The 60948-nt window shown below is 46.6% G+C and overlaps 1 protein-coding gene and 1 long non-coding RNA gene across 4 annotated transcripts; one reads left to right on the plus strand and one right to left on the minus strand.

Moving 5' to 3' along the window:
- The first annotated feature begins 27892 nt into the window (after positions 1-27892).
- Positions 27893-60691, plus strand: LOC130275753 (uncharacterized). 3 transcript variants are annotated; one of them, XR_008844887.1, is made up of 4 exons: positions 27893-28155; positions 32620-32736; positions 58085-58308; positions 60517-60691. It is a non-coding gene; the product is annotated as an uncharacterized LOC130275753 (long non-coding RNA). The 3 variants fall into 3 exon arrangements; XR_008844888.1 differs by having other exon boundaries at positions 58113-58308; XR_008844886.1 differs by lacking the exons at positions 58085-58308; positions 60517-60691 and adding an exon at positions 43777-43937.
- On the minus strand, positions 32063-58937 carry LOC130275751 (parvalbumin alpha-like). Its single transcript, XM_056524102.1, has 4 exons — positions 58769-58937; positions 55534-55666; positions 36998-37107; positions 32063-32255 (listed from the first exon to the last, which is right to left on the minus strand). Exons 1-4 carry the CDS (start codon positions 58827-58829, stop codon positions 32227-32229), a joined length of 333 nt encoding a protein of 110 aa, XP_056380077.1. The 5' UTR covers positions 58830-58937; the 3' UTR covers positions 32063-32226.
- Positions 60692-60948: the final 257 nt, after the last annotated feature.

Raw genomic sequence — 60948 nt, forward strand, 5'->3', positions numbered from 1 at the left:
TGAGATCACACTAAATTGTTCAAACAGCTCAAGAAGATTTGGTAGGCTGCCTATCGGGTAATTTAATAGGAAAAGGAGGTCATCCGCAAAGGCAAGGAATTTCATTTCCACTCCCTGTGTCATTAGACCCTTTACACCTGACGTCTGAAACACCTTCTGTAAAAGTGCCTCCATGACCAGAAGGGTGGGTGAAAGGGGGCATCCCTGTCGGGTACCATTCCTTATGGGGAAAGAAGGTGAGATGACTTTATTTACTAGGAGAGAGGCTGTGGGATTAGAGTAAAGAGAGAGCACTGCACTAATATATGTGGCTGGAATCTGGAATTTCCTCAAGACTTCCTGCATAAAGTGCCAGTCAACTCTATCGAACGCCTTCTCGGCGTCTATCCCGAGAAGGACCAGGGGGGTATTACAGGATGCTGCCTCATGCATACCTAGTAGTAATCTCCAGGTGTTCGAATGACCCTCCCTTCCTGGAACAAAACCAGTCTGTTCTCTCCCTCTCCCGATGAGGTAAGAATTTTTTGAGATGCGTGGATAGGAGTTTCAGCCATACTTTTAAATCTAGGTTTAGGAGGGAGATAGGTCGGTAGTTGCTGCAGTTCTTTGGATCCCTACCCTCCTTCGCCAACAGGGTGATGTGTGCTTCAAGGGACTGGCCCGGTAACTTCTCCCCATCAAACAGTGCTGTACACCATTCCGTGAGCCTCGGTGTTAAAAGGCCACAAAACCTCTTGTAGTATGAGAGAGGAAGGCCGTCTGGGCCTGGGCTCTTACCCGGAGGGAAGGAAGCCAGTATATCAGTAATCTCTTTTTCAGTCACGGAATGTGTAAGTTCCTGTCCCATTTCAGGTGTCAGGCACGGCAAATTTAAATTGTGCAAAAAAGCTTGCGTAAGCTTGTGTCTCTCACTGACCTGCGTCATTGTGTCCCCCTGTCTCAGGTTGTATAAGGAGTGATAATAGTCCCTGAATAGGGTAGCCATGTTATGTGAAGATCTATGTAGGTCCCCCTTAGAGTCTCGGATAGCATGTATGTGAGATTTTGCCTTCGCTTTTTTGAAGAGGGTGGTAATAAGTTTGCCTCCTTTGTTGCCATGTGCATATATCTTGTGACGGAAGTGAAGGTAGGAGTAGGCCGCCTTTAACTGAAGGTAGGTGAGGAGCTTCTCTCTCAGTGCCTGCAATTCAGAGTGGAGAGCAAAGGCCCTCGTACACTTATGAATCTTCTCCCTGGCAGAGATGTCTGCTAGTAGCTTATTCACCTGTCTCTGATGATCCTTTTTCAGTTTAGACCTCCAGGAAATAAGGATGCCTCTAATGTAGGATTTATGGGCCTCCCAGACCATGGGAACTGATAGTCCCGTACCCGAATTAGTGTTAAAGTACGACTGTATATGTGCAGCAATATCATCCCTGACTTTCCAGGAGTGTTTCATTAAGCCTCCATCTGATACGGGAAGGAGTAGGGGGAGAGAGGGATAAAGCCAGAAAGACAGGAGCATGATCAGAAATGGAAATTGCTTCTGTACCTGTAGCCGTTACATTCTGAAGAAGAGAGGAGTGTATCATCAGGTAGTTCAAACGCTGGTAGGAGTCGTGGACTGCTGAGTAATGAGTCTTTGTCCGAGGGATGGAGGTACCGCCAGGCATCTAAAAGAGACATGTCAGAGAATTTAGCATGCCTTGGGCATTACTTTTGAGGGCCCAGCTCGCATTTTCCCATAACAGAGCTTTATGCCTCCTTGCTCAGTATTAACCCATTCAAGAGCCACAATCTTGAGCATACTGGGACGCAATAATGCACTTCCCTAATGTGCAGTTGCACACCGTTCGGAAATGCTCCCTTACTCTGATAGACAAAGAGCAAATTGTTTTTCCTACATAAAAAGGGCCCACATGGGCAGAGAAGGGCATATACAACTCATTAGCTCTGGTAACATCAGGAAATTTTTTTTTTTTTTCAATAAAGTTTGTAGCAGGGGAGATGTTCCCATAACTATTGGCCCATTGGGCACTTCGGTCCTCTACTTGCCGCTTAGGAGGAATGCCTGGGGGCAATGGTTGGGCTAATGGACGAGAATCCCCCATCAACAATCAATGACACTTTTGAGGTACCCGTATTTCGGAGGGGTTCAATTGAATAAACTTCCCCCACTCCCTGTTGCCAAGTGGTAATCTTGACCTTTTTTTTAGCAAAAGTTCATTGATCACATTTGAGCAATGGTCTATTCAGTAGACATGAGCCTTATATGATCTAAAAGCTAGAAAAGATATCACATTAAAAAATGTGTACAAGGAAGGGAGTGTGGTTGTTATGTATCGTGCCTACTACATCCAAGAGGCATAGATGTGAACACAAAAGGTTGTACACAGATTCCACAAAAAGAATCCAGTCCCAATTACAGTCCCTCTTATGCTGTTATATGGAGAAAAACATCATTTCTCAGTAATATTGCTAAAGAATTATTTCCTAATAATCTGTTGGCTCCTTGCTGGTATTTTCTGCCTATAATAGATAAATGTAAGGAGAATCCTCCCAGGCGCCACAGAGTTTCGGAAATTGGCTCCATTCCAGAATCATTGTGGAAATATTTAGTTGTTGCGGCCTCTAGTCATGGAAATACCAGCAATAGTAAAGAATAGTGTTGAGCGGCATAGGCCATATTCGAATTCGCGAATATTCGCGAATATATGGACGAATATTCGTCATATATTCGCGAATATTCGCATATTCGTTATATTCTCGTTTTATTTTCGCATATGCGAATATTCGCGTATGCGAAAATTAGCATGTGAAAATTAGCACATACAAAATTAACATACGCGAATATTCGCATATGCGAAAATTAGCATATGCTAATTTTCACATATGCGAATTTTCGTACGCCAGTCTCACACAGTAGTATTACAGCCTTCTTTACACCACACAAGCTGGAAACAGAGAGGGGTGATCATTGTGATGTGTACTGTGAAGAAAAAAAGAAAAAAAAAAAAAAAGAAAAATATACGAATATTCGTAATTACGAATATATAGCGCTATATTCGCGAAATTCGCGAATTCGCGAATATGCGATATTCGCGAATAATATTCGAATTGCGAATATTCGCGAGCAACACTAGTAAAGAATACTAATGAATTTTCAAATGCTTTTAATGAAAATACTCTTCCAGAATAATTTTTTCTTGGAGCTATGTTGAGCGTTTGTATACACAAATTCCTCAGTGTGTAGAATGTCTCCACTCCTTGTTCCTGGATTCTGGCTAAGGATCGGATGTAATATCTTTTGTATGTGATTTACTTGCCTTTGTCCTTACGCATAATGCCTTTCGATTCGACCAGATGCTGTTTGCTCTGTTCTCTGGTGAACCTTTTCCTAGGAGAATTCGAGAAGCTTTATTGTACAATATTAAAATTCAGGTTCTCAAATTTATGTGGATAATGTCTCCTTGGTTTGGATGGGGACTCTGGGTGAGTTTTGGGGGTTTGTTGAGCTTCTAAATGCAAACATTATGAATATGCATTTTACCCACAAGACTCATCCTGATCCCTTTTTATTTTACTTTTTTTATCAGAAAATTTTTATTGTACATTTTTGCTTTAAAACAACATACAAACACCCAAAAAAAGGGTACAAACACAGAAAACCCAATCAACCCACACAGCCAAATTAAGGATGTCCTCGCTACCCAGGAATTGCCATCTAACTTTAAAGAACTTAACAATTGGCATCCCGGATTGATATCTGTTTCTCTGAGCGACAAGAGGAACTACGACAAGAAAGGGAATCTGCACGAACAAGGTGCTTTCCTCGTCTGGCACCAGTCTTCCAACAACCACCACAACCTTCTATGTTGCCTCCCTGACTCTGCATGAAAGAACTCGCCGACGAACCGAAAATCTATGCCTATGCTGCGCCAGTGCAGACCACTTCCTTAAAGATTGTCCTCTGCATCCACAGCCACAGGGAAACGCTCGCACCTATGGTTCGTGGGAGAGGCCTCCCTAGGTGTGAATTCCACTTCTCCATGCTTAAATTTGACAGTCCAGCTTCTTCCCTCTAAAGAGATAATCTCCTTTCTGGCTTTCCTGGACTCTGGATCAGCAGGGAATTTTATTGATGCCTCCCTAGTGCATAGGTATCATCTGCCAGTGTCTCGCCTCTTAAAACCGCTGTACATCTCTACGGTCAATGGAGAAAGACTGGACTGTACCATGCTATATTGCACAGAACCCCTGTCAATGCAGATCAGGTTCCTGCATAAGGAGAATTTGTCCTTCTACGTACTCCCACACTGTACTTCTCTTTTGCTTGGCCTACCTTGGTTGTAGCTTCATGCCCCACAGCTGGATTGGAAAACTGGAGAAGTTCTTCGCTGGGGTCCGTACTGCAACAACCACTGTATTCATATACGTGTGACCAAGTTGAAATAATAGTCTAGTCCTCTACCCGGTTTACCTTCGTTACTCCAGGACTTTGCTGATGTCTTCAGTGAAAAGCAAGCTGAAGTTTTGCCTCCACATCGTCCATATGATTGTCCCACTGATTTACTGCCTGGAACCACACCTCCCAGGGGCCGAATTTGCCCCTTGTCTGTTCCTGAAACCCAGGCCATGTCAACCTACATCCAGGAGAACCTTCAGAAGGGTTTTATCAGGAAATCCTCTTCTCCTGCCGGAGCCGGGTTCTTCTTTGTGGAAAAAAAAAGATGGGTCGTTGCGTCCTTGCATCGACTACCGAGGACTGAATACAGTAAAAAAAATGTTATCCCCTTCCTATAATCTCGAAGTTGTTTGATCATCTGCGAGCTGCCAGGATTTTCTCCAAACTTGATCTTTGTGGTGCCTATAACTTGATTCGTATAAGAGAAGAATGGAATGGGGAACGAGTGGAAGACTGCGTTTAATACTCGAGATGGACATTTTGAGTACCTTGTAATGCCATTTGGTCTATGTAATGCTCCAGCAGTCTTCCAGGAGTTTGCCTATTATATTTTTCGGGATCTTCTCTACTCCTGTTTCGTTGTCTATTTGGATGACATTCTCATCTATTTGCCCATTCTCCACACTCATTGTCTCCATCTCCGAGACAACCAATTTTTCAATCCTTTGAAAAAAACAGTCTTCCGTTGGAAGACCTTTGAATCAAGACTGCTCCTGCACCAACTGAAGGATGAAGGTCAGCGGACCGAAACACGTGTAGGGGTGGCGGCATCCTGGGACTTGCAGTACTTCTTTATATTATTTGGTATGTAACAGTTGATGTTTTTTTCAGCTCCATCATTTTTTGTGCTTAGTGTGGCGATCTGTGAGTTGCACCTGCACTTTAGGACCTATGTTGTCCAGATCCTTTGCCATTTTGCACATATAAACTTTTAGCTGCTATACATCTCCCTGTTTACATGGTACCCTGATGTATCATATCTATTACTGCTTGATAAGTGTCTTGTCCCAGGTTTTGCCGCCCTTTTTGTCGTCTATTCCTCCTGTTTTATAATGTTTTTATTTATACACTGTTTTGAATGTATAAATTTTCTTCAATAAAGATTTATTGTGTATTTTTTCAAATAGCTCCCCTTCTTTTGTCGTTTATTCTATTCTTTGGAGTCTAGTTGGCTTTTTTTGCTACAACAATAGGGCTCTTTAATGGTACAGCATCCTATCTCTCATTTGAGAAAATACTTTTGTTTCTCTCCCATTGTGGTGTCTATTGCGAGTGGATGTTTGTATGTGCCCTAGATATAGAGAAACCGTATATGCATGTTTTCTGTATCTGCACCAACTGAAGAAGCATCCACCTCTAAAGTAAATGGCTTGTCCGGACCAGGTCTTGACAACACCGGAGCAGAAGTGAAGGCAGACTTTAAGCCAATCAGCGCTTCCTTGGCTTTGCCAATTATTATCAGCAGTTTATTCCTCAATATTCCACCATTGGTTGCCCCCATAGTATCTCTTACCAAATAGACTGCCAATCCGAAACTCTGGACTCCAGAGGCTGAAGAAGCATTCAAACACTTCAAGTCTGCCTTCGCTTCTGCTCCGGAGTCGTCAAGACCTGATCCGGACAAGCCATTTACTTTAGAGGTGGATGCTTCTTCAGTTGGTGCAGGAGCAGTCTTGACACAAAGATCTTCCTAGGAAAGGACTGTGACTTGCAGATTGTTCTCTTAGACCTTCTCTCCAGCGGAGAGAAATTATACTATAGGAGATCATGAGCTCCTGGCTATTAAGTTGGCCTTGGAAGAATGGCAACATCTCTTAGAGGGCTCAGTGCATCCAATAACAATCTATACATATATGCATATCTTGCTGTATCTTCAGTCTGCCCATCGACTCAACCCTCTACAGGCTCGCTGGTCCCTGTTCTTCTCCAGATTTAATTTTTTATTAATTTCCGTCCAACAGAAAATAATTTTCTAGATCATCTGAGGTACAGGACCTGAAATCACATCTTTAACATATTGTTCCTCCTGATCGTCCGATTTCCGCAGCACCAGCAAGTCTTCAGCATCTGCCCCCTGGGAAGACTTATGTATTTCCTCGTCTGGGACTCCAAATCTTCAGATGGAGTCATTCCTCTTTGTTGGCTGGTCATACAGGTGTCCGTAAATCCTTGCAACTAATTTCCCGACAGTATTGGTGGCCCACTCGGAAACGGGATGTCATTGACTTTGTTCTTTCCTGCTCAATCTGTGCCCGGGACAAAACACCATGTGCCAAGTGAGCACTCCGGGGAGGCAGCGGGACCCGGAGTGCTCACGGCGTGCTTCTGCCTGCAGCGCTCCGGTCAGCACCGCTGACCGTGAGCTGTGCTCCCTGGTCTCCGGAGGGGACGCGATCCGAGGCACGGGTCGTGCCCGCCCTCGGATCGCGCCCCATGTCACTCACCTCACGCCTCCGCCTGCTTCCTCCCGGCGTGCACGGACCCGCTCCCTAGGGCGCGCGTGCGCTGGCTTGCTAAAATTTAAAGGGCCAGTGCACCACTAATTGGTGCCTGGCCCAATTACTCCCTGTCACTCCCATTCCTATAAAAACCCACTTCCCTTTCCTCTCCTTGCCGGATCTTGTTGCCTTGTGCCCAGGGAAAGCGTTATAGTGTGTTTCCAAGCCTGTGTACCCAGACCTTCTGCTGTTGCCCCTGACTACGAACCTCGCTGCCTGCCCTGACCTTCTGCTTTGTCTGACCTTGCCTCTGTCTTGTCCTTGTGTACCGCGCCAGTCTCGGTTGACAGAGAGGTCGAGTCGCTACTGGGGAACACGACCTGGTAGTTAATGCCGCAGCAAGTCCATCCCGCTTTGTGATGGGCTCTGGTGAACACCAGTAACTGCTTAGAACCGATTCCCCAGTACGACCCGCGTCATCGCCTCTCTGGCACAGAGGATCCACCACCAGTGTCCTCATCAGCCGCTTATCCGGACCCTGACAGTAGATCTGGCCATGGATCCCGCTGAGGTGCCGCTGCCAAGCCTCGCTGACCTCACCTCCGTGGTTGCCCAGCAGTCCCAGCAGATTGCTCAACAAGGACAACAGCTGTCGCAGTTGACCGCCATGATACAACAGCTTCTGCCTCCACAGCCTCAACCGCCAGCTCCAGCATCTCCTACTCTCCGAGCTGCTGCTACCTCTGCTAGAGTCCGCCTGTCCCTCCCAGATAAGTTTGATGGGGACTCTAAAAAGTGCCGGGGATTCCTGTACCAATGTTCCCTGCACCTAGAGATGTTGTCGGACCAAGTCCCCACAGAACAGTCTAAGGTGGTGTTCGTCGTCCATTTACTTTCTGGGAAGGCCTTGGCCTGGGCCACGCCGCTCTCGGACCGCAACGATCCTGCCACTGCCTCCGTCCAGTCCTTCTTTTCTGAAGTCTGCAGTGTCTTTGAGGAACCTGCCCGAGCCTCATCCGCTGAAACAGCCTTGCTGAACCTTGTCCAAGGAGACTCTACTGTGGGCGAATACGCCATACTATTCCGTACTTTGGCCTCTGAGTTGGCCTGGAACAATAAGGCTCTCTGCGCGACCTTTAAAAAAGGTTTATCCAGCCTCATTAAGGATTGTCTGGCCCCACGAGAGATACCCTTCTCCCTGACTGAATTCATCCACCTGGCTACCCGCATTGATATGCGCTACATTGAAAGACGTCAGGAGCTCCGCCAGTAGAAAGATCTCGTTCGCACCAGGCGATACCCACGCCTGGCTCCTCTCTTCCAGCATCCTTTGCAGCTGGTTATTGGGTCTCCCGCTGAGGAGGCCATACAAGTGGACCGGTCTCGCCTGACCCAGCAAGAGAGGACTTGCCGGAGGAACGAGAACTTATGCTTATACTGTACGAGCTCTGAAAATTTCCTAAAGGACTGTCCTCTTCGTCCTCAGCATCAGGGAAACGCTCGCACCTAGTGAACGTGGGAGAGGCGTCACTGGGTGTAAATTCTTCCTCTCCACGCCTGACTATTCCTGTGTGGATTTCTCCAGCTGATAAAGCCTCCTTCTCTGCTGAGGCTTTCTTGGACTCTGGTTCAGCAGGAAACTTCATTAAAGCCTCCTTCATCAACCGGTTTAACATCCCTGTTATCCGTCTCATCAAGCGCGTCTTCATTTCCTCAGTTAATGGAGAACAACTGAATTCCACCATGCGTTACCGCACGGACCCTGTACGCATGTCCGTGGGAGTTCTTTGTCCGGCCAAACTGCACCTCTGACATCCTTCTTGGCTTACCCTGGCTCCAGCGGCATTCTCCTACCCTCGACTGAACCACTGGGGACATTAAATCCTGGGGCTCTTCCTGCCACACACGCTGCCTAAAGTCGCTACCTACCAGCCAAGTCTCCATTGCTTCTCCATTGCTCGGCCTTCCAAAGGCCTATCAAGACTTTTCTGACGTCTTTTGCAAGAAACAGGCAGAGGCCTTACCACCACATAGGCCCTACGACTGCCCTATTGACTTTCTCCCTGGTACCACACCGCCCCGTGGCAGGATTTACCCTCTCTCCGTACCAGAAACTAAGGCCATGACGGAGTATATTCAGGAGAATCTCAAAAAAGGCTTCATCAGGAAGTCTTCTTCTCCTGCTGGAGCAGGATTCTTCTTTGTCGCCAAGAAGGACGGATCTCTACACTCTTGTATTGACTACCGCGGTCTCAATAAAATCACTGTAAAGAAAACCGCTACCCTCTGCCTCTCATCTCGGAACTCTTTGACCGGCTGCGCGGAGCAAAGATTTTTACTAAGCTTGACCTCAGGGGCGCGTATAACCTCATCAGAATTCGTGAAGGAGATGAGTGGAAAACCGCTTTTAACACCCGAGATGATCACTTTGAATACCTCGTCATGCCATTCGGTCTTTGCAACGCTCCTGCAGTCTTCCAAGACTTTGTCAATGAAATCTTCCGGGACTTATTGTATACCTGCGTGGTGGTCTATCTAGATGACATTCTAATCTTCTCCTCCAACCTAGAGGAACACCGCCTCCATGTTTGTCAAGTGCTCCAGTGCCTCCGTGTTAACCATCTCTACGCCAAGATTGAACGTACCTGTCTTCCTTTCCTGGGATATCTGGTCTCAGGACAAGGTCTTCAAATGGACCCCGACAAGCTCTCCGCGGTCTTTGATTGGCCACGCCCCTCCGGACTTCGCTCTATCCAGTGCTTCCTCGGATTCCTAATTACTACCGTCAGTTCATCCCCCATTTTTCCACTATCGTTGCTCCTATTGTGGCACTGGCAAAGAAATATGCGAATCCGAGATCCTAGCCTCCCCAAGCGGAAGAAGCTTTTACTCGCCTTAAGGCCGCCTTCGCCTCCGCCCCAGTCTTGACTAGGCCCGATCCTCTGAAACCATTCTACCTTGAGGTAGACGCCTCTTCAGTAGGAGCCAGGGCGGTGCTTCTTCAAAAAACCGCTAAAGGAAAAAATGTCACTTGCGTTTTTTTCTCTAAAACCTTTTCTCCTCCTGAAAGGAACTACGCTATTGGTGACCGAGAATTGCTGGCCATTAAGTTGGCACCTGAGGAGTGGAGACCTCTCCTGGAAGGATCCCTTCACCCTATCACCATCTACACTGACCACAAAAATCTGTCCTACCTACAGTCCGCCCAGCACTTAAATCCTCGCCAGGCCAGGTGGTCATTGTTCTTTGCCCGCTTCAATTTCCAGATCCATTTTCGTCCTGCAGACAAGAATGTCAGGGCGGATGCCCTATCACGTTCCACTGATGAAACGGAAGCAGAAACCTCTCCCCAACACATCATTCCCCCCGAGTGTCTGATCTCTGCTGCTCCTGCTTCTCTGGCGCCAGTTCCTCCAGGAAAAACTTTTGTCCCCCCACGTCTTCCCTCCGGACTCTCAAATGGGGTCACTCCTCCCACTTGGCGGGTCACGCTGAAATCAAGAAATCCATTCAGTTGATTGCCAGACACTATTGGTGGTCTTCCTTTGAAAAAAATGTGACTGACTTCGTACGCTCCTGTACTGTCTGTGCACGTGATAAAACTCCTCGCCAGAGGCCTGCGGGTCTTCTTCTTCCTCTGCCGGTGCCCGAACAGCCTTGGTCACACATAGCGATGGACTTCGCTGTATCCCATGGCAATACTGTCATTTGGGTGGACGTTGATCGATTCTCCAAAATGGCCCATTTTGTTCCGCTTCCTGGTCTCCCTTCTGCGCCACAATTGGCAAAGCAATTCTTTTTGCACATTTTTCGCTTCCAAGGACTGCCTATGCATATCGTCTCTGATAGAAATTCTGGAGAGCACTCTGCACCCAATTGAAGATTACATTGAATTTTTCCTCCTCCTACCACCCGCAATCCAATCGACAAGTGGAGAGAGTAAACCAGATCCTTGGTGACTACCTGCGACATTTTGTCTCCTCCTGCCAAGATGATTGGGTCGACCTGTTACCCTGGGCTGATTTCTCGTACAATTTCAAAAACTCTGAGTCATCCGCCAAGTCTCCATTCTTTGTGGTGTACGGCCGTCACCCGCTTCCCCCCTCCCCATTCCCCCTTCATCTGGAGTTCCTGCAGTAGATGATTTGACCCGGGACTTTTCCTCAATTTGGAAAGAGACTCAAAAGTCGCTCTCACTGGCCTCCTCTCGTATGAAGAAACATGCGGACAAGAAGAGAAGAATTCCTCCTGTCTTTGCCCCTGGTGACAAATTGTGGCTCTCTGACAAATATATTCGGTTTCGTGTCCCTAGCTACAAGCTGGGTCCACGTTTCCTCGGGCCATTTAAAGTCAAAAGTCAAATCAACTCTGTCTCTTACAAGCTCCATCTTCCTCCTTCTCTTCGTATTCCTAACTCCTTTCATGTTTCCATTCTCAAGCCTCTCATTCTTAACCGCTTTTCCCCCAAGGTCACCGTTCCTGCTCCTGTCTCGAGGTCCTCTGACGTCTTCTCGGTTAAAGAAATCCTCGCTTCCAAGGTTATCAGAGGTAAAAAAAAAAATCTTGTTGATTGGGAGAATTGTGGCCCTCAAGAGAGGTCTTGGGAGCCAGAGGACAATATCCTAGACAAGGAACTCATCTACAGATTCCTAGGTTCCAAAAAGAGGGGGAGACCCAAGGGGGGGGTACTGTCATGCCGAGCGCTCCGGGTCCCGCTGCCTCACCGGAGGGCTCAAGGCGTGCTACTGCTTGCAGTGCTCCGGTCAACACTGCTGACCGCGAGCGCAGCTCCCTGGTCTCCAGAGGGAACGCGATCCGAGGCATGGGTCGTGCCCGCCCTTGGATCACGCCCCATGTCACTCACCTCACACCTCCGTCTGTTTCCTCCTGGCGCGCGCGGCCCCGCTCCCTAGGGCGCGCGAACGTCGGCTTGCTAAAATTTAAAGGGCCAGGGCACCACTAATTGGTACCTGGCCCAATCACTCCCTGTCACCCGCATTCCTATAAAAACCCACTTCCCCTTCCTCTCCTTGCCGGATCTTGTTGCCTTGTGCCCAGTGAAAGCGTTATAGTGTGTTTCCAAACCTGTGTACCCAGACCTTCTGCTGTTACCCCTGACTACGAACCTCGCTGCCTGCCCTGACCTTCTGCTACATCTGACCTCGCCTCTGTCTTGTCCTTATGTACCGCGCCAGTCTTGGCTGCCAGAGAGGTCGAGTCGCTACTGGGGAACACGACCTGGTAGTTACCGCCGCAGCAAGTCCATCCCGCTTTGCGGTGGGCTCTGGTGAACACCAGTAACTGCTTAGATTCCCCAGTACGACCCGCGTCATCGCCTCTCTGACACAGAGGATCCACCACCAGTGTCCTCATCAGCCACTAATCCGGACCCTGACACCAAGCCTGCCGGTCTTCTACATCCTTTGCCTGTCCCTGACCTGCCCTGGACTAATATTGCAATGGACTTCATTACTGACCTTCCTTCCTCTAGCAGCAATACGGTCATCTGGGTTGTTGTGGATTGATTTTCTAAAATGGCTCATTTTGTGCCCTTGCCTGGTTTACCCTCTGCACCTCAACTAGCTAAACTGTTCCTTTCCCGTATCTTCCGTCTCCATGGATTACCGACACATAGTGTCTCTGACAGGGGAGTCCAGTTCGTCTCCAAATTCTGGAGGGCACTCTGCTCACATCTTCAAGTTAAGTTGGATTTCTCCTTTGCCTATGATCCCCAATCCAATGGTCAAGTTGGGAGGGTGAACCAGATCTTGGGAGATTATCTTCGCCATTTTGTTGCTGCCCGCCAAGACGACTGGGCTGATCTACTACCCTGGGCAGAGTTTTCGTACAACCATAGGGATACCGAATCCACAGGAACGTCACCCTTCTTTGTGGTCTATGGACGTCATCCTCGTCCACCTTTGCCCTTGTCTTCTCCCTCTGGTGTTCCTATGGCAGATGAACTTATACGGAACTTCATTTCCATCTGGAAGAAGACTGGTCTCTCACTTTTTCGTGCCATGACCCGTACAGAATCTCAAGTGGATAAGAAAAGGCGCTCTCCTACTGAATACTCACCCGGGAACAAAGTGTGGTTGTCATCTAAATATATTCGCTTCAAAGTACCCTGTTACAAACTGGGTTCATGCTATTTGTGTCCTTTCAAGGTCAAGAAACATCTTAATACAGGGCTTATTCTCTTCATCTGCCTTACTCCCTTTGGATCCCAAATTCTTTTCACGTCTCCCTCTTTAAACCCGCCATCCATAACCGTTTATCTAAAAAGGACATTCTTCCTTCTCCCATCTTGGGTACCTCTGACGTATATTCTGTCAAGGAAACTCTGGACTCCAAACTCAGAGGAAAACGTTTCTTTCTTATAGATTGGGGGGGGGGGGGGGGGATTCGGACCAGAGGAGAGGTCTTGGGAACCACAGGATGACATCCTAGATCAGGATCTTCTCAAAATATTCTTGAGCCGTAAAAGGAGGGGGAGACAAAGGGGGGGCTACTGTTACACACTGCGCTCCGGCCGCAAGCACCGGCCGTGAGCGCAGTGTCCCTGTGTCCCCGACCACCGGCGGGGCCGGGATTCGCATCGCGGGACGCGCCCTCATGCAAATCCCGGGCCCGTCTCTCACCATGCTACGCTCCTGCAGCTCCTTCTGTCTCTCAGTTCCGGCACGCATCTCTCTGTCCCTTAGGGTGCGCGTGCACCGGAGCTCTGAAATTTAAAGGGCCAGTACACCCATATTTAGTGAATACACCTGACACCACATTATATGTTGTTTGCACTTCCCACACGTCCCTGCTGGATCTTCAGTGCCTATTGCCTGTTGCCATACCGGTGTATGCAGACCTTCCTGTTACGTTTTTTGACTACGAACCTTTGCCGCCTGCCTAGACCTTCTGCTACATTGACTATGCTACTGCCTCTTCCATCGGCACCTCTCCTTGTTACCTGTGTGGTCGAGCCTTGTCGGGGGTAGTGACCTGGGTGTCGCCTGCCGCAGCAAGCCCATCCTGCCTTGCGGTGGGCTTTGGTGAAGACCAGTGGCACCTTAGACTCCGCTCTCTGATATGGTCCCATTCATCAGCCACACAGGTAGAGGATTCACATCCAGCTCCGTTAAATATACATTACTGTAACAAACCGAACTGAGACATAGAGAGTGGACAGCACACAGGAACAAACACAAAACAATAAATGAAAGGGGACTAGGGTAGTCATTAAGCAAATCACAGACAATACCATTAAGTAGACCCTTTCAACCCTCCCCAAAAACACCTCCATCGGATCTCTCTGCAAGTATGTGGAAGGCAAACCAGGTGTATCTATCCACGGCCCCCATGTGGACTCAAACTTAGTTTTACTAAAAGTTCAGAGATGGTAGGCGGGGAAGCCCACAACCAATGCTGCGCTATCAATTTACGAGATTGGTACAAAATCCTACTATTACCAATATATAAACCACTATCTTCATCCAGTCCTTCCAGATATCCCAACACAACGTCAGAGCAGACATACTAAATGTACAGCCAAACACCAGCCTAATCAACTCTCCCACCTCATTCCAAAAGTGTGCAAGGTGAGTTCAGTCCCACATCACATAAAGCAGATGGGCATCAGGCAAAGAACAACGTGGACACCAGGAGTCCGACCATACCCCAATCCTATGTAAAAAGGTGGGAGTTCGATACACCCTGTGTAATAAAAATATTTGGGACCTGCATCTGACTCCCATTTATCCTTTATAGTCAATGGAAAGGCCTCATGGTAAGAGGACAGCATCTCTCTATACAATACAGAAATTACACCTTTAGTAGAAACCTGGGTAAAAAGATCACTGACCGCCAAAGATGAACCGAAGGTCAAATCACAAGCTCGAGATTGCTCATCAAGGGCATGTCGCAATTGAAGATAGCGATAAAAAAATGAATGAGGTAGAGAAAATTCCTCTTGCAATTTAGCAAATTACTTCAAAGTCGGCCCATCATACAGTTGGGAGAGATACAGAATCCCATGGACAACCCAAAAAGAAATATCAGGCACCGAACACAACTCAGACAGACATTGATTATACCACAGAGGAGAATAGGTGACAAAGGTAGAATAGTGCAAAAGGGCCCTAAATTTTATCCACACCTTACCAATACTCGACACCAAATCACCTGTACGCCCCACAGTGTCAAACTGCACCCACCCCTTCAGTTGCTAAACTTGCGACGCCAGAAAGTACAACCAAGGATTCAGGATAGATAAACCCCCCGCCTCTTTACTGTGCTGTAACGTTTCAAGATGGATCCTAGCCGGTTTGCTATTCCATATAAGTTCCCCATATAATGACTGAATTCTAATAAAATATCTCATGGGGATCCAAACAGGAGTATTATGTAAAATATATAGAAACTGAGGCATAAGGTCCATATTAATCAGGTACGATCTACCAATAATGGAGAGGGGAAGTTTACGCCACGTAGCCACCTTTCGAGAACTATGATCCAGCAATAGAACTAGGTTAAGAGCTACATAATGAGAGGGAAAGGCAGTAATATACACACCTAGATATTTAAACTGAGTAACCACAGGAAGGCCAACCCTAGCAATAGAAATAAGAGACAAAAAGAAAGACCACACCGGCGCCTAGTGCGTTATCCCAAGATAGCAGTATAAGATGGAAATAATTGTTAGTATTGTGCTCACCTGGAGCGCATATCACCCCTAAGCAAGGGGTACAAAGGAGTAGGGGTATCCGAGGAATGCTGCGAAGCCGTAGGGAGGGGGACGCCAGTGCAGGAATGTCCACAGTACATGCAGTCAGATAGGTAGAAAATCTCTCTTTAGGCGCTGCTTTTCCCAATGGATAGACTCGAGTCAGGTAGTCGATTAAAGATGAATTTTATTTAAACCAATGACGCGTATCGGGTAATAACCCTTCCTCAGATTGATGTAATTTATACAAACAAAAGACAGGTATATATAGATATAATAAAAACGCCAAAAATTTGGGCTGGTGAGGTCATAGGGGGAGGGGAAAGACAGGTGATGTAAGTCACGTAATAGAGATCGACCGAACCAGTATATGCATTATTTAGTAATATCAGAAATAAAATGGTGAATGGACATGTGTACAGGAACTAGTATGAACAAGAGAAGATCTTTTTTTATATATTAAAACGAACGATTAGATTCATTGAGAGGCTTGTAGCACAAAGTGTGGCTCGGTACGCGATGCACGGTATGAAAAAGAGGCCTGCTCCGCAAACAGGAATCACGTCAGATGACTCCATCTAGGGAACGTAACGGATTGGGAGATGAATGAAAGTCAGAACAGATGTCTGTATGTTAGAAGTGGTATGAAAGTCAGTGTGAACGATGCCATAGTGTGTGATGATTTTGAGGATGTAGAATCATTGTGCGTAGAATTACAAAAGGAGGGAAATACTGAAAAAATAATATTTGGTGTAATCTACAGACCCGCTAATATCACTGAAGAGATAGAAGGTTGGCGACAAATAGAGAGGGCTGCCCGGGCAGGTACAGTGGTAATAATGGGAGATTTTAACTATCCAGATATAGATTGGGGTCGGGGGCTGGCTAAAACTACAAAGGGGAGAAAATTCCTAAATTTATTGCAGGATAATTTTATGGGCCAGTTTGTGGAGGACCCAACAGTGGCCTTATCATTGCAAAGGGCCTACATACAAGCAAATAGCGTACCATATACTACCTTTTTCTCTGTCTCTGTGCTAAATTCAGTGTTACACCACACGTTATACACCTGACGGTGTATTCAAGAAAAAAAAAAGTTTTTCCTGCGTACAAATACGCTTAACAGTGCGCTCATCATTGCAAAGGGCCTACATACAACCAAGTAGTGTACTATTTCGTACCTGTATTTCTGTCTTGGTGCTAAATTCAGTGCTATTCCACACATTAGTATACACCGTCTGGTGTATACAACAAAAAAAAGAGTTTTTTTCTGCGTATAAATACGTTTAACAGTGCGCACATCATTGCAAAGGGCATACATAGAGCCAAGTAGTGTACTATTTACTACCTGTTATTCTGTCTCTGTGCTAAATTCAGTGCTATTCCACACATTAGTATACACCTGCTGGTGTATTTAAAAAAAAGTGTTTTTTTCTGCGTAGAAATACGCATACCAGTGAGCTCATCATTGCAAAGGGCATACATACAACAAAGGAGTGTACTATTTAGTAACTGTTATTCTGTCTAGGGCCAATATACTTTGAAAGGACAGCCGTAAGTAATCGCCTGCTGCTGTTCTATACCCTCATAAACGCACTAAGTATGTCAGGCAGGGAAGTGCCAGGACGTGCACAGAGAAGGGGCAGAGGCCTACATAAGTCAGGCAGAGTTGTCAGCAGACTTGGGGCGAGTGGCAGCAGGAGTGGCAGCAATAGGCTTGAGCTCCCGTTAACACCCAGCGGTCGTGTCGTCGACCCATCTCTCCTCGTCAATTGGTTTGCACACTCATCCCCATCATCACAAGTGACATGCGACAACCCCAGTCAAGAGTCGGTGGGTTCCTCAGACACAACCCTCAGTTGGCATGGCCCGGGAGCAGTCCCCGTAATCCCATTGCCTTTGTCCTATGCTGTTCCCTCTCCCAAAGAAGTATCTCATGCTTTGGGTTCAGCTCCACTATTTAGTGATGACGATGTAATAGAGGACAGTCAGCATCTAATGGGCAGCCAAGAATGTGAGGAGATATGCGTCGCTTGCTCCGCAAGGCGGGCAAGTAGTGATGCGGAGAGTGATGTGGGAGGCGGTGTTTCAATTGTTCAGGGTCCTGAGGCAGACACTGTTGTGGAACACGAGGAGGACATCAGTGACGTGCACACATCTTTTGATGATGATGAAGCCGATCTCAATTGGGAGCCGGGTGCAGAAGCCGGGGCTTCATCATCATCAGGAGAAGAGATTTGCTCTTTGTCTATGAGGCAGCAAGGTGGTAGCACGGTTGGCAATCAGCGTGGTGGTGGCAGTAGTGGAAATTCAGGAGCCAAACGTGCCAGGAAGACACCACCTGCTTCGCGGCAAGCTACCATTCAGGGAGGTAGTGGAACAGGAGTTCCTGGAGACGGCGCCAATAGCAGTGAAATAGTACGGACTGCAGGGGGGAAAATTAGCTACTCTGCGATGTGGTTGTTCTTCATAAAGAATCCGGAGGACCTTGGCGTAGTCACATGCAAAATCTGTCGGCAGAAAGTGAAGCGTGGCCAGGGTCCCAATCTCGGCACCATGGCCCTGTGTCAACACATGATTCACCACCATAAAGCGGCCTGGGATAACCGTGGATCCGAGGTAGTGGTCCAGCCTGCCGCATCACCCAGTGGCCATCCGCTCCCTCCGTCATCCATCACATGGTTTGCCTTGGCGAACGGAGTGACACGGGGAGGAACTGCTGAAGTTCATTAGGGAAGAAATCCGAGTATGGCTTACTCCTCGAAATCTGGAAATGGGAACCATGGTGACCGACAATGGGAAGAACATTGTGACCGCGCTGCGACAAGGAAGTGTGAACCATTCACCCTGCATGGCACACGTGTTGAATCTGGTTGTCAAGAAGTTCATCAAGTCTTCACCCCATTTGCAAGACGTCCTGACAATGGCAAGGAAACTGTGCATGCACTTCAGCCACTCGTACACCGCCAAGCACACTTTGCTTGAGCTGCAGCGTCAGAACGGTATCCCACAACATAGTCTCATTTGTGACGTTGCCACACGTTGGAATTCCACCCTCCATATGTTGGACAGACTATACGAACAAAGAAAAGCCATCACGCATTTTTTATGATACAAGCAGATAGGAGTACTCCCCTGTGTAACTTTAATGTGAACGAGTGGCAGCTCATAAGTGACACCTGCCGTTTGCTGAGGCCCTTTGAGGAAGCCACATTTTTTGTTAGTCGCTCGTATTACGCCAGGAACTACGTAATTCCACTCCTACATTTCCTCCAAAAAATGATTGAAAACATGGCTGGTCATGACAATGGAGACGTTGCGCCTACATCAGAAGGCTACATGAGTCCTGTGGGGGATGAACTGGAGGAGGATGATGAGGGGCAGAGCGGAGCACAGTTTACGGTGGATGAGATGGCCAGTGTTTCTGGTCATTGGACAGGAGAAGAGGAGCAGGAGCAGCCAGAGGAGCTGGAGGGTTATTACGAGGGAGGCGAGACAGAAGACCCAGACACACCGTGGCAGTATGCAGTGGAGATGGAGGCAGGTAGTCCCAGCGAGTCACTGTCACAAATGGCACAATGCATGCTAAGTTGCTTGCGTAGTGACCCCCGAATTGTCAAAATTCATCAGCGCGATGACTTCTGGATCTCCACCTTATTAGACCCTCGCTACCGGCCCAGAATAGGGGCCTTTTTTACACCCACTGAGAGGGAGGACAAACTGACCTACTTCAGGGAGCTTCTACGTAGTCGGTTGGCCGATGCCTATCGGCCACATGGTCCATCCACTCTCAGGTCTGACTCGGGGGGCCCTCTCCGCTCACCTTCCACTGCCACGGCTGCTGGGAGGGGTGGGGTGGCAGGAGCAGTACCGGCTCAATCAGCAGCAGCCTGAGTCTACAGTCGCTGATGAGTAGCTTCCTTCAGCCGCATAGTGGAGCTACTCATCAGCAGCAGGTGGAAATGGAGCAGGATCTGAAATAGCAGGTGGTGGCTTACCTCGACATGACCCTGCCAACAACCGTTGAAGATCCGCTGGACTTCTGGGCAGCCAAACTCGATTTATGGCCGCAACTAGCGGAGTTTGCCCTGGAAAAGCTGTCCTGCCCGGCCAGTAGTGTGCCATCAGAGCGGGTGTTTAGTGCGGCCGGGGCCATAGTCACCCCAAGGCGAACTTGTCTGTCCACTAAAAATGTGGAGAGACTGACGTTTGTCAAATGAATTAGGGATGGATCAGCCAGGATTTCCAGCCACCAATGACAGATGGGTCTGAGTAGAATGACCATGCTCCTACAACAAAAATGTTTCTATTGTGGTTGGTTATGAAACCCTCTGGGGCAGACCTGGGCATTGTATGGCCCGCTTGCCACATACGGCCCTTTGATTGGCTCTGACCGGCCCGCACTGAATGGGGCACAACTATGCTGTCTAATCTTGGGGACAACTTTGCTCCTAATCTGGGGGACATCTATACTGCCTAATCTGGGTGACATCTATGCTGCCTAATCTGGGTGACATCTATGCTGCCTAATCTGGGGGACAACAATGCTCCTAATCTGGGGGAGAACTAAACTCCTAATCTGGTGGACATCTATGCTGCCTAATCTGGGGGTCAAGTATGATCCTAATCTGGGGGACATCTATGCTGCCTACTCTGGGGGTCAAGTATGCTCCTAATCTGGGTGACATCTATGCTGCCTAATCTGGAGGACAACTATGCTCCTAATCTGGGGGACATCTATGCTGCCTAATCTGGGGGACATCTATGCTGCCTAATCTGGGGGATATCTATGCTGCCTAATCTGGGGGACATGTATGCTGCCTAATCTGGATGACATCTATGCTGCCTAATCTGGGGGACAACTATGCTCCTTATCTGGGGGACAACTATGCTCCTAATCTGGGGGATAACTAAGCTCCTTATCTGGTGGGCATCTATGCCGCCTACTCTGGGGGACAAGTATGCTCCTAATCTGGGGGACATCTATGCTGCCTAATATGAGTAACATCTATGCTGCCTAATATGGGGGACAACTATGCTCCTAATCTGGGGGACATCTATGCTGCCTAATCTGGGGGACATCTATGCTGCCTAATCTGGATGACAACTATGCTCCTTATCTAGGGGACTACTATGCTCCTAATCTGGGGGACATGTATGCTGCCTAATCTGGGTCACATCTATGCTGCCTAATCTGGGGGACAACTATGCTCCTAATATGGGGAAAACTGATGCTTCTGGCCTTGGGCCTATAATTTTTTGAAGTTTAGCAGTAGTTAAATACATGCTTAATGCAAATGTCAACATTGATCTTTAAATGTAAGGGGTTATGAAACCCTCTTGGGTACTGTGAATGACTGCTCCAGACTCATTCTGTGTCTTTCACAAACTACTTGCCTCCCTGGTGCCTCAGGCCTTGGGCCTATAATTTTTTGAAGTTTAGCAGTAGCTAAATATATGCTTAATGCAAATGTAAACATTGATCTTTAAATGTAAGGGGTTATGAAAACCTCTTGGGTACTGCAAATGCATGATCCAGACTCATTCTGTGTCTTTCAGGAACTACTTGCCTCCCTGGTGCCTCTGGCCTTGGGCCTTAAATTTTTGGATGTTTAGCAGTAGCTAAATACATGCTTAATGCACATTTCAACAATGATCGTTAAATTCTCGGCACTCTGCCAGGGCCTTCTCCTACCCCGCCTGGGCCGATCCGAGGACCTCACTAACTAACTCACTAACTAATCCAATCGCTTATAGCGACGGGCGGTGTGTACAAAGGGCAGGTATTTAATCAACCCCAGGTTATGACCCTCATTTACTGGCAATTCCTCATTTTAAGGTTAAATAATTGCAATCCCAGATCCCTATCACGAACTGGTTTCAGCGTGCAACACGCACCTGTCCTTGAAAGATAGAGACATGCTAATCCGTTCAGTGGAGCGCGGCTGCGGCCCCGGAAATCTGAGGGCATAACACACCTGGTATTGCTCGATCTCGCAATTGATCGTGCAAAGGTAGGGGGTTATTAAAGCCTCTTGGGTACTGCTGAGGCCTACTCCTGACTGCTCCTGGTGTAATGTATGGGGTAATTAAACACTCTTGGGTAGTGTTTTTTATTTTTTATTTACTGATAATGTTATCGGTAATAAAATTGAATTTTCCAGAATGCTAATCGTTACACAACGGAACGCTTGTTGCATGTGATTTTTTTAATAAAAATAAAAAAATACTGACAGGGATTAACTCTGCTTCATCATTTTGGGCGAAAAAAGTCCTTTGGTGATCTGATCTTTTGGAGACAGATGCTCTTACACACACATATTGAATTAGTTTTTGTAAAAAAAATTTAAAACATTGTGTGGTTTATTATTTTTGAGAAGAATGTCTTTGGGTTGTCCACAGTCCTGCATTATAGAGTCTTGCGAACTGTTGGATATGCGCTTGTTCTTACACAAAGGTATTTCTTTAAAAAATTTCCAACTCCAGGCTGTGTCCTTCAGGCAATATATGGGTTCCTGATGCCGCAGAGGTGGGGCCTGGGTCTGGAAATTTCAAATTTTTGGATAGTGGGTGCTACCTATGAAAAATCTTTGTCAAAAATGTCATATATTGTGGTTTTTTTTTGGGGGGGGGGGGGGGGGATTGTGAAGCCCTGGTGTGTAGTGTACTAGTGCATCAGCCAACTCCACGCTGTGCCATTCAGCCACTATATGGTGTCCTCATGTTGCCAACACCTCCACGCTGTTCCATTCATCCACTATGTGGCATCCTCATGCTGCCAACACCTCCAAGCTGTGTCATTCAGTCACTATATGGTCTCCTAACACTGATGCCACCACCAGGCTCTGTCATTGTGCTGCTGTGCGGCAGTGATTCTAAAAGTGATGCCGGTAATCTGCATGTTATTCTGAAGAACAGTATTATTTCACTACCCCAGCACACTCCATATGCGTTTTAGAACACAGCAAATTGTTCTATACCCCTATTGAGGATGTCTGTAGGCTAGAAAAAGCTTTTTTAATATAGATTTGCCGTGTAAAAATTTGGATCAAAACAAACATTTTTGGAAAATTCTGCGAATCTGCCGAATCGAATTTTTCAAAAGTTCGCTCATCTCTACTGATCAACTCCCCACAAATTAAAGCCAGGCTGACATTTTGTTCAGGGGCAATACTCAGGCACGTGCTACAACTCTTGTTAGGGGAGGGGGAGTAAGGTAGACCTTTGTAAGATTGTAAGCTGTTGTGCTGCACCACAGGCTAGCCCAAACCACACACCTACACCATTATTCTTGTGCTTTAAGGGTAATAACAGAAAAGGGGTGGCAGACTAGTCGTGCCCGCCGGTAGGCAAATTAAGGGTCTCAGCCTTAGGCTGGGTGTATGTAAGTTAATTGTATGTTTCCAGAATTTATGTTTGGGTTCATTACCACGTTTGTAAAATTCGGTTCTAACAAAAGCTGGTGGTAAAGTTATTTTCCTTGTTCATGACTTTGCTGTATCCTGGGGAGCCCACCCCGGTACATGGTTTACATTTTGGCATAGTTGGCAGGATACAGCGACTGTTATGGACGGAAACACGGTGGGAGACCTTCCCCCGGCGTCAATGGCACCAATCCAGGACGCAGCTCAGGGTGCACCAGTACAAGGCCAACTTGCGCCAACACCGCTAATCCATCTTGCCCGTGCCATGCCCAACCCAGTAGGGTATATGTCTGTGGGGGTGCTGTTGCGTCATCTGCCAACATTTGACGGTAAAAACTTGATGTTGCAGGACTGGACTGAAAGGTTGTGAAGTGCAGTTAGAATGTGTAACCTTACCCCTGAGCTACGTGCAAAGGTTGTGTTGGGGGCGCTAGAGGGTGACATCAGACATGGTAAGGCCCGAATCCGAGAGAAACACCCTAGAGAAAATATTCCCCAGCTCCCTGCGCCACTCCACCCAGGATAACTCGGGTGCGGAGGCTCGCCAAAAGAGGGCCCCTCTTCTGGGCTTGTTGACAGTATAGCCACATGGCCAGAGAGTGCCTAGAACAGATGAAGTCTGAGCTGACGGTAAACTTCCGACCGCCTCAGTAGCTGGGCGTCCTGTGGCGGTACGCATGAAGCTGAGCCCTATGTGTAAGGAACATGACCTGTATGCCAGCAGCCCCGTTATGTAAGCCGATTTGGAAGGCCAGAAGGTACGCTGCTTAGTTGATACAGGGTCGAAGTGCACCCTTATGACTCTGGAGTTCTTCGAAACACACTTTGGACATATGATGGAGCCGGAATAAGGGGGCTTCATCAGGCTGACAGCTGCTGATAACAGAGAAATGGACATCCGAGGGATAGTCTGGATACGGGTCTGGATATGGATGTTTGGGCAAGACATCGGCAAGAAGGGGGTCATCCTGGTGGACCATTGGTTCCGTAGAGGAATGGACGAGATGCTAGGTATGAATGTGCTGAGAGATCTAGACCATTAACTCTATGCCAAAGAAGGGCTGGAGTATTGTCAATGGTCCACCACACACCGGCCGACCCAAAAGGTTCTGCAGCAAATGGTGAGGAGCTGTAGTCTACAAAAGAGCAACATGTCCGGTCAGCCCATTGTACTCATGAAGGTGCCTTGTAGGAATCCGGTGAAGATTCCACCTTGACAATAACAAATATTGATGCTGCCGTTGGGGGCTGGATGTCAACTTAATGGACTGGAGGTCCTGATCGATCCCTCTCGGTAAGCGGGATCGAACACAGACTTGCCCATTGGTAGCCCGGGCCCTTGCAATTGTGAAGGATGGATATGTGCCTGTACGCTGCCTCATTGTTGAAGACGGTGAGTTAAGGATTCCTGGGAATACTCTGCTGGCAAAAGTTTATGTGTCCGAAGGGAATATCCCTCGACGAAGGAGCTTCATGCTACAGCCAGATGGGAGATCAGCCTGGACCTATGCTGTAGAGGTCCATGAAAGGGAGAACCCGACAGCAGAGTGAAATGGTTGCGTGATAATGGCTCAAATGGGGGTGGACTGCAAGACCCTGCCTCCAGGACAACAGAAGTTGCTGGAAGACACCCTTTGGGAATTTCAGGAGGCATTCTCGAGGCATGATGAGGACTTTTGGTGTGCTTCCACCATTGAACACAAATTCCCCACAGGCAATGCTGCACCGATCAGGGAACGTTACCGGCAAATCCCACCTAAAATGTACCCGGAGGTGAAGGCCAGCTTGTTTGAAAACCGGGTGATCCAGGAGAGTCAAAGTACTTGGGCTACTCCAGTAGTCTTGGTGCGAAAGAAAGATGAGAGTCTCCGGTTCTTGCTGGATTATCGGAAGCTGAATGCCCAGGCCGTCCGGGATGCCTACCCCCTTCTGCGGATTCAGGAGTCATTGTCCGCCCTGAGTCATGCGAAGTTTTTCTCCACTCTTGACCTGGCCAGTGGATATTGGCAGGTACCGGTGGCCAAAAAAGACAAAGCGAAGACAGCCTTCATCCTATCCATGGGACTCTACAAGTTCAACCGGATGCCGTTTGGCCTGTCCAATGCCCCGGGAACATTCCAGCGGTTGAAGCACTGTCTGGGGGATCTCAACTTTGAGTCAGTTTAGATATACCTGGATGACATAGCAGTGTTTGGGGCTTTCTTTGAAGATCACCTCCAGAAGCTGCGACAGGTCCTAGGACAAGTGCGAGACCATGGGTTCAAAATCAAGCCTAAGAAGTGCCAACTGTTTAGACAACAGAGTATTTGGGACATTTGATCACCCAGGAGGGGGTAAAGCCGACCCCCAGCAAGGTGGAGGCCGTCCAGAAGTGGCCCCAGCCACGTACATTACGAGAGGTGCAGGCATTCGTGGGATTGGCCGACTACTATAGGAGGTTTATACCCAAATTTGCTCGTTTGGTGGGTCCGTCAAATGAGTTATTAAGGGGCACTATGGGGAGGGGGGGGGCTAAAGAATCGTCCCATTGAGTTGGGACCCCGGCAAGAAGAAGCCTTCAAAGCTGTGAAGGAGGCGCTGACCAGTGCCCGCCGATTGTGGCTTATGCACGGTTCGACACCCCATTCCTGCTGTAAACTGACGGAAGTCTACATGGTCTGGGGGCCATGTTATCACAAGTCCAGGGTGGAGAGTGTCATTGCCTATGGCAGCTAGTCTCTGAGGGAGTCTGAGCGCAACCCTGACAACTATAGCTTCTTTAAACTGGAACTACTGGCACTCGAGTGGGCCATGACCGAAAAGTTTGTGGAGTACCTAACAGGTGTAGAGTTGACCGTGATGATGGACAACAACCTATTAGCACATCAAGAGAATGCCAAGCTCAGTGCGCTTGAGCAGAAGTGGTTGGCTCGTCTTTCTAAGTACCAATACCACGTCAAGTTCCGGTCAGGAAGGGAGAATGGCAATGCTGATGCACTCTCCCGAGTCCCTGTAAGGTTGTCTAATCAGAGTGTCGATGAGGAGCTAGAAGACACTGAAACTCCTGATCTTGGTCGCTTACCCATGTACAAGGACATGGCACATTCAAGGTGGCGTCAGGGATGCCCTTGGTGCTGGACAAGATGTTGGCTGATTAGGAGAGAGTCCAGAATGGCTGCCCAGATCTATGGAAAGTGAAAGAATGGATCCTGACCAAGATCTGGCCTCGGCCAGAAGAGCGGGCCCGTCTGACTCCAGAGGGCCACAAGTTGTTGAAGCAGTGGGATAAGCTGACTATTACCCAGGGACTCCTGTGTCAGACCATATACTTACAGTCACAGCTACAGTACTAGCAACATATTGTCATCCCTATGTCATTAGGACCGGAGGTCGCCCGGGAAGCCCATGAGAGGGGTGCCCATTTCTGAAACGAGAAAACATACAAGTGGCTCCAACGACAGGTATACTGTCCAGATCTGGCAGACATGGTGGCTGAGGCATGTCTTAAGTGTTGACCCTGTGGGCTGAGTAAAAGTACTGAACAGCGGGCTCCTGTCCAGGTAATTTGGATCTCAGTGCCCCTAGAGCTTCTTATGATTGATTATGTACAGATGGAGAACTCTGCCCGGGGACACTCATACTGTCTAGTCATGACAGATCATTTCACCAAGTATGCAGTGGCTGTACCAACCAGAGACCAGACGGCAGAGTCGGCCACTGGAGCGGTCTGCAAACACTTTATACAGGTGTTTTGGTGTCCACAGAGCATACATTCGGATCAGGGGGCATGTTTTTAGGGTACTCTAATAAATGAGCTGTACCAACTATATGGCATCGAACGTTCCTGCACCCCCCGTATCACCCCCAGGGAAACAGGGCGTGTGAGCTGTTCAACCACACCTTGTTCCAGATGCTGCGGACTCTTGAGGACAGCCAAAAGGCTCAGCCCGAGTACCTGCCTGAACTGATGTGGGCCTATAACAATAAAGTACACAGCACCACCGGTTACTCCCCACATATGCTCATGTTTAGGAGAGCCGGACGGGAGATTGAAGATCTCCACATGCCCGACCCGATGGAGCCACCACCGAGTAAAACCCCCGCATGGATGCAAGACCACTGTAGCCATCTGAGAGCTGTCCACATGGTTGTGGAGGAGTGCTTGGGACAAGTGGTACACCCGAACCCAAGACCAGTGCAGAGAAATGGGTATGCCCCGGGTGATCAAGTGATGGTAAAAGCCAAGCGGCCATTTGGGAAGTTGGATGGGCAGTGGGAGGCGGTTCCATACATGGTGAAGAGAAGGGTAGACCCTGCCATCCCGGTCTATGAGGTAGAGCCAATAGGGACTTGTGGGCCCTCATGAAACTTGCACCGTAACATGTTGACGCATTGTAATTTTGATGAGCCTGTGTGTGTGGAGGATGCCTCCTCCTGCTCAGAGTACAGAGGAAATCCCCTTAGAGGAAGAAGAAGAGAAATGGTGGGTTGTCCCTGCCCCAGTACCCACAGTGGTGCCGGCTGTGGCAAGTTTGCCACCCAGGGAAAGTGTTGAGCAGTCAGCAGCTCCTCCCCCATTAGATGTGTCTGAAGTCCCGAGTCCTTCTGAGCCTACCTCTCTGCGAAGGTCAACTAGGCCCAATAATGGTGTACCTCCACAGCGCTATGCCCAGGATGAGTTTGTATGGGAGGGGTTGCCAAGGACGACAACCTTTAGTGGGGTAGCATGTGAGATGGGAAAACTCCCATTATCTGAACACTGTTTGTTTAAATTAAGTTAAATGTCTGGACTGACATTCTGCTGTTCGGCCACAAGATGCCGCTGTTTCCTAACCGCTAACAGACTGCATGTTTTCCATATTCATGAGAGGGGAGAGTGACCAGTAAAAAAAAAACAGTAAAAGGTGGGGAGCAGCCATCTTAGAGAGAGCTGAGAAACTGTGAGAGGATCCTACTGTATCCAGGTGTGGGAGCATACTTCAGTGACCAGACCTAAGTGAAGCTGCTTGTGTCTGAGACCTCGATCCTGTCCAGAGGAATGAGGATTGCTTCCAGGAACATGGATGAGAGCTGAGGAGCAAAACAACATAGACTGTGCTACCACACGTTTGTTGGAGAGGCATTTGTTCTGTTCAGAGTCACCAAGAGCAGACCCAGGTCAGTAAGATCATGCACGCACCTCATTACTTTGTTGGCACCTAGAGACTAGACCAGGCCTGTAGATAGTTAGGGTCTCAGTTCGTCAGGCCACAAGTGTTGCTACTGTTCATTGCAAGGACTCCATCATTTAAAGTGACATTACACAATTGGAGAGCTGACAATCTCCCCACCAGGCTGGCTTTTGTTCAGGAGGAATACTCAGCCACGTGCTACAACTCTGGTTAGGGGAGGGGGGGGGGGGGGGGTTAAGGTAGATTGTAAGCTATACAGTTATTTTTGTGTTTTTAGGGTAATAACAGGTAAGGTGCGGCAGACTAGTTGTGCCTGCCGGTAGGCAAATTAGCACTCCTTTCTCCTTCATTGGGCGCCGCGCTGTGCAGCACAAGGGTCTCAGCCTTAGGCTGGGTGTATGTAAGTTTATTGTATGTTTCCAGAATTTATGTTTGGGTTCATTACCACGTTTAAGTAAAATTCGGTTCTGACAAAAGCTGGTGGTGAAGTTATTTTCCTTGTTCATGACTTCGCTTTATCCTGAGGAGCCTGGTACACGGTTTACACGGCCACTACATACACTATTCATGGCAGACAGGCTGCCAGGCCCACTGAAGCCCAGCCCACCAGGCAAATGCCCGAAGTGCCCAATGGCCAGTCCGGCCCTGTTTAAAATAGAATGTGATAGATGACTCTGTACTTTTCAGTGCTGACTAAGATAGCTCCATTGGCTGACACTCGCACACCTGCCCCCTATCATTTGTTCTTGTACCACATATATTGTGTGTCTCTTCAGTGTGAGTTTGGCTACCACAGTAGGAGGAGGTCTCCTATTGTAATAGCACAAGCGCTGCTCCTGCCATTTTATTCAGTCCCCGCTATAGGGATCGCGATCGCGCTAGTGGGACACAAACTGACAGGGGGAGGAATTTTCCTCCCCGCTATAGGTAGGCTCACAGCGGGAGGAAGCACACTGTCTCCCCGCTGTGAGTGCACCTTGCAAGGGCACACAAGTTGCTTCTGCAGGACACATTTTTCTGCTTCTGTACCCCCGATCTCCTCACTTGGAGATCGGGGAGCAGAAGCAGCGCTGTCTGTGAAGCTGTGAACTGTCCCCCCGCCGGCGTAGTCTCTGAAGATGTCCCCTGCAGCGCTGAGGCTGTGAACTGTCTACAGCTGCGCTGAAGCTGTGAACTGTCTTCCGCCAGCGCTATTATCCTGCTTCTGCTTCCCGATCCCTGTGTGTGGAGATCGGGGGTACAGAAGCGAAAGTAATGTGTCCACCCCAGCGCTGTGTCTGAACTTGTCCCGCCGACTATTTGAATTATCCCCCGTAGTGCTTCTGTCCCCCGATCCCTGAGAGTGGAGATCGGGGGTACTGAAGCAAAGGTAACCTGTCACCCACAGAGTGATGTATCCCCCCTGGGGATAAGTGTCAGTTATCTCCCCCTGCAGTGCAGCGTTTCTTTTCCCCGATCCCAGAGTGTTGAGATCGGGGGTAAGGAAGGAGAGATATTTGCCCTGCAGAAGCAACTTGTGTACCCGTGCAAGGTGCGCTCACAGTAGGAAGACAGTGTGTTTCCTTGCGCTGCGAGCGTACCTATTGTGGGGAAGAAAAATAATCCCGCTGTCAGTTTGTGTCCCGCTAGCGCAATCGCAATCACCATAGTGGGGACTGAATGAAATGGCAGCCGCAGCGCTTGTGCTATAACAGCAAGAGACCTCCTCCTGCTGTGGTAGCCGAACTCACACTGAAGAGAACGTGACACGTGCACCCAACCCCCCCAAGAACCAATGGTAGGGGGCGGGTGTGCGCATGTCAGCCAATGAAGCTGTATTAGTCCAGCACTGAAACGTGGAGAGTCATCTATCACATTCTATTTCAAATCACAGAATTTTTTATTACCGGTAGTGAAGAAAACTGTTCCCTGAAGTGCCCAAGCAGCTGATGAGAAATGCTGAGTCAGCAAAGCCACTGTCATTGGCTGAGACGTGCACACCCGCCCCATACTATTGGTTGTTCAGGGGATATGCAGCCTCGCTCTGCTCAGTATTTCGTAGAAGCTTATACACATTTCTCTACACCGCGATCTCCACACTTTCACACAGCGGGATGTGACCAACTATCTCCATGCTGAGAGAGTGGAGAGTTCGTGGTAGAGACTACACATTTCACTACACCCTGATGCGGGATCATGAATACAGATCTCCGCTGCTTTCCTTACAATTATGCTGCACATTTGACAACGTTGCTCTGGTGGTGACAGGCTCCACTGTGGGCAGATTTCTTCACCGCTGATCGGGGGATCTTGGGGCACATTTCACATAGCTGCCTCAGAAAACATTTCACAGTGCTGCACATTTCTTGTGTACATCGGAGAGGAGGTTTGTAAAAAATATGTGAGTAGAGCAGTGCTGTGAAATGTTCCCAAGATTCCTGCAACAGCACTGGTAAATGTGCCCGAGATCTTTGCTACTCAGCGGTAGTGTTGCTCGCGAATATTCGCAATGCGAATTTTATTCGCGAATATCGCATATTTGCGAATATTCGCGAAAATAGCACTATATATTCGTAATTACGAATATTCTTTTTTTTTTTTTTTCACAGTACACATCACAGTGATCATCCCTCTCTGCTTCCAGCTTGTGTGGTGTAAAGAAGGCTCTAATACTACTGTGTGTGCGAATTTTCGCTTATGCTAATTTTCGCATATGTTATTTTTCGCATTCGCGAATTTTCGCTTATGCGAAAATAAAAGGAGAATATTACGAATATGCAAATATTCGCGAATATATGACGAATATTCGTCCATATATTCGCGAATATTCGCGAATTCGAATATGGCCTATGCCGCTCAACACTACTCAGCGGGAAAGAATATGCCCAGAGCGGAGATTGAAATGAAAGCAGCCTGTCAGCAGCAGAGCATCATTGAGAAATGTGGAGCATAGATTCTAATGAAAGCAGCACCCGAGATCCCTGTGCCCATAGCAGAGAATGTAGTGAAAGCAGCAGAGATCTGCACTCATGATCCCCGCATCAGGGTGTCCTCTCCACCCCGATCTCTCTGCTCTGACAGTGGGAAGAAATGGTGTACATCCCTTTGTGAGAGCGTGGTCTGGGGGGTAGAAGCAGGTGTAGAGAAATGTGCCCAGGGTCCCCGCATTCCTACCACAATCTCTCCACTCTTGGAGATCGGGGTGTAGTGAAATGTGACCAGGAACGTGCTACAAAATACTGAGCAGAGTGAGGCTGCACACCTCCCCCACCAACCAATAGTATCGGGCGAGTGTGCGCGTCCCAGCCAATCACAGTGACTTTTTCTTCACTACACCGGCAGTGGCTGGAGGAGTCCCCACACATACAGCATTAGTGTATCAGCCTGTCAGGACTCAGGACTCACAAACAAGTCCAGAGACGGACAGCTAATACAGTGAGCAAAGGCTACAGAGTCTGATCTATATACTGTACAGACAGGACACTCACCACTGCCTCTCCTCTCTGCCTCCTCACTGCTCTTCTGGCTCCTCCCACTGACAGAACACAGGAGGAGGAGCTACTGTGTGAGGGAGTGGGCTGGGAGACCTGCTGTGTGTAGGGAGGGGAGGGGGGGGGGGGTATGGAGTCCTGTTAAATATGTGTGGGGAGGAGAGGGCTGGGAAGTTGAGTCCTTATTTGTAATGGGGGGCTTGGAAATGGAGGCCTGCTGTGTGAGTGTGTGTGTGGGGGAGGGTTGGGAAGTGGGGTCCTGCTGTGTGTGTATGGGGGGGGGGGCTGGGAAGTGGAGTCCTTCTGTATGTGTGTGTAAGGGGGGGGGGGGGCTGGGAAGTGGAGTCCTGCTGTGTGATGGGTGGGAGGATCCCTGGCCTGCCATCATCCTAAAACCACACAATGAAGACAAACAAAAGATGATACTTTCTTTGATGTTATTGCCCTTTATTGCATTGTGTTATTCTTTGTTCCAGCACGGAGATCCAATAGGCAGGGACCAGAGGTGTATAAAATGGGATCAATAAATAAATCGGTGTCCAAGGAGGGGAAAGGCTTTGCTAAAATAACAACAGAGCTTCTCTTGCTTAGGATTCGGCCACCATGGCTACAAACTCTGTGAACAAAGACAGTAGTAAGTTAATCTGGTAAAAAAGAAGCACAAAGCAAAGACACATGTGCTGAAATGATGGTTCCTATAAGTTACTGTCATCTTATCTCTGCTTTATAGCCCCGGCCCAAAGTAAAGCAATCATAAAATGGATAAATATAGAGGCCATCAAACTGATGAGCCTCAACGTGTAACTATCAAGGATGTCACATTTATTGTGGGATGATGGGGGTCTTTGGAATAAAGTGGCTATTTATTATGGCTACAGATATGGAGAGGGATAGATTTACAGTCTGAATGTTTACTATGCTAAATGTTATATGATGCTGTATCAGGAATAATCTCTGGATGTCTTCTCCTGTGCCTGTAGCTAAATTAATTACATTTGTAATGGATGCTGATCGATTAAGACGTATAATGCAGATCAAATACACGTCAAAGAATTATTGGAATTGGAATCTAGAAGAATGATTTAAAGTTCCACAGAGTAAGTATCTCCTATTGAGTAATGTTTTTTGTTGGGGTTGGTAAATGCTCGCTTACCTCTTTACTAATTCACTTCCAAGCAACTGGCATTCTTTGTAAATTGTTCAATATTAGGAACAACTTTATCTATGGTATATTTTAAAATTCCTTATAGTTTAGTATTAAAGGGTATATTCTAGCCCTTTCAAATATAACAAAATTGAATATTGCTTAAAATAACAACTTAAAGGGGTGCTCTGGTAGAAAACAATTTATTTCTAAATCAACTGATGCCAGAAAGTTAAACAGATTTTTAAATTACTTCTATTTAAAAATCTTAATCCTTCCAGTAATTATCAGCAGCTGTATACTACAGAGGAATTTGTATTTCTTTCTAGAGTTTTTTTTTACTTTCTGGCACCAGTTGATTTAAAAAAGTATGTTTTCCACCTGAGTACTTCCTTAAAATCAGTTCCCTGATCACTATCTGCTCTTCGCTTGCCCTACTGCATCAATACCGGGCGGGCTATTTCAATACATTACTACTGTAGCCAATCAAGGTAACATCATTGGCAGCCATAGACATGTCTTCACAAAAATGTAGTAAGACTGTCATTTCACACACCATTTTAAAGAGGTTTTCCAATGATAAAACCTATTATAACTGTTGTATACTAATAAATGATTGATGTAAACTTTCTTCTCTGTTCAACTACTATTGTACATCCTGTAATGGCCCCACCTTGATAAGACCCACCCACTTATAAAAAAAAAACCTTTGACAAGTTTCCACACTGCAACCAGATGTTAGCTGCAAGTCAATAGGGAACTGCAAAATGCCACATCTACTTGGCGTTTTTCAGTTTGGCGTTTTTTTTTTAAATCCTTTTGGCGTTTTTCAACAATTTGGGCTCCCTGGCAGTTTTTCAAAAAAGACCTCTTGTTGAGATTTTGGAGTTTTTTCGGGAAAATCTTGGCGTTTTTCTCCCATAGAAGTCACCAAGAAAAACACCATGTGGGTTTTAACAGTTTTTTCAGGCGGATTTCATTCTTTTATGGATCCAAAAAAGGGATGGAGTTAACTTTTTTATTTTATTTAATTTTGTAAGGTACCATTAAAAAAATAAATAAAAAAAGATACAGTAGGGATGGAAAAATTGTAGTTACCGGATTTTTTTTTTTTTTTTTAAGAACAAACTTTTTTGTCATTTTCAAACAGGGACCAATTTATGTGAGCAGGCAGGGACATATAAATCTAGCCGACAATATTACAAATGGATAAAGGGGCCATTTTATTGTAAAAATAATACATTTTGTGTGTTTTTTTTTACTTTTGTTAAACTTTATTCTCTTCATTTTATTCATTATTTAGGTACTACTACAACTCCCAGCATGAAACAGACTGTTCCATGCTGGGAGCTGCAGTACCTGTACTTATAGACAGATCACCCTGGGTGTCACTCCTGACTCCCGTTGCGATCCTCCCGCATAATCTACAGAAGCGGGCGGCACGGCCGCACTTCTCCGTTCCCTTGCCCGGCATTGTATTCTTCTATGATGTGAAGTTCTCTTCACATCACAGATTCATATTTGCCACTCCAAGCTGTGATTGGCCAGATGGTTCCAGCCAATCACACCTCTCAGCGGCATATATAAAGCTGTGATGGGAAGAGAACTTCACACCTGAGTACAGTGCTGGGCAGGGGAGCAGAGAAGTGTGGCCGTGCCGCCCGCTTCTGTATATTATACAGGAGGATTGAAACGGGTGTCAGGAGTGACACCCACTGTGATCTGTCTATTAATGCAGGTACTACAGCTCCATGTTGGGAGCAGTAGTACGTGCAGTAAGGGACAGATCGCAGCGGGTGTCACTCTGGCCCCCCATGCAATCGTCCTTTATCTTTCTGAGATGCGAAGCGGCTCTCTTCTGCTCTCCGCATCTCTGCACTATATGGACGGCTATTGATGTGAATAAAAATTCACATCACTGATTCATATATATGCCGCTTAGAGCGGTGATTCGTTGACACCATCCGGCCAATCACCACTCTGAGCTGCAAATATGAATCAGTGATGTGGCCCAGAATACAGAGCAGAGATGTGAGCGATGTAGAGAGCAGCTCTGCATCTCTGCAATATAAAGGACGATTGCATTGGGTGTCAGGAGTGGCACCCGGGTCGATCTGTCTGTTAGTACAGTACAGGTTAGTACAGGGCCGGCGTGACTCCACTGAGCCTATACATATAATGTGCACCTTTATGTTATATGAAATACAGTGCCCGTACTCCTCTTCTTTCTTCTCATGGTGCCAGGGACGCGCTGCTTCTGCTTTCACTATAGGCAGTGAGCTCGCTCCCAGCCTCTAGCACTGCGCAGGCGCACTGAGCTGGCGGCAGACAACGGGAGCGAGCTCTCTGCCTATAGTGAAAGCAGAAGCAGCGCATCTCCGGCACCATGAGAAGAAAGGAGTACAGGCACTGTATTTCATATAAATATAGAAGGTGCACATTATATGTATAGGCTCAGTGGAGTCACGCTGGCCCACACATCATGGACATCGGGGGGTGGGGACCTGTGTGTCAATCACACAGTGGTCCAGTGTTCACTTACAGGGGATAGGCGTGGAGGAGGTGGGGCATTACGATCCCCAGCCACGCCTATCCGACTGTTGCTGACCACACGATAAAACTATTTTCTGGCTGATAAAGAGTGATAAACAGCTGCATTATACGTATCATCATCTATACTATCATGCTATTAGTCTGAGGGGTATAATTTCCATGACAGTTGCGCTTTATTAAAAAGCATTTTTTTAAAACTGATTAAAGCTGCTAGAAAGCAGCAAAAGGTATGCATGAACTGTAATTATAACAACTTTGTAATCCTGGGGCTAGTTTATGGTGGTTAAAATCCCTTACACCCGTTGCAATCCTCTTGTATAATTTATAGATGCGGCCGGACGCTCTTCTATGGTCCCCTGCACTGATGTATATATACACCTATTCATATTTCTCACAGAGAGTTGTGATTGGCTGGAACCATCCGGCCAATTACAGCTCTCTGCGGGAAATATGAATAGGTGTATATATATACGGCAGTGCAGGGAACCATAGAAGAGCGGCCAGCCGCATCTATACATTATACAAGAGGATCACAAGGGGTGTTAGAAGTGACACCCGGGGCGATCTGTCAATAAGTACATGTACTACTACTCCCATCATGGAACAGTGTGTTCCATGCTGGGAGTAGTAGTACTACCTAAAAAAAATGTAAAAAATTTAGAAAAAAAAGTTAAAAACATGCACACACACACACACTTTATTCAACACATTATCAAAATACATTATTAAGAAAAAGTTTAACAAAATTAATTATAACAAATATATTTAAATGGTCCCTTTCTAAATTTTTATTATTGTCTGCTACATTTTTAGTTCCCTGCCGCCCATATAAATTGATCCCTGTTTAAAAATTAATAAAACATTTGTTTATAAAAAGATACATTTCGTTAAATACAATTTTAACATCACTACTGTATCTTTTTTATAATTTTTTTTAATGCTACGGAATTTTAATAAAAAGGTATCTCCATCACTTTTTTGGATTGCTAAAATCCAAAAAAGAATAAAAACTGCCTGCAAAAACGCCAAAGTTAAAACCCACATGGTATTTTTTCAATCCCATAGACTGCTATGGATGAAAATGACAAGATTTTACCGAAAAAAACACCGAAGTCTCAACAAGGAGCCCAAAAAAGAAAAACGCCAAAAGGATTAAAAAAAAATGCCAAACTGAAAAACACCAAGCGGATATGGCATTTTGCAGCTCCCAATTGATTTGCAGCAAACATCTGGCTGCAGCGTTTTTCACCAAAAAAACGCCATGCGGCAGAATGGTCGGTTTTATTGGCGTTTTTGCAAAAAAAGAAGTGGAAACCTAGCCTAAGGCTTGCACAAAACATTGCCATGTTTTGCACATGAAAGATGGTCTATCTTCAGGCTAAGGCATCATTTGCAGATCGCAGATGCTGACATCCAACACCTTCCAATCAGAAGTTCCTTTGTACTAATGATTTACTGTGTTCAAAAACAAGGCACCATTGTAGTGCATTGTATAAAGAATCGTTTTTTTTTTTTTTTGCCTTGTTATCTTTATTGAGTTGTTGTGTTACTATATTGTGCATGACAATACTGGACCACTGAGGGAGAAGGTGACATATTTAGGATATACATAGATAACCTATATCCCCTAGAAACACTTTCCTATTTTACCACACACTTACCATCTATGCCGATTTTGCCATCTCCATCTTTGTCACCGGCACTAAGAAGGGCCTTGGTTTCCTTGGCAGAGAGAGCTCTACCATCAGGGGAGAAGCCTTTCAATATAAGACTAAAAAATAAGAAAACATGATTAAACATTTTATTTATAATGTAGAAGGTATCAGGCTGCATTTGAGTTAGTAGTAGGGAGAATATCTTTCTGTTTTTTCTCTTCGTTTGTTTGCTATTTTATAACTATGTGTAAATTAAGGGATCTATATGTCATGGGTTTTATGTATTGCTTAAAGGGTGTCACGATGCCGGCTGGCAGGTAGTGGATCCTCTGTGCCAGAGAGGGATGGCGAGGACCGCGCTAGTGGACCGGTTCTAAGCCACTACAGGTTTTCACCAGAGCCCGCCGCAAAGCGGGATGGTCTTGCTGCGGCGGTAGTGACCAGGTCGTATCCACTAGCAACGGCTCACCTCTCTGGCTGCTGAAGATACTGAAGATAGGCGAGGTACAAAGGAGTAGGCAGTAGCAAGGTCGGACGTAGCAGAAGGTCGGGGGCAGGCGGCAAGGTTCGTAGTCAGGGGAGATAGCAAAGGTACTGGTACACAGACTATTAAACACACAATAACGCTTTCACTAGGCTCTAGGGCAACAAGATCCGGCAAGGGAGTGCAAGGGAGGAGACTAGATATAAGCAGGGAACAGGTGGGAACCAATTAAGCTAATTGGGCCAGGCACCAATCATTGGTGCACTGGCCCTTTAAGTCTCAGGGAGCTGGCGCGCGCGCGCCCTAGAGAGCGGAGCCGCGCGCGCCAGCACATGACCGCAGGAGACGGGAACGGGTAAGTGACCTGGGATGCGATTCGCGAGCGGGCGCGTCCCGCTGTGCGAATCGCATCCCCAACGGCCATGAGAGAGCAGCGTTCCCGGTCAGCGGGACTGACCGGGGAGCTGCAGGGAAAGAGACGCCGTGAGCGCTCCGGGGAGGAGCGGGGACCCGGAGCGCTAGGCGTAACAGTACCCCCCCCCTTAGGTCTCCCCTTCTCTTTATCGGGTAACTGCCTCCCCTGGGATGAGGACACCGGGAAAGGATGGAGGGATTCCTCAACGGCAGGCAGAACCGCAGGAGTAGGAATGGGGAGAGAGGGCAGAGGGCGGGACCTGGCACGGGGCAGTGTGACACCAGGAGGAGGGCCATGAGGGGACACAGAAGCTTGCCTGATGGAACTGGGAGGGGGGGAGGGGCATTTCCTGTGGCAGGCAGAGTCCTTAATGACCTTAGGGGGACCAGATACAGGAGGAACCACAGAGTTACGGCAAGGGTTACTGGGAACCGGTTTTAGACAGTTCTTGGAACAAGAGGACCCCCAACTCTTGATCTCCCCAGTGGACCAATCCAGGGTTGGGGAATGAAGTTGAAGCCAGGGAAGTCCAAGGAGAATTTCCGAGGTGCAATTGGGGAGGACCAAAAGTTCAATCCTCTCGTGGTGAGATCCGATGCTCATAAGAAGGGGCTCCGTGCGGAAACGTATGGTACAGTCCAACCTGGCTCCGTTGACCGCGGAGATGCGGAGTGGCTTGACAAGACGGGTCACCGGAATATGGAATTTATTCACAAAGGACTCCCGAATAAAATTTCCAGAAGCTCCAGAGTCCAGACAGGCCACGGCTGAGAGGGGAGAGCTGGCTGAAGTGGAAAACCGAACAGGTACCGTGAGACGTGGAGAAGCCGACTTGGCATCAAGAGACGCCACACCCACGAGAGCTGAGTGTGAGCGTGCGTTTCCCAGACGTGGAGGACGGATTGGGCAATCCACCAGAAAATGTTCAGTACTGGCACAGTACAAACAAAGATTCTCTTCCTTACGGCGATTCCTCTCTTCCAGGGTCAGGCGAGACCGATCCACTTGCATGGCCTCCTCGGCGGGAGGCCTAGGCGCAGATTGCAGTGGAGACTGTGGGAGAGGTGGCCAGAGATCTAAGTCTTTTTCCTGGCGGAGCTCTTGATGCCTCTCAGAAAAACGCATGTCAATGCGAGTGGCTAGATGAATGAGTTCATGCAGGCTAGCAGGAGTCTCTCGTGCGGCCAGAACATCTTTAATGTTGCTGGATAGGCCTTTTTTAAAGGTCGCGCAGAGAGCCTCATTATTCCAGGAAAGTTCAGAAGCAAGAGTACGGAATTGTATGGCGTACTCGCCAACGGAGGAATTACCCTGGACCAGGTTCAGCAGGGCAGTCTCAGCAGAAGAGGCTCGGGCAGGTTCCTCAAAGACACTTCGAATTTCCGAGAAGAAGGAGTGTACAGAGGCAGTGACGGGGTCATCACGGTCCCAGAGCGGTGTGGCCCATGACAGGGCTTTTCCAGACAGAAGGCTGACTACGAAAGCCACCTTAGACCTTTCAGTAGGAAACTGATCCGACATCATCTCCAGATGCAGGGAACATTGGGAAAGAAAGCCACGGCAAAACTTAGAGTCCCCATTAAATTTGTCCGGCAAAGACAGGCGGAGGCTAGGAGTGGCCACTCGCTGCGGAAGAGGTGCAGGAGCTGGCGGAGGAGATGGTTGCTGCTGCTGTAGCTGAGACTGAATCTGCTGTAGCTGCGACTGGAGTTGCTGAGTCATGGTGGTCAAGTACGACAGCTGGTGATCTTGTTGGGCAATCTGTCGGGCTTGCTGGGCGACCAGTGTGGGGAGGTCGGCGACAACAGGCAGAGGAACTTCAGCGGGATCCATGGCCGGATCTACTGTCACGATGCCGGCTGGCAGGTAGTGGATCCTCTGTGCCAGAGAGGGATGGCGAGGACCGCGCTAGTGGACCGGTTCTAAGCCACTACAGGTTTTCACCAGAGCCCGCCGCAAAGCGGGATGGTCTTGCTGCGGCGGTAGTGACCAGGTCGTATCCACTAGCAACGGCTCACCTCTCTGGCTGCTGAAGATACTGAAGATAGGCGAGGTACAAAGGAGTAGGCAGTAGCAAGGTCGGACGTAGCAGAAGGTCGGGGGCAGGCGGCAAGGTTCGTAGTCAGGGGAGATAGCAAAGGTACTGGTACACAGACTATTAAACACACAATAACGCTTTCACTAGGCTCTAGGGCAACAAGATCCGGCAAGGGAGTGCAAGGGAGGAGACTAGATATAAGCAGGGAACAGGTGGGAACCAATTAAGCTAATTGGGCCAGGCACCAATCATTGGTGCACTGGCCCTTTAAGTCTCAGGGAGCTGGCGCGCGCGCGCCCTAGAGAGCGGAGCCGCGCGCGCCAGCACATGACCGCAGGAGACGGGAACGGGTAAGTGACCTGGGATGCGATTCGCGAGCGGGCGCGTCCCGCTGTGCGAATCGCATCCCCAACGGCCATGAGAGAGCAGCGTTCCCGGTCAGCGGGACTGACCGGGGAGCTGCAGGGAAAGAGACGCCGTGAGCGCTCCGGGGAGGAGCGGGGACCCGGAGCGCTAGGCGTAACAAAGGGGTTATCAACCATAAGGTGATTTTAGTACATACCTGGCAGACAGTAATGGACATGCTTAGGGAGGATCTGCGCTTGTCTTGGGGCTAAATGGCTATGTTGTGAGATTACCATAACACTGTGGCTAGCTTTTTGTGAACTGGTATTTCCTGTTTGAGTTTTCTTCTTTGCCTACAAATCCAATCATTCCATTTTCCTCACTCCCACACATCAGCCACCCCAAACAATTAAAAAATAAATGAGCTGCATCCATTCAAAAGACCTGTGGTTTTCAATCAGGATGCCTACAGCTGTTGCAGATTGCTCTCTCTCCCACCAAGCGATCCCTCCACCCATTGAAGCAGACAGGCTCCCTGTCTTCAGCTGACTAGTGAGTCAGGTCTCGGCCGCACTGCAACCTGGGAAAAATCATCAGTCATTTTGTATGTTGTTTAAAATAAATTTTGGGGGTGAAAATCACAAAAGAATTGTGAGAAAACCGTCACACACAGGTACAGACACTATATTACTAACTTTATAGCCCCTGTAGCATAGTCAAATAAAAAAGAATCCTGGAATACCCCTTTAAATGGTTTAAGGAATGTTGGTGTTTTGTCTGACATCTTTTCAGTGTCAATGCCAGTGTCATATCTTTCCAGTCTTAGGATAAGTTTCTACTTGTTTTTTTTTTTTTTTTAAACGCCAAGAAAAATGACAGTTCTGCCGCATGGCGTTTTTTCGGCCAAAAAACGTAGCGGCCAGTTGTTAGCTGTAAATCAATGAGAAATCGCAGAATTCTTATTCCACTTGGTGTTTTTCACTTTGGCGTTTTTTTAATCCTTTTGGGGGTTTTTCACTCTTTTTTGGCGTTGGTAATCGCAGCATGTTGAGCCACTGGCAATTTTTTTTAGTCAAAATCATGGCGTTTTTTTTCCCATAGAAGTCTGTGGGAGTGAAAAAATGCCAAGAAAAACGATATGTGGGTTTTAACTTTGGCGTTTTTGCATTCGTTTTTTATTCTTTTTTGGACTTTAACGATCCAAAAAAGTGATGGAGATACCTTTTTTTAATAAAATTTCATAGGGTACCATTAAAAAAAAAAAAAAAAAAAAGATTCCTTCACTACTGTATCAATGAAAATTTTTATTACTTTTTAAACATGGATCAATTTATATGGGCGGCCGGGACCTAAAAATGTAGCCGACAATAATAAAAATGTAGTGTGTGTGTGTTTCACTTTTTTCTTAATTTTTTTTACATTTTTTTAGGTAGTTCTACTACTCCTAGCATGGTATACTGTTCTATGATGGGAGTAGTAGTACCTGTACTAATTGACAGATTGCCGTTGCGATCTTTCTATATAATGTATAGATGTGGCTGCCCGCTCTTCTATGGTCCCCTGCACTGCCGTATATATACACCTATTCATATTTCCCGCAGAGCTGTGATTGGCCAGATGGTTCCAGCCAATCACAGCTCTCTTTGGGATATATGAATATGTGTATATAAACGGCAGTGCAGGGGACCATAGAAGAGCGGCCACATCTATACGTTATACAGGAGGATCACAGCGGGTGTCAGTTGTGACATCCACTGTGATCTTTCCTTAACTGCAGGTACTACTACTCCCAACATGGAGTACACTCTGCTCCATGCTGGGAGCTGTAGTACCTGCATTAATAGATAGATCGCAGCTGGTGTCAGAAGTTACACTCGCTGCAATCTGTCTATTAATGCAGGTACTACAGCTCCCAGCATGGAGCAGAGTGTACTCCATATTGGGAGTAGTAGTACCTGCAGTTAAGGAAAGATCACAGCGGGTATCACTCCTGACATCCGCTGCGATCGTCCTGTCTATAGCACAGATGCAGAGTGGCTGTATACAGTGCTCGCATCTCTGCTCTGTACTCCGGCCACTCACTCAATCATATTTACCTCAGAGCGGTGATTGGCTGTAACCATCCAGCCAATCACAGATCTGGGCAGAAAATATGAATGATGTTCTATTCACATCACTGAATATGAATATAGTGCAGAGATGCGAGTGCTGTATAGAGCCGCTCGCATCTCTGCTATATTATGGACGATCGCATCGGGTGTCAGAACTGACACCCGGGGCGATATGTCTATAGTACAGATACTACTACTCCCATCATGGAACAGTCTGTTCCATGCTGGGAGTAGTAGTAGTACCTAAAAAATATAAAAAATAGAGAAAAAAGTGAAACACACCCACTTTATTAAAAAATAATTACAATTTTGTTATAAAATATATACATTTCGTTTAATAAAATTTTTTCCATCACTGCTGCATCCTTTTTTTTTTTTTGGTACCCAACAAGTTTTGGGTACAAAAAAACTGCCAAGGTGCAATTTCCACACAAATGATAAAACGCAAGAAAAAATGCCAGATGCAGGACATTGCATTTTTTCAGGCGTTTTTTCATGCATTTTTTTCAACCCAAAAAACGCAGCACAAAAAAAGTAGAAACTTAGCCTTAGGACAGTGTATAAAGGATAACTTGGGGATGCAATTTACCCAGCTCAACATTGTTGTGGGTTCCAGTGTATTTTGGACAGCTACTGGGTAAAAGGTATTAGGTAAAGATATCTTTTAACTAGGTTTTCCCATTCCATATAAAGAGGAACTCTGGTGGAAAACAAGTGAAGAATTTTTTTTTTTAAAGGAGGTTAAATAGATAATAAATTACTTCTATTTATAAATCTCAATCCTTTTAGTACTTATCTGCTGCTGTATACTAACGTTGTGTAGTTCTTTCTAGTCTGACCACAGTGCTCTCTGCTGACACCTCTGTCTGTGTCAGTAACTGTCCAGAGTAGAAGCAAATCCCCATAGTGAACTCTCCTACTCTGGACAGTTCCTGACAATGGACAGAGGTGTCAGCAGAGAGCACTGTGGTCAGATTGGAAAGAACTACACAACTTCCTCTGGAGCATACAGCAGCTGATAAGTACTGGAGGGATTAGGATTTTTAACTGGAAGTAATCTACAAATCTGCACGTGCACCTAAGCAATTTTTTTGTGCGCCTTTTTGTGGATAAGCAAAAAAATACCAATCTGCCCTACCTTTATCATTGCGAAAGTTGCACGTTAGCAAATAAGTTGCAAATCCACTTCAAAAAGTTGCAAGTGTAAGCAAGCTCAGACCTGGCCTACAAACTTGTCTATGACATCATTTCAAAAAGACGCACAAAAAGTCGCTCGTGAGACTTTTTGTGCAACTTTGGGAGTTTAGTCAAGCAGTGCGGCGGGAAATGTGCTGGTGGGTTACTACAAATGTACTAACCTATTTTCCATGTTTTTTTTCCTTCTCATATTAGATCCGTGTATCATGTGGATTACGACGATGACCAGAGTTTTTTTATCTAATTTTTCAAACTTTTTTTAATGTTAATAAAATTGTTAATGTGGGCTTGTGAGGGAGTGCATTTTGAAATAAAAGTTTTTAAACATGTTGTTTGTTTTTTTTTTTAAATTACCGTACTTTGCAGGTTTAGTAGTGGAAGCCGTCTAATAAATGGAGTCCATTACTAAGCAAGGGCTTAGTGTTAGCATCAAAAAAAGAGCTGCTACCAACAGGCCCGGAGCATCAAATATGATGCTCCTGAGTCTAGGTGGTAACACGCTGGTGTTATTTAGACTGGGGAGGGCCAGTAACAATGGTCCTTGCCCATCCTGGTAATGTCAGGCTGTTGCTGCTTGGTATTGTGCTAAGAATGAAAATATGGGGAACCCTATGTTTTTTTTTTTCAATAAATAATTAATTACTAAAAGAAAAATGCATAGGGTTCCCTGTATTTTTATTCTCAGCCAGATATCAACCAAACAGCAACAACCTAACCTTACCAGGGTGGGCAAGGACCATTGTCACCGGCCCTCCCCAGCCTAAATAATGCCAGCCAGTTACTTCCTAGGCCCAGAAGCGCCATTTTTGATGCTCCGGGCCTGTTGGTGCCGGCTCTTCCCAACACCCCTGTGGCGGTGGGTACAGAGTAATAATCGGGGGTTAGCGCTATCTGTTTTTGGGGCTAATGCTATGCCCTGGTTTAGTAATGGACTCCGTCTATAAGATGGCTTCCACTAAGCCTGTAAAGTAAATAAAATAAAAAAACACATAAAAAAAACTTTTATTCCAAAAAAACACTCCCCCACAAGCCCTCGTTACAAAACGTTGTTAATATTAAACAAAAAACACTGGTCATTGTAGCCCACCAAATCTGAAGTAGCCCACAGGATAGACAGATCTGAAATGTAAAGAAAAGAACAAAAAATGGGTTAGTACATTTAGGGGGGAAAAAAGTGGTAACATTTTTTTTAATGAACACACATTTTTTTTATGTGTGCTAAGAAAATGGTATTCAAAAGTGATTGTATTGGTTTTTGTTTTTGTGAGGCAAATTTATCAACCCCCTGTGATAGTATGATAAATATGTAACACATAAACAAACCAAAGCAAAAAAAATAAATAAAAAAATGACTACAGAACTCGCTTACCAAAGCAAACAATGATAAATGTCCCCCATTTTGTCCACCGGAGTACCCCTTTAAGGTGGTGTATTTCCAAATGGAAATCATATGGTTAATACAACTGATACTTAATGCCTCACATAGAACCGTGACATTAAAAACTAATGCTGATACATATTTCTTTTTTTATAATCTATTTTTATTTTCTGCTTGTAGATTATTTTCATTCTATTTTCCGGTCTTCTTGCCTGAATTGATGTTAACAACATTCAGAGACATGCTTTACTGTAGCCACACACTGATCATCCAAAGCATTAAAATCCCTTCCCTAATTTTGTTAAAATCCCCTGCCTAAATATGTTTCGCCATTCCATGTGCTGCCAAAACAGCTATGCAGCTTTGTGGAATTAACTTGACAAGACAACAGGTGTTCTGTGGTATCCGGAACCAAGATGTCAGCTGCAGAGTCCTGTAAATTGCTAAGTGGTTCCTCCATTTCATCCCATGGATGATTGAGTAGATTGAGATCTAGGAAATCTGATGGTCACTTGAACACTTTGGATTCATTTTAACATTTCTCAAACAATATTTGAAGTGTGGTTGGGCACTATTAGGAAATACTGCTGACATGAAGGTATGGACTCGTTCTGTACAATGTTATGGTAGGTGGCACTTGTTACAGTAACATCCACACAATGGCAGGGCCTTAGGCTTCCCAGCTGAAAATTGACCAGAGCATTCCATTGCCCCACATAGCATTCTGGTGCCATCTCTTCCCCAATCAATCCCTTGGCTGTCCCCTTGCTGTCAAAGAAAACAAAACAAAAAAAAAGACTAGGCACTTCTATTGCTCCATAGTAAAGTTTGGATACTTACATTCCCTTTTGATATGCCTTTGGCAGTGGACAAGGAGTCAGGATAGAAACTCTGAATGGGCTGCAGCAAAACATCTTCATGTTCAGCAAACTGCATTGCACTGCTCATCTGACACTTTCCTGTGATATCCAACAGCAACTTTTTTTTGTAGCTCTCCTCTGGTAAAGGACCAGCCAATCTAGCTTTCCATGCTCACTAAAGAGCTTTGGACACCTTTGACCCTGTAGCTAGTTTAGCGGTTGTCCTTTCTTGGAGCACTTTCGATAGGCACTTACCACTGCATATCAGGAACATCCCAAAAGGCCTGCCATTTTGGTGCTGCTTTGACCCAGTTGTTTATTCATCATGCCTTGTTGTGCAAATATATACAATTGTCTATTTTCTTGTTTCCAAGGCATTAAAAGGAGTACTCCGGTGGAAAACACTTTTTTTTTTTAATCAACTGGTACCAGAAAGTTAAAAAGATTTGTAAATTACTTATATTAAAAAATCTTAATCCCTCCAGTACTAATCAGCTGCTGTATGCTCCAGAGGAAGTTGGGTTGTTCTTTTCTGTCTGACCACAGTGCTCTATGCTGACACTCTTTTTTGTTATAAAAATACAAAACAATTCCAAAAAACACAAAACAAGCTTAACCAGCTACAACAGAAATGTAAAATAAAACAAAACCCTGCCTAACTGGCCAGCCCAGCTTTAATAAGTTCTAAAATATACCAAACTACAACTATACTATACCTACACCTAAGCAAACAATGAAATTCACACTCCCATGCATAACATAAAAAATAGCTCAACTTGGCTAATTAAATAAAATAAATAAACCAACATAAAATTCAGCACCATCTGGCTATAACTCAAAATCATCCATACTTGGGAAAAAAAAATAAAATAAATAAAAACATAACAAGCACACCTCGCTTTTTAAATAAAAGTTATATATACACAGACAAAAACACACCTACATACAATAATAATAATAATACATAACAACAACTGGTCCGACTGCCCTTTTCTTGGCTAATGATACATAATATAAAACAAAATACATAACACAATATACCAACAAATAAATAATATAAAACAATATACATAACACAGTATACATACAAATATAATAAATGTGCCTCACAAAAATACCTACAAAAAAACTAAAATAAATCCTACACTAAAACTGTGCCCTCTCCCACACCACCCCTCCTATACATGGGTCAGTCCATAACCGTTCGTACAGTTCTTAAGTCCAGTTCTTAAGTCCAGTCCTTAACTGACCCATGTCAGGTCCCCTAAGAGAAAAATAAATAAAGCCCACCACCCACAAATAAACCCTCCCCACCTAGCACTCCAACCAACCAACTAACTACAACCTTATATACAAGACCACAACCCAATTTAGGCTCAAGTTCAGTGCCTGTAAGCCCTTCATACCATGTCAGCTGAAAACAAAACAAAAAGCTATAGTGCACATGCAACAGCCCACCACCAGGGAGAAGGATGGCAGATTTGATACACTGAAGAAATTTTAACTCTTTCCCTAACTCCCTCTACTATTCTCCCTAATTCTATCCCTTCATTAAAACTGACCCTACTATCACCCTATCCCTATTCCTGTATGCCTGTCCCTAACCAAAATAAAGGTACTCTACCAAAAAGGTCTAGTACCTAGGGCACATGGAAAGAAAACCCTCTCCATAGGAGAGAAGCCCTACTGGTACCAAGATTGCCATACTCCAAAGACCTGATCTTCCCGAGGTCACCGGTGATGTTCCTACAGACCTCCACCTCGGAGAGGACTTTCTGTTGGGTGGACACTAAACACCGTGCATTCCACGTGTGATACTTAACAACTAAGCTGACTAAAAATAAAGTGCCCCGATCTCGGCCACCGAGGGTCCTGAATGCCCCTATAAGCCCACTCCGGATAGGTAAGGCCGGCAAATTGACTCCAGCCGATGGAAGAGCCCACCCGGTTGTAGACCCCTACGTTAAAGGGACAATGAAGCAGGAAGTGGTCCATGCTTTACAGCGTGTCCACACACTCTTCTCGGGGACACCCCTGGTCATCAGAGTTCCTGTACTTCAGGTTGTCCCTTACACCTTTCTTCCCCTGAAAGCAGCACCAGGCCAAGTCCCAAAACTTCTGGGGGATCCTTTTCAAGTTTAAAAGATACAACTCCACCCTCAGATCCCGACCTGGGCAGTCCCTGAGTGCCAGAGGCTTCTGGAAGTGGGTCAACAGAACCCGTTTGTCAAGGAACTGCCTTGACTGGGTCCTGATCTCCCACACTTGCAGACCCCACTGATGTAACGCCTTCAGAGTCGGGGTAGCGTAAGCCGGAAGATATCCATGGGGCATACGGAGGTCCTTCACTCGCCCTCCTCTCTCCCATTCCTGGAAGAAAGGCCGAAACCATTCCCTGCAGGAGAGTACCCACGGAGAAACCCTCTCTTTCCAGAGGTTCAAGATGTTAGCTTTCAAGAAGGTGTTGGTTAAGAACACCACAGGGTTTACCATAGATAAACCCCCTAGTCTCCTCGTGCAGTACGTAACCTCCCTCTTGACTAGGTTCAACCTGTTCCCCCATAACAGTTGGAAAAACAGGCTGTAGACCCTAGTGTAGTAAGCCTCTGGCAAGATACATACACTGCCCAGATAGATAAACAAGGGGAGCAGGTACGATTTGATTAGGTGCACCCTTTCCCTGAGGGTCATAGACCAACCCTTCCACTGGTTCACCCTCTGTGTGGCATCATGGAGCTTACCGTTCCAGTTTTTGATGGGATAATCATCCTGGCCAAATGTGATGCCCAGAATTTTTGCTGCGTCTTGGGGCCCTGGGAGGGTGTCCGGGAGATCAAACGTGGGATCCCCCCCTACCAGCCAGAGACTTTCACACTTTTCCCGGTTGATCTTGGTCCCGGATGCCTCCGAGTAGCAGTCCACCTCTGACATCACCAGATCAAGCTCCTCCCTCGAGGGGACGAAAATAGTGACATCATCAGCGTATGCCACCATTCTCTGGGTGACATCCAGCTCCACCAGACTCATCCCGACTCCCGCCAACAGCCCACGATCTACCCTCCGGACGAAGGGATCAATCGCGAACACGTATAAAAGCGGGCTCAAAGGACAATCCTGACGGACTCCGGACCCCACCTCAAAAGAGCGGCCAGACCACCCGTTCACCAGCGGGAAACTCTCTGCCCCGGCATACAAGATCTTAAGCCAATTCACAAAAGTACTCGGCAAGCCATATCTCAGGAGGACGGACCAGAGGTACTCGTGGTTCACCCGATCAAATGGCCTCCTTTGGCCTGATCCAAGGACAGTAAGTACCCCTTCCAGAGACCCGCACTACTCCGCTCCACTGCCTCCCTGACACTGAGGACAGCACTTAAGGTGCTTCGGCCTGGGGCAGAGCAGTGCTGAGCCCCCGAAAGGAGCCGGGGTGCAAACTTCACCAACCGATTAAACAGTATCTTGACCAGAAGCTTCCTGTCCATATTGAGAAGAGCTATGGGCCTCCAATTCTCAATACGGCTCGGATCTTTACCATTTGGGAGAAGAATCAGGGCTGACCTCCTCATTGACTTTGGCAGAGTGCCCGAGGAGAGACACTCATTGAATACCTTGGTCAAGAGGGGAGCTAAAGACTCCTTAAAGGTCTTATACCACTCGGATGTTAAGCCATCCGGACCTGGCGACTTCTTGGGGTCGAGCCCCTCGATCGCCAGTCTCACTTCCTCTTCCCTGATATCTTCTGCCAAAATATCAAGAGAGGGGTCTACCCTTGGCTCAGGAATGGTTTCAGCCAGGAAAGCCGACATCCTGTCTGGATCTAGATCCTTCCTCCCCAAGAGGTGCGAGTAGAAGGATCTGACGACTTCCAGGATCCCTGATCTGGACTGATTAAGGGATCCCGTACTATCAACCAGTCCTGAGACTACTTTACTATTCACTGACATCTTGCAGTTCTTGTAAGGGTCGGGCGAGCGGTACTTCCAGTAATCCCTCTCAAAAACCAAAGATACGTGCCTTATGTACTGACACCTCATCAGCAAGGACTTCACTCTGGAGATATCATTACGGCTACCTCCAGTCGAGACAAGAAGCTCGAGTATCCTCCTCAGACCCTGATACAGGCGATACCTATTCAGGGACCTGAGGCTCGAAAGCTGGCAGAAGAACCCCGCAACCCGCTTTTTGAATATCTCCCACCACTCTGACTTACTAGTACAAAGGCCCAGTAAAGGTACCTGACTGAAGAAAATCCTCAAAGGACTGTCTTATCTCCGCTTCCTCCAGGAGGGACGAATTCAGCTTCCAATAACCTTTACCCATCCAAGGGGGTCTCTGAAACATTCAAGGAAAACAAAATCATACAGTGATCAGAGAACTCCACCTCAACCACGGACACTGCAGAAGAGACGGCTTCCTCCTTCAAATAAAACCTGTCTATCCGAGACCTGCTACTGCTACCTCGATGATGGGTGAAACCCGCGTGGCCTGAGGGGCTCCGGATAGGCGAGCTTCCCTAACTATATTATTAAGGGCCACACTATCACAATCCAGCGGACCGTTTGAGCCTCTCCTGTCTTGGGACCTTGGAACATTATTGAAGTCCCCTCCAAAGATTACCTGCCGGCTAGTAAAAAGGAAGGGGTTAATCCTCTTAAAGAGATTTTTACGGCCCAGCTTTGTTTGTGGGGCATAGATGTTTATGAGCCTGAGCTCTTCTCCCTTCATGAGGGCATCAGGCTCCTCACCATTTCTAACTCAATAACCCGTCTGCATTCAAATGGAGCGGTAAAAAGGACCACCACCCCACTATACGGCTCAGCCGCAAGAGACCAGTGGGAGGGCCCGCGCCTCCACTCTCTTCTGGCTTTCACCAGAGAGACTAGATCTGACAACCTGGTCTCCTGTAAAAAGAAAATGTCAGCTTCAACGCGGCCGAGAAAATTGAAGGCTGCGAATCTAGCCGTATCTGACTTTATACTGGCACAATTAATAGATGCCAGTGTCAGTGGGGTGAGTGCCGCCATCATGGGTGATTGAGTTAGATGGCTACACCTTTACTTCTGCTTCCCCTTCTTTTTTGCCCCCTCATCCCCTGAAGAAGAGGAAAGGGCAGGACAACTTTTGGACCTTTTCTTAGACTCTGATTGGTCCATGTGGTCCCCGTCTCCGTCCGGCCCCAGTCTAGCCCTGCCCTCCGAGGAAGGTGCCTCCGCAGGACAGGGCCCAGTTCCCCTCAGAGGCTCTCTCACCCTAGGCACCCCGCCCTCACCTTCCCCCTCCAAGGAGGGTGAGGAGATGGTATCGAGGACGAGGTACCGGTTTGACAGGTCAATCAGAGGGGGGGCAGTCAGGCTTCCGTTTTGGACCTGGCCCGTAGTACAAGGCTTAACAGAGGGCTCCAACCTCTTCTTTCTCCCTTTCCTTTTGCCCTTGTTTTTCTTTTTGGCCTCTCCCCACTCTCCTCATCCACACTTTCATAGTGGGAGGAATCGGAAGGGTCGGCCATATTGCCTTCCTCTCTGCGCAGCCTCCTGATCTCCTCATTCAGTACGTTCTCCTCCAGGGCTTCAGTGGTTACAGGGCCAGCTTCAGGAGCAGGGGCCGGAGCTACCCCAGTCACCTGGGCACTCTCCAGCTCCCTACTCCTCCTACGATTTTCCTCCCGCCTTAGTTTGGCGGGGCCCTTATTCCTCATCACTAGCCCTGTTGCGCCCCCATCCCTGCTCGTACCCTCCCCAGCCGAGGCAACTTAACAGCTCTCCCCAGCCGGAGCGGTCGCGGCAGGGGCGAAAGCGCTCGGACAACGGCTAAAAGGGTGCCCGAGGACACCACACAGGTGGCACCGGATCTGCCTACAGGATGCGGCCAGATGACCCACCCCACCACACAAAGCACAGACCTGTACAGTACAGGCTGTGCTAAAATGGGTGGGGCTACCGCATCTGTGAGAGACCTTAGGCTGCCCCTGGTAGAAGACCTGGATCCTGTCACGTCCAAGGAAGGCGGCTGACGGAATGTGGGCAACTGTACTACCCGAACGTTTGAGTTTGACGGAAAACGTCCAGCCCCTAACCAGATCCCGTGCTCATCCAGATTTTTCTTGGGCATGTCCGTCACATCCCCAAACCGACCAAGCCAGTTCATAATGTCATAACAAGAAAGTGACTAGTTACGGGTCAAAACTTTCACTTTCTTGACTGAGTTCTGACGGGAAATCGCCTTTACGGCGAAATCCCGCCAGCCGGGCTCGTTCTTCGCCACTTCGTAGTTTGACCAGAAGAGTTCGAGACCCTCTGGCCGAACAAAACTGACGTCAAACTCAGACGAACCGTAGGGGTGGATCAGGGCAAAGATGTCACTCGCCCTCAATTCCATCTGGAGGAGGAGATCAACCACTTTAGCGCGAGGTGGGCACGCATCCTCGCCCCTCCAAATCAGACGGACCACATTCCTACGGTTATTGTGCTGCCTGGGTGTCAGGAGGGACCAGACCACCTCCCCATTCTGCTCTCGGAAAGCCCCCAAACCATGCCTCTCTATCCAGAAAGACAGGTCGACCTCACCCCTTCCCTCTACCTGGATCGACCTGTCGCCCCTAAGCAGAGCCTCCAGGAGGCGCTGTTGCAAGTAACCCCTGGGGCCGGACGAAGACGGGGACCCCACCGAACCCCACCGAACCGGCAGCAACACTGTCATAGCTCCTAGGAGCAGTCACTGCCGGGGTGGCAGCCGGACCAGACCCAGACCCAGGAGCACCATTCACACCACAACTCCCATCATCCATACCAGATGTTGCATTCACACCACCACTACTCCCACCACTACTCCCACCATCATTCACTCCACTGACACTCCTCCCATTCACAACACTACCACCCCCATCATTCTTACACCCTGCACTCACTTCCTGCCTAACATATCCTGGGCTGGCTGGGACCTGTAGTACTGCCGGTTTTAATACAGGTTTTCTTGCTGGCTTAGCTGCTGCTGGGGTCAACGCTTATGGCTCCTCCTTCATAGGCGATGTTACCACCTGAGTCTGGGGCTGCCCCTCCGGGCGCACCCCAGCTCCTCCCACAATGCCACCACTAGGCTTGCCCTACTGCTCAGGCTCTGCTGATGACACTGACGCCCGGACACTCCCCCCCCCTCACAGAGGAATTCCCCGCAGCGCCCGCAGAAACCACAGTACTCGGGGGACCGCCCCCCCGAGCACACGAACCGACCTTTCTCTGCTTCCGACGCTCGGACACTCCCCCCCTCACAGGAGAGTACCCCGCAGCGTCGGTAGTGCCCACAGCACTTGGGGAACCGCCCCCCAAGCACACAGCAGCATAGCTCTTCTCTGGCATTTGGACATTCCCCCCCACCACCCTGGGGCGTTCCAGCAGCGCCAGAGTTGCCCAACATGAGCCCATCCTGCCCTTCCCTACCGGCAGGACGGGTGGGCTTCACATCTATTGCGTCCATAGCCATTTCAGATGCCATTCTATACCCCCCTTGCTGGCCCCGCTCCACCACAGGAACGGGGTCTTGCAGTTTGGGGGGCTCAGCAGCCTGAACCAGCTTTACAGCTGGAAAGGTACAAACATGTACTGCACAGATTGTTGGGTCTTCTGCTTCTTTGCTTTACGCCTGACTTTTCCATCCTCGCACTGATCTTCACCGAAGGTGAAATTCTGGAGGTGGACTGGGGATTCCTGCATGACAATTGCCCTCAATAAACCCCCAGCCTCACTCTCCACATCATCCTCCTCACTGTCAGTCACAGGGAGCGCCACTTGGGCCGGCTTTGTGTAGCTTTCCTGGGTGTCACAGGGCATAGGAACAGACACAGCATCATCCACCACATGCGCTCCTTCCTCTACCTTCTCCTTAACTCCTTCACTGCCATCCTCACTTTCTTCACCGCCACTACTCTCCCCATCATCCACCTCAACCTCCACCTTACCTGGGGATTTCATGGCGGCAAACCTTTCATCATTTGCCAGCTTCTCTCTGAGGAGACCGCTGCCCACGAGGATCTCTGCCTTCCTCTCCTCCAGCTTGGCAATCTGGGCTTTCAGGGCTGTGATCCTTTTCTTCAGCTCAGGCTTGCTTCTCCTGGACCCAGAGTTTGCCAGACTCTGAGTCCCACGCAGATCTTCTCTTGCAAGCCTGAGCTCTTTACTGCAGCGGTCGTATTCCGCAAAGCGTGCTGCCATGCGGGAGCAGTAGGTCTCACTTGATTCTTTGGGGCCTCTTTCAGCCCACATCTCCAAACTCTTCCTCCTTGTTTTTTTCCTTCCACCACCAGATCTCTGGCTGGCACCCGTTGCGGGAGGAGCAGAGCCTGCATTGCTGCAGACTCTGCTGGATCTTCTGCCTGCGGTCGGAACAATGGCTGTAGCAGTTTTCTCTCCACCCCCCGCCAGCCTTGAAGAATGGGGAATGGAGGCCTGAGGCTCCATGCAGGAAAGCTCTCCCAGGGTGCCTGCCACAGCCCTGGGAAAGGCTTGATGGAAAAAGCTGCTTCTCTGGAAGTCTGGAGCTCAAAAGAGACACACCTGACAGCTTCTCACACAGAACTCCTCTGGACTACAGGATGTGCTCTCTGCTGACACCTCTGTCCATGTCAGGAACTGTTCAGATTAGAATCAAATCCCCATAGTAAACCTCTCCTGCTCTGGACAATTTCTTACATGGACAGATGTGTCAGCAGAGAACACTGTGGTCAGAATAAAAATAACTACTTAACTTCCTCTGGAACATACAGCAGCTGATAAGTACTGGAAGGGTTAAGATTTTTAAATAGAAGTTTGAAAAAAATTATTTTCCACTGGAGTACCCTTTTTAAGTCAAGAACTGACTATTCACTTGCTCCCTAATATTTCCAATCTCTTGATAGGTGCCATATGCACAAGATAATCTGCATTGCTTCCGCTCTGAGTGGTTTTATTGTTATGTTTAATCAGTATATGTATCATAACATGGCCTAGAGGCTGGAGTTGACTCATTGACTTCTGTAGGAGAGCTTTCTAGACATGCTCTGTGAACAGTGCAGATATCATTGTTAAGGTAGGGGGAGGAAGAAGCTGTGACTATCACCTATAGGAAATGGGGGATCTTGTGTTAGCTTCCACTAGTGTTATCATACAGGTGTCATCTTTCTTATGGAAAAAAAAAATCACCTAAATTTAAAAAAAGTTTATAAATGAAGAATTAATTTATAATAGGATGCATAGGGAGGCCCGCTTAGCTAATCACTGTCTGTAGCAGTGATCTGTAGCTAAGTGTGCACTGGAGAAGAGGCCAGGAAGCACTTAGCAGCAGTGAGCGGCAGTCAATCAGAATAGGTGTGTTTAATTGGTGTGTTGGCAGCAGGTTTGTGTTTGTTTGTTTTTGTAGCCCACCCTGTGCTCTGTAAATAGAAAATACATTTTCCAGAATACCCCTTTGTGGGAATGGTGACTGTCTGCCTCTGAAAAAGCTTGTGAGATTATTATCATGAGGAGAGCATATAAAAATATCATCATTCATTTCAATTTCATGAACCAATAAAAGCAGCCCGGGTATATGAGTGGGTCTGTACACACTGCTGTATATATAACCTAACACACTTGATGTACATTTACTTTTATGGAGCATTCTACATTTGTGCCTATATAAATTTGATGGTTTCTGAAAAAGGGAAACATATAATTGCATTCAGCAGATACACGTCCATTAACTCACGAGAGCTCGTCTTCCTCTATGTATCCACTGACATCTTGATCCAGGATTTTGAAAACTTTTTCCATGTCACCTTTACTCTTGGACTTCAGGCCACACAAATCAAAGAATTTCTTGTGGTTAAAGGACTCAGGAGCTGGATTAAAATATATAAGAAATTACATTGGTTAATACATTGTGTAGGTAATTATGAAAATCTGGTTTTAGCGATTCTTAAAGGGTTATTTTCTTTATAAAAACGTATTCTCTATCCTCAAGAAAAAGGATAAGTGTCAGATCGTTGGGGATCCAACCGCTGGGACCTCCTGTAATCTCAGGAATAGGACCAGTTTCTTATCTCTGTGTGCTCCAATGCCCACCTTGCGAAACAAACTGGTTTCAGGAGTGAAGTCACGCTCCACCGATCACCGGCTGCAGTAATATCCTGGCTGATCTGGTGATTGGCTGAGCAGGCTTCAAGAGGGGGCCACAGTGCTTAGCAGAGAGACGGGCACTATTTTGAAGTCCATTGGGGTGCCAGCGGTCAGACCCCCTCAAACAGACATTTATTCACCATCCTGAGGATAAGGGATTTGTTTTTAACCTGGACAACGCCTTTAATCCACTTTTTTTCAGTTTATTCACCTTATTTTAGTTGTAAAATACCTAAAAAATACATAGAGAAAAAAAAGTCATAGTTGTTCTAGGGCGATATAAATTTGCTCTTGCCGGTCAGTCAGTGAACTTCATACAATTTCCATATTACCATAGTTTTTAACCGTGTCCATTAGAAGTAACACAAATCCTGAAATATTTAAATGTTTAGTAAAAGTGTTTTATCTGGTGCAATATGAAGCCAGTCCAGATGAGACACATCAGCAGATACATCAGTCAGCACATAGACCATAAGATGATAGCACATAGATACCACATTGTATGCTTAGGACGTCAGCATGGCAATGCCTTGCCTCACTATGTGCGATTGATGTTATCTTATCATGGGAGTTGTTGGAATCATTTGTGTGATCGAATGGAACACTATATTAAACAGATCACATATTAGATCATCAGAGTGTAAACCCTAGCTGTGTATCTGTAAATATTATTTTACCCTCACCACTTTATATATATATATATATATATATATATATATATATATATAGGCATGCAACAAGTTGTTTTCTACAGTTAAAGAGGTATTATAAATTAAAACATTTATAAGGTATCCATTGTTTCTCAACCAGTGTTCCTCCAGCTATTGCAAAGCTACATTTCCCAGCCTTTGGCTGTCCAGACATGCTGATAATTGTAGTTTTTCAACAGCTGGAAAAAAAAAACTGGTTGGGAAACACTGGCATAGGGGATAAATGTCAGACCTTGGGAGTCCAACTGCTAAGTACCCCTGCAATCTCGAGAACAGGGACCTGAGTTCCTGTCCCGGCTATCTCTGGCAACTTCATAGACAATGAATGGAGTGGTGGCACACATGTGCAACTTGTCGCTCCATTCCAAAAGGATACTCATATCCCTGTTCTCCAGATGATGGGGGTCTGACCACTGGGACTCCCCCAAGATCTGTCACTTATTTCTTATCCTCTACTAAAGCTCATAAAAATAGACAATTTTTACGTTCATCAGGTAAAAGAAGGAATGATTATTTGAGACGACCGATAACAGACATGTCATCATCAGTCGGGTGTGTTTTGAAATTGTCATCTGATAGTCCGGCAAAAGATATGTAGTTCAGGAAAGACCTGATATCTATAAACTATTTTTCCCAAAAAGATTGTTTGTCCTTCACTCTGTCTCATTGATTCTGAATGGTTAGTTTGAGATATTTATGGGACAAAAATATGTATGGCTGTGTCATTCAACCATCAACCTACAATCCAATGTGCCATCTTAAAAGTATTGGTCCTGACTGATGGAAATGAAAAAATGGTGTATGCTTTTTAATCAGATAAAAAACATTATAAGTTTAATCAAAGGGATTTGAATCCCACATTGCCTACTATTAAGATATTGAGTTTCTCAACAGGGGTATCACAAATTGCAATGGGTGTTAATTGGTGCCAATGGGTGTCAATTGGTGCCAATGCACCCCAAGAGTCTTTTCTGCCAAAGGTCAACACATAATAAGCCTTTCGGAAAGGGAGTGTACACTGGGAACCTATGTGATACTTCATTGTACTCTGTCTCAGCTGTTTCTTTAAATGGTCTTGCTACACATTTACCATAAGATCTTAAGTGATGCAGAGTCACTTTTCCTTGACACATTATTTTTCTGCATAGCGATTCCATATTCTCTCTATGGGACTATTGCCAGCTGCACTTAAAGAATATCTTTAAACGACATACTCTAGATTTCATGAGGAAGACGTTTTTTATTTTATATGACACAATTTATGGCATACCATAATCCGGGCTGGATATGACGCTAGCAGCATTTCATCTTTAATTGCTTTCAGGGAACAATACAGCTTGGTGTCCCTCAGGCTGCAATTTTCTGTGATATAAAGATGTTAATCAGATGTTCCTTTAGAGTGAACGCACTCTTACCACTCACTTTCTGCAGATTTATACAGACATAATCTCTTCTGAAGGACAGATGGAGAGACGGTCACAAAAAGAAGAAGACAAGAGATGGAAGAATAGGGGCTCAGTTGGACAAGTCAGCAGGAAAGAGCATAGAGGAGATAAGAAGAAAAGATTGAGGCTGGGAGGAGACCAGGAGAATGGATACGGCAGCTTGGGCTATAAAGCTTTGCAAGGGTTGGACAATGTCACTGCTCTTTAAAAGTATGTTCTTTTTTTTTTTATAAAAAAGCTAAAAGATATATATATATATATATATATATATATATATATATATATATATATATATATACAAAAAAAGAGGATTGCAGCAGCACACATTGGTCAAAAAAATTGAGGCTCTTAGCGCACTTTTTGATCAAAACGTGTCCCCCATCCACCACGGGGAGGTGGCCTCATTTATATATATATATATATATATATATATATTGAAAGTCATACAAAGGGAATAAAATTTAGTACCTGTTCTACAATAGGAAATAACTTTCAAATATCAGCGGCATGCATTAAAGACTTTTTTTTTAACTTTTTTATAGTAGGGGTAGTTGTCATTTTAGAACAGAACATGAAACGCTCTTGTAACTTCACAGATTTAAGACGATTTTATAGGCAAAATAAGTTTTCCTTCCTCCGAAGCACACATACACAGTGTAACTTGTCCTACCTGAACAGGCCCCCATAGCCTTTGCGATATCAGCAGCAGAGAGTACATCAGTCATAGACATTGCGGCTCTGGATCTGCAAGAGAATGGGACAGACTGAGAGGCAGGGTATATGTTCTGCTGGACTCATCACTTCCAAGGAGGCAGCCGACCTGACTGCGGCTGCTTGCAGGCACGCAAACTCCAGTGACAGAGTATTAAGGGGGGGTGGCCAGCGAAGGGTGAAACTGCTGGCTGGGAGCCACGGGGCAATATGCCAGTCACCTGAGAATTTACCAATGTCACATTATGCTCTGCGTCTAAGCGAGACATAACCATTCAGGTCCTTGAGATGGCAGGGAAGGTACCTTGCGGATGGTAGCGAGAGGGTTAAATGTGATTTCAGCCTCCTATAGTTTCACTGATAAGCTTTGTACTGTATGCTCTTAGCATAAATCATTTTCTTCCTGCAGTTACATCAAAGCGCAGCAGAGAATTCTCTTTCTATTGATCAATTTTACTTGGTGCTTTATTTTTGCAGTAAAGGCTTTACTAGCATGACTATGCTTTATTATGCTGCATATAATCCACCACTGGCAGGAGCCATTTCTCAATTTGCTTTTATTCCTTTCAAAACTCTGCATGTGCTCCTTAGAAATGAGCTTGGCTAGGCTTTAATTATAGAAAAATAGCTGTAATCAGCACATGGGAGTTTTAAATAGTTAACACCGTTACCCTGTCTGTAAATTCTAGGACTACTCCCCAGCTCCTCCTATCCTGCGCACGGCTTATGGTTATCGGCCATTATTATAAAGAATGACATATTGTCTATTGTAGTTGTACCTGCATTGCAGTTCAGTGCCTTATGCCAGGTGAAGGGAATACTCCTGCAGCCTCGGCTATATCCAGTAACTGTGTGGCCTGGGACATCCCTCGGTGTAGGGCTGACCGGCCGCTGCATTTATTCAATGTAAATTGCTCATGAACAGTGAAGTCATAAGCAATTTATAAATGACCTGATTTTGGTGTGAACTCCTCTAGTTACTCCAGCACTTGCCTTTTGTTTTAGGACATTGAGGCCTGTGCCCTAGATTTCAGGTGATGAATTTTAGCTATAGCATCTAGCACTTAGGCTAGGTTCACACACAATGCTGCAGCCGAAAAAAATCCATCCGGAGATACTGAATGCAGCCAGCGCTGACTGATTCAGCACGACATTGGCACTAGGCCTTGTGGACATTACTATCCCCATAGACGGCAGTGTCTGCAGAGCAGATTCCTCCTAAAGAATGGACACACCAATTCTTTTGGCAGCGGGCATTCGTCACTTAAATTCCGTAGTGTGCACTGTGCAGCGGAATTCAATTCTCAGCAATGGGACTCTGCTGTATCAAAATTTAAAAACGGAATTCCTTTAGGAGATTCTGTAGTTTGTACCCAGTCATACAGTGAAGGAAAACATTATTTGAGCCTCTGCTGATTTTGGACGTTTGCCCACTGACAAAGAAATGTGCAGTCTATAAGGGTAGGTTTATTTAAAAGAGAGAGATGGAATAACAACAAATTTCAAATAAGTTATGAATTGATTTGCATTTTACTTTAAGAGAGTACTCCTAATCTCAGCTCGTTAATTGTATAGAAGACACCTGGAAGCCAAAATCTGATGATTAATGGGGGATGAAATAGTTATTTAGCTAATTTTCATAACTTATTTAAAATGTGTTTTTCTGTTTTTTTTTTTCTTATTCTTATTCTGTCTCTCACTTTCCAGAAAAGCTAAGCAAATACGAGATGACAATGACATTGTGGCGCACATTGGTGCCTGACAAATATCAAAAGAGTCCACAGACAACAACTTTATGGAGAATAAGCTGGACAAAGAGCAGCGATATCAGGTACAAACAGGCCTAATTCACTATTGTGTTTCCTTGGTAGGTGAAAAAAAACATGGGGTAATACATTTCACTTTACTTATTAATGGCGTGTGCCTAATTTTTGTTATTTTTCCAACCAATCTGTAATTTTCTGCTTATTTTCCATAATATGGGCGTGTTTGTTGTTTTATAAAATTTTTAAGCTGGAGGGCCAAAGTTTGGAGACCACTGGTTTCTCATATTGATCTTCTCAGATAGGAAAGAGAGATCTTATGGGCTCCTCAGGCTTCAGGGCAGGTTATATGATTGGAACTGATGTTTACCCATAC

The sequence above is a fragment of the Hyla sarda genome, chromosome 6 (assembly GCF_029499605.1).
Source record: "Hyla sarda isolate aHylSar1 chromosome 6, aHylSar1.hap1, whole genome shotgun sequence".
NCBI lineage: Eukaryota > Metazoa > Chordata > Amphibia > Anura > Hylidae > Hyla > Hyla sarda.

Coding starts and splice junctions, on each gene's coding strand:
- LOC130275751 (XM_056524102.1), bottom strand. CDS start 58,829: ATGTCTATGACTGATGTACTCTCTGCTGCTGATATCGCAAAGGCTATG. Junction 37,108..55,533: donor ATAGAGGAAGACGAGCTCTC/GTGAGTTAATGG, acceptor CTTATTTTTTAG/TCTTATATTGAAAGGCTTCT. Junction 32,256..36,997: donor TGGCAAAATCGGCATAGATG/GTAAGTGTGTGG, acceptor CTTTGTTCACAG/AGTTTGTAGCCATGGTGGCC.